Consider the following 72,089-nt stretch of genomic DNA (forward strand, 5'->3'; position numbering starts at 1 on the left):
TCTGCACTAAAACTGAAAATTTAGTGGTAGAAGGATATCTCGAAAATGATTGGCGTGGCAATGTGGATGATCGTGACACTCTCTATGGAATCTTTTGTGTTCTTTTTGGGGAACACGGTGTTTATGAGGCTTTTGAAGAAACAATTATTTGTGACACTCTACGTGCAAAGCTAAGATGCAAGCACATACAATTATGAGCGGGACCTATCATATCAGTTTATATTTTCTTAGGCAGCTATCCTAAAAGTTAATTGGATATATTTTATTGTTCTCCACGCGTTTGAGTATGGACCCACCAGTTAGTTCGCACACTTTCTAGGCCCCTTTTATGGTCGAGCGAGTATTCTCTGAAACTTTTGATGTCGGACACCTGTTAGGTATAGCGACCGTCGCAATATTACGATAAACATAATGTTATTTTTCTATCTCGTAGTATACGCGTTTGTACCAACATAAAAGTGGGGCATTCCCCGATGCATGAACACACAATGATGCATGTGGTCCCAACATTTTTATTCATTATCATGTAAGACAACCCCTTCCATTTTTCCTTCATATCATGTCATTTTTATCATAGCTTTCCATACGTAAATCGGGATTGTGCATCATGTCGAAACATCTTATTGCTTGTCATTCATATCATACATCTTATCATGTCAATGTGTCATATCACAAGTATATTGTGTCTTCCAACATATCATGTCATACCATGCACGTATCATCATAAAGCATATCACAATATGCATGTGTCGTATCGTCAAACGTATCATATCATAACATATATCATATCATTCACGTATGATATCTCAAATATATTGTCAAACACATTGTTTCATAACATATATCATATCATTCACATATCATATCTCAAATATATCGTTAAACGCATCACATCATAACACGTGTCATAACATTTACATAACATATCATAGTTATATCATTTCATAACCATTTCACACATATCAAGCATATGACACGTTTAGAACCATGGAGCACGTGTTATTGTACAACATCAATTTCTAGCCATGTCGATAGTAAGACCACTTACTTGGTTGGCCTAGGTTGAACCTACATTAACTCCTTGATGCTAACTTAAGGTTGCTCTCTGAAATTTAATTATGTGGATTAGTTCAACAATCATAAATTAGAACTAAGAATTCTCACTTAATTTTGCATAAAATAGTTTAAAAGCATGCATAGATAATTTAAACTTAACCCCAAAATTTTAAACGGGTTAAAAATAAGTCATACTAATCTTAAACACTAAAGACTAATTTTAAACGAGTTAAAAATAAGTCATACTAATCTTAAACACTTGTTAAAGTTGAAACTAGAAGGAAAGAGTCGGAGGGTATTAGACTCAAGCTGGCCTTAAGTTGCCAGAAAGTTTATTCTCCGACTGTATTCAAACCGCTCAAGTGAGATGCAAAAAATGAAGTGAGTGACCTCTCTTTTATAGTGAAGGCCAACTCCCCGCTTCTCAACTTAAACAACTTGGACAAAATTTCTCATCCCTTTTTCCTTCTAATTTTTTTTTGTGTTCTTATAATTGATATATGCTTGGACATGGACATATTTAAAAATGGCCAAATCCAAGAAGTTTATAGGATACATCTTAAAGTTGGATTAGTAGAATAATTATTTAATATTTGATGTAAGTAGGGTGTGAGAGGATGTTAAAAGAAGCGTAGAGATTTCAAATCAATTTAAGAGGAGAAGGCATGTGTCTTCCAAAAGATAAAAGAAAAAGAATTCTGCTAAGTCACAGAATCCCCTTAGAGAATTGTGATTTGGAGCCTAAACTAATGGTGTTTGGGTTTTTCCATATTTGAGTATATTATATATCGAGAGAGAGAGAGAGAGAGAGATGGTTAGAAACAGTGGAGAATGGAAGCAAAGAGAAGAGTCCAAAGCACACATTGGTAGACCCCAACTCAAGTACTCTTAGACTGCGTGGGAGCATATCTGCGGTGGTTGGGATTGTCCAACATCTTGCTCACCTCACCCTTTCCCCTCCTCCTTTTATCTCTCCCTCCTACATCCAACATGCAAATGTAAGGATGCTTCACACCAAAATGGTAACCCACAACCACCTCAATTCTTGCACCACCAACCCATGCCCCCCTTCCATTACACCTCTCAACACCATCTATTAACCAAATCTTCTCACACAATTATATACAATTATATATATATATATATATGTATATTGGCCTTTATATTTCTCCATACGAAGCCCATGTGAAAAGGCCCATTTCCTAACATTCAACCATGAAAGAGCCACAAATTTGAGTTCCATTCTGCTCCTCACATCTATACATGTTATTAAATCAAACCAAGTAATAAAACAACATTTAGAAACATACATTATGAGTAATAACCACATGGCCTAAATATCAACCTGGCAAGCGGGGAAACCAAGCAACGGAACTTGACCCACCACCCCACTTTTGAGACCCACCAACACGTCACATTTCACAATTACCGCATAACGCCCAGTCTTGACTGGCCCAGCTTTCCATCTTAGTCTCCCCAACAACACAACTCTCAACCCCACAACTCCAATCGCTTCATCCGTGACCAACCCATTTCCCACCTCCAACGGCACTGCCACCGCCCCACCTCCTAGTACAGGCGACATCGCCACTGTGCTCTGCTTTTCATGAAACAGGGGAGGCAGCATCACCTGCGGCGTTATCTGCTGGTTCCTATACGACACGAACGCAGTGAGTCTGTCATAATAGATCCCAACTCGCCTGTTGGGGTTCCTTGTAAGGATTGTAAATTGCATCCTTGTGGACAGCAGTGGCAGAGATGAGATGTTGAGCTCGTATATTGCGGCTCCAACAACCTTGAATTGAGGGTGAGTGGGGCGGTACACAAGCCAGAGAGTGAGAGCCACCACGCCAATTATGAGGAGGAAGATGGATATGCATGCGCAAACAGAGCGCCGAGTGGTTTTTGGGTAGTATGGGCTTGCTCCCTTCTTTTCTTCTTTCAAATCCTTCGGATTTTGGACGTGTTCTTGCTTTTGTTCTTGCGCTTCATCTCTTTCTGCCATGCTTGGATTAAGATGCAAAGAAGTTTAAAGATAAATAGAAAGGGGAAAGAGGGAAAGTTAAGTGTAGGAATAAGAATCAATACTTTAATTGTGAGAATAAGGATCGATTCTTTTGTGAGAAAATGGGAGAAAGTGGAACAGGGGAAAGATTTGGGGACAGAATCCAGGAAATTATATGGATAAATGTAAAATTAATTTGAAATATTTGTGCATGATGAAGTGTAAGGTGGCTGTGTTGGTTTGTTTACATGTTTTGGGTTTTGGAGCCTCTGGGTTGTGTTGGATTGTTGTGTAAATTTCTTACGTTTACATGGGAGCTTAGTCTGATCCCACGTGCCGTTGCTGCTTAACACGTGTTTGTCTTAAATGTCTTTACCAAAGCTCTTCCTCTTCTCTCCCTTGAAGGCCTTTATTGGGCAAGATTGGTTCTAATTGTTGTCTGAGTGTGTAGGGACTAATTTGAGCCAAAATGGTTGAGTATAACTCTCTAATTTGACCAGAAACTAATGACTTAGGCTCTTGGTTTTTAGAGGATCTCAACTCAAATGGTTGGTACCAAAAGGTAGCCCTCGCATCCCTTTTTATGGCCCAATGCTCCATCGCCATTGTAAGTTTCAAGGACGAACCATGGCCTTCTGATTTACACCACTGTAGCCCATCTCCTTCAATTTCAATGTCAAATGTTGGATGAAGGTGGAGCGGTGCCTAATAGGCCATATCTAAATTTGGAGTGACATGGATGATTTGATCTTCTCAAATTGAGAGGAATATCCAATGAGGGCATATTTGCTTGAGACTTGGAATTTTTTAGTTATTTTTCTAATTTTCAAGGGTTTTGGGTGCCTAGGTACCAACGAAGTTGAGCCCAAAGTTTATATACCCATTTAATATCATTGACCTAATTGGGCTTGTAGTATACATATTGTCATTGCCAGTACAATTTGGATCATTCACATACCATGGAGAATGAAGAACTTCCCTTAAGAGAAGATTTAACCTATGAGGAAAAGCCTATAACAATACTCTCACGAGAGATTGAGAACTAAGTAACAAAGTTAACAAAGTTAACAAAGTCATTGTCTTGGTCAAGGTCCTATAGAGGAATCATCAGACCAAGAATGCAACCCGGAAAAGAGAGGAAGTGATTTTGGCGTGTGTTGGGGGCAAAAGGGAAGTAACGCACTTCAAACTTTTTCAAGACTAGTTTACCGTTCGGGGCGAAAGTGTTAGGAATCACGACTCTCTGTAATAGTATGATATTGTCTATTTTGAGCATAAACTCTCGTGGCTTTGCTTTGGGCCTCCCCAAAATGCCTCATATCAATGAAGATGTATTCTTTTACTTATAAACCCATGATCATTCCCTAAATTAGCTAACGTGGGACTCATTTCCAACAATCCTCAATAATCCTCCCCTAGAACAAAGTACACTATAAGCCTCCCCTGAGGCTTATCGAGCTCTCGAACAGCCTCCCCTTAATCGAGGCTCGACTCCTTTCTCTGGAGCCCTTGAACAAAGTACACAATTTGTTCGATACTTTAGTGACTTTTTTACTACACCTTCGAGGCTCACAATCTTTGTTCAATATTTGAGGATTCTATCGTCATGACTAAGTTTTAGGGCATGACTCTGATACCATATTGTTGAACACAACTATCTGTGGGAAACACTCGCACTCTTTATTAACACCAGTCGATAAAAGATTACAAGACATTTCGTAGAATACTACTACTCTGTATTACTAAGCAATCTACTCCTAACAAATCTAAATCTTTTTCCTAAAATATCTCGTTATCTTTATTCTAAAATACTTAAATTATGATGTCCCACATTCGTTGGGGAGGAGAACAAACCACCATTTATAAGGGTGTGGAAACCTTCACTTAGCAGACGCGTTTTAAAGCCTTGAGGGGAAGCCCGAAAGAGAAAGTCCAAAGAGGACAATATTTACTAGCGGTGGATCTGGGACGTTACAAATGGTATTAGAGCCAGACACTGGATGATGTGTCAACCTTCTCGCCCTTCCTCGAAGGGGGGTAGACACGAGGCAGTGTGCCAGTAAGAGGACGCTGGGCCCCAAAAAGGGGTGGATTTGGGGGAAGTCCCACATCGAATGGAGGAAGGAAAGAGTGCCCGTGAGGACACTGGGCCCCAAAAAGGGGTGGATTTGGGGGCAGTCCCACATCAATTGGAGAAAGGAAAGAGTGCTAGTGAGGACGCTGGGCCCCGAAGGGGGGTGGATTGTGATGTCCCACATTGGTTGGGGAGGAGAACAAACCACCATTTATAAGGGTGTGGAAAAAGGCGTTTTAAAGCCTTGAGAGAAAGCCCAAAAGGGAAAGCCCAAAGATGACAATATCTGTTAGCGGTGGATCTAGGACGTTACATAAATCATAAATATATATGGGCTCATACAATTATTGGGCTCGACTCTATTGAGCTAGTGATGATGTTTCAACACTCCCCCTCAGCACTAGTCCTCAATCGCTGCACCATGTTGAGCTGACAACGAAAGCTCTCATGTTAGCCCTTTTGTAAACAAGCCTGCCACTTGGCCATCTGTCTTGATCTGCTATATCTCGATTTCTTTCTTTAGGACTTTCTCTCTAATGAAATGGTAGTGCATCTCTACATGTATTGTTCTAGCATGAAATACCAAATTTTTTGCTACGCGAATCGCATATTGGTTGTTGCAATGAAGTAGTATTGGATAGTCAATTTTCTGGTGCTAATCTTCCATCAAGAGTTTTAGCCAGGTACTTTCCTGAGCTACTCCAACCGCTGCTCTGTACTCTGCTTCTCTACTTGACAATAATACTGTTGATTATCTTTTGCTACACCAAGAAGTTGTTTTCAAACCGAGCTTGAACACATACCTGGTGCTTAATCTTTGGTATCGTGATATCCTATGACATATCTCAAGGTCCGTCGAGCCGCATCAAAATGAGGCTTATTCAGACTTTGCATATACTCACTAATGACTCCAACTTCATTTTCGAATCCATTTGGTTGGTTCATGTAGATCTCCTGGTCCAACTCTCCATGCAAGAATACATTCTTCAAATCCATCTGCCAAATTTTCCAATCTTTATTTATCACAAGTGCTGGAGGAACTTGTGCGATAGTGATCTTCGCCATTGGACTAAACGTTTCATCATAGAGTAATCCATATTCTTGAGAGAACCTTGGATCTACAGTCTGAGCTTTGTATCTCATGATTACTCCATCTGGGTACACTTTATTTAGTAAATCCACTTGCAAAATATAGATTTAACATCTCCTAACCTTGGCACTAGTTCCCAAGTTTGATTTTGTTCCAGGGTTATAATTTCTTCCTCCATCACTTTCTGCCAAGCCAAGTTTTGTAATACTTCTTCATATATCTCTAGTTCATAAACTTTGTCTTCTACAATATTTGCATTGACGTACTCTGGATTTGACTTTTGGATTATTTCTGTTTGTCTAAGTTGTTGAGGTGCAATTACCTTTTCACCGTGTTCACGTGATTGCATCACTTCTTGTTCACTAACATTAGTGTCACTCAGATCTCCAGGCATATCAGCACTTAAGCAAATGTGTACAATTTGCTCCCCCGTCTTCTGTGGAAGATTTTCTTCAGTTTTGTCCAAGCCTGGTAATACTTCATTCTCTAAGGGTCACCCCGCTTCCATTGCACTACTTTGATCGTCAATCATGTGGTTTGAGCATCCTGAATCAATGATCCAGTCGTCCTCGTAATCAATATGTCATCTCATCATTGCCATGAGTGCTAGCTCATCTTCTTCTATGACACAGATTGCCTCTGCATCCCATTCTTCCTCAATCTCTATGCTGAAGGATACCACATTGCTTTCGACAGACTTTTTCTTATGCCAACAATCTCTGGACATGTGATCCTTCTTCCCGCAATTGTAGCAATTACCTTCAAATTTCTTTCCTTGAGAACTCTTGTTGTCATTCTTTTGAGCTCTCTCAGGTTGTACAGTTCCTTGATGACTTCTTCTTTTGTCACCGTTTTTGTATCAACGTTTGGTAGATGTAAGGCCTACGTTTTTTGGCCCATGGCCCAATAACAAAATAAGAGTTATAAAAAATAAGTCCTAGGGTTCAGCATGGGAGCCAAACCCTTAGCCAACCGCCGCTCGCCGCTCTTCCTTCTTTCTGCCGCCGCTCGCCACTCTTCCTTCTTTCTGCCGTCGTTCGCCGCTTTTCCTTCTTTCTGTCGCCGCCCGCTGCCCTTCCTTCTCTCTTTTTCACTTTTCTTCCTTAAGCCGCTACCACCCAACGCTCACAATCCCGCAGCCGATTGTTTCCCACACCGCTCCGCGCCCCTTCCCACATCAGAAAACCCCTGCCCAGCACCCAAATCGCCGCCGCGAGGAACTCCATCATCGTTGCCAGAACCGACATCAAGAGGATTAAACGTAGCAAAGATTCAATGCCTACGTAGGAAGAAGGCTCAATTCAAGGGGAGTCGGACCATCGTTGATTAGGAAAGGCCAAGAAAGCAACTCCTCAGGTAAGGGACACGCCTGTTGAAACTAAACGTTTTTTTTTTTTTAAAAAAAAAGGGTCGAACAGAATTGTCCCATGGCTAGGTGCAGTGTAATCTGATTGCTAAGTGTAATTTGATTGCTGAGTGTAATTTGATTGTTGGGTGTAATCTGATCGATGTGGGTAATCTGATAGCTGTGTGCAATTGTGTGTAATCTGATTTCTGTGTAACCTGATTATTATGTAATCTGATTGTTGTGTAATCTAATTGTTATGTAATATGGTTAGGTTATGTAGTCTGGTTAGGTGTCTATTGCCGGCATATTGTGCTTGTAGGTAGCAACGGTTAAGGGATTTTTAGTAATAGTTACACGCTGTGTGTTTCAGGTAACTAGCCACCAATAGTCACCTTTGGGGTGATTCTAGAAAACGACTATCCAGGTAAGGGTTACACGCTGTGTGTTTCGAGTAACCAGCAGTTGATAGTCAATTGGAGGAAATAAGGAGGTGAGGTCCTTGTGATAATGGTTACATGCTGTGTGTTTCGAGTAACCAACTAGGAATAACCACTTTAAGGAGTAAAGGTGGCATTGATGTTGTGGTGGCAATAATCACCTGCTGCGTGTTTTGGTTGATCGCCTTATGACGATTTATATGTTGACCGCAATAGGGGAGTTCCTAACTAAGTATACCTGTTTTTAAAATGATTTTTCAGGCGAAGCTGTGGCACAGAGGTGACGAGTAGGATGCCAAAGTCAGTCACGGGGCGATTCAATAATTTTTATGTTTTTTTTTTGTCTCATTTTCTTGGAGAGACATTTCCGCAGTTTTGTTATTAATTTAAACTATGTTGTGGACGCCTAGTTTATGGGAACGGTTACACCAGATTTCCTTTTTATTTTAATTTTCCTACTTTGTTTTGAATATCTTTAGGTGGCATTGTTTTTTTTTTTTTTTTTTTTTTTTTTTTTTTTTTAAATTTTTTAAAGGGTACCTCGCACTTGATTTCTAATAAATGATCGTTTTGCATGGTTTTTATTCTTTTCCAAATAAATCACATTATTTTTCGTAATGGCCCTGACCGCTACTTATATGATAAGTTGGGTCGTTACAGTTGGTATCAGAGCCCAGTTATGGGATTCTGTAGACTGCTTACATCGTAAGCCAAAGAGTCGCCCATGACTGAACGGCAAACCCTCGTCACTTCCAGGTACGCTTGGCCATAAAATGGAGGAATATGTATTGTCGAATATTGAAATTACATTGGTTATCATGGGTGATTTTATGTACGCTTGTAAATCAAAATTAGTGGATAATGCATGTTGCTTGATGTACGAATATGTATTGTCGAGTATTGATGTTTTGATTGACTACATGTGTGGTTTTATGTACTCGTCAGTCATAAAGTAGTGAACAATACACGTTGCATAATACTCGGCTGAAAAAAATGAAATTTTACAAGGTAATTAATTGTGGATTAGGAACGAAATAAGTGAAAGGATGTCTGGCCAAGTAACAAAGTGGAAAACTAAACGTGCTCGAAGTGGGCCGGCAAGGGTACAGGAGAACCCATCTTTAGAGACCCCACTTCAAGAACAGTCAGTATATGCGAACCCAAATTCGGGGATAGGAGTTCCCCCATCTGATCTACCGAGAGCAAACCTTGATACTCCGGAAGTACCTAATATGACTGTGATGATGGGACTGATGCAATCCATGGCATAAACTAATGGGCAATTGGCACAACTGATCCCGACCTTAGTGCAAAGTGCCAAGCAGACGACCCATCACAACCGGGGGGACGCAGACGCATCAGAAGAAAGTAAGTATTTTCGAGCTTTCAAACGTCGGGACCCCGAAGTATTCGAGGAAAAATCCAAGGACCCTGTTGTACCTGAATTATGGTTGTCGGCTATTGATGAAATTTTTTCGACGCATGAAGTGTCTGGAGGAACATAGACTAACTTGCGTGACCTACCTATTACGCGAAGATGCTAAACTGTGGTGGCAATCAGCCTCCCGGGCGATTGCTGTAGACGAAGATGACATCACCTAGAAGTAGTTTAGAGCAGAGTTCCTCCGAAAATACTTCAAACCAGTGGTGCGATAGAAGAAGCAATGTGAATTCCTAAGCATAGAGTAGGAAAATAGGTCAGTAGAGGAGTATGAACGATAGTTCATCCATCTGTCCCATTTCGCCCCAATAATGGTCTCAACAGAAGAGCTGAAAGTAGAATGTGTTGTTATGGGTTTGCGACCCGATGTCCGAGGGGTGGTGTCAGCTGACCTTCCACCTAACTATGCAACAACACTCTGACTTGTCGAGACGCTCGACGATAGGGAATATCCAACAGAAGACACCCAAACTCACTTAAACACGTCGGTTGACCAGAAGAGAAAGAGAGAGCAAATGTCACCTACCTCCTCAAAGGTACCTTGGCACCAAGCCAAGACAAATTTAAACCAAGAGCGCAGGCAACCAAAGGCTTGCCCACATAACACACCACGTGATAGACCACGTTGCACGAACTGTGGGAGACGTCACCCAGGACAGTGCAGGTTTAAGAATAGGGTATGTTTCAACTGTCAAGAAGGTCACGTTGTCGTGCATTACACCCAAGAGAGAGCAACTAGTACCAATAGACCCCATGGTAACCAACTGACCTCAAACCCAAGGCCAGCTCCGCAACAGGGGCGAATGTATGCTACCACTCGCTAGGAGGCAGAAAATTCCGACACTGCAGTCGGGTACTACGCATGGGTCTTATTTGATTCTAGGTCAACCCACTCTTTTATCTCCACTAATCTTGTAAAACACGCAAGAGAAGTTGAACCGCTAGGGTACGGGTTGTCTGTGGGTACTTTGGCAGGGGTAAGTATGGAAGCCTTCAAGAGGGTAAAGGATTGTCAATTGTGTGTGTCAAACCACACGATGGATGTGACGCTGATAGTCTTAGATATGGCCAATTTTGACGTTATCTTAGGGATGGAGTGGTTAGCTAAAAACCATGCATCCATTGATTGCTTCAACAAGGAGGTTGTGTTCAGACCTCCTAGTCAGCCAAGCTTCAAATTCAAGGGGACCAGGGTGGGAATGGTCTCGAGAATAGTTTCAGCATTAAAGGCAAGGAAGATGTTATCCCAGGGTGCTTATGGGATATTAGCTCATGTGGTGGAATTAGGGTGAACCGAGGCGAGCATTAACTCAGTACCAGTAGTGAGAGAATTCGTCGACGTGTTCCCAGAAGATCTCTCAAGCCTACCCCCGGAGCGTGAGGTGGAATTCGAAATTGTACTTAAGCCAGGAACAACCCCTATATCAAGAGCCCTATACAGAATGGCCCCCGCTGAACTGAAAGAACTAAAGTTGCAGCTTCAAGAGCTACTAAACAAAGGCTTTATACGACCAAGTTTGTCTCCTTGGGGAGCCCCAGTGATTTGTGAAGAAGAAGGACGACTCTATACGCTTATGTATGGACTATCGAGAACTTAACAAAGTGACAATTAAAAACAAGTATCATTTACCCTGGATCGACAACCTGTTCGATCAGTTGCAAGGAGCAATTGTGTTCTCAAAGATTGACTTACGGTCAAGCTACCATCAGTTGAGGATTAGGGAGAGTGATATCTCAAAGACAGCCTTTCACACAATGTATGGACATTACGAGTTTAAGGTAATGTCATTTGGTTTGACCAACGCTCCAATAGTATTTATGGGGTTGATGAACAAAGTGTTTAGAGAATTCTTAGACAACTTCGTGATCGTCTTCATCGATGAAATCCTTGTGTATTCCAAGACTAGGGAACAACACGAGGAACATCTCAGGAAAGTGTTGACCACTCTGAGAACGAACAAGTTGTTTGCAAAGTTCTCCAAGTGTGAATTCTAGGGAGACCAGGTTGGATTTCTTGGGCATGTAGTTTCATAAATCGGAATCACCGTAGACCCAGCAAAGATTGAAGCGGTGACGAATTGGCCACGCCCAACCACAGTGACTGAGGTACGAAGTTTCCTTGGTCTAGCAGGGTATTATCGGCAGTTTGTGTAGGATTTCTCCAAGATCGCCACCCCCCTCACTGAGTTGACCAAGAAAGGAAAGTCGTTCACTTGAAATTATCAGTGCGAGGATAGTTTCCAGGAACTTAAACAGAGGTTAGTAACAGCCCCGATACTTACTGTGCCATCAGGAGATGGAGGCCTTGTAGTATATAGTGATGCTTCAAAAAGGGGGTTAGGGTGTGTCCTCATGCAACATGGGAAGGTTATCGCCTATGCTTCGCGTCAACTAAAAGAATACGAGCAAAACTATCCCACCCACAACCTAGAACTCGCAGTAGTGGTATTTGCACTAAAGATTTGGAGACACTACCTTTATGGAGAAAGGACCCAAATTTTCACTGACCACAAGAGTCTTAAATACTTCTTTACTCAGAAGGAGTTAAACATGAGATAACGCAGGTGGTTGGAGTTGGTTAAAGACTATGACGTGGAGATACTCTATCACCCGGGAAAGGCAAATGTGGTAGTTGATGCGTTGAGCCGAAAATCAACACACACGTCTACTCTAATCACCACACAAAAAGCGATCAAGTAGGATCTTGAACGCACTGGTGTAGCGGTGGCCGTGGGGTGGTTGCCGCTCAATTGGCCCAATTAACGATACAACCGACCTTGAGGCAACGTCTTATTGATAAACAACATGATGATCTAGATTTGGTTGGAAAAAGACATTTGATAGATGTCAATCAGACAGAGGAGTTTTCATTGACAGCCGATGGGGGGCTCTTGTACCATGGGCGGTTGTGTGTGCCAAATGAAGAAGAACTGAAGGTAGAAATCCTAACCGAGGCTCACCACTTGCCATTCGCCCTACATCCTAGCAGTACCAAGATGTATCAGGATTTGAAATGACATTATTGGTGGCAGAATATGAAATGTGATGTGGCCGAGTTTGTGAGCAAGTGTCTGGTTTGTCAACAAGTCAAAGCCCCAAGGCAGAAGCTGGCGGGGCTATTACAACCACTTAGCGTTCCTGAATGGAAGTGGGAGAACATCGCCATGGACTTTATCATGGGATTACCGAGGACGGCCAGAGGGTACACAGCTATATGGGTTGTGGTTGATAGGCTCACAAAGTCAGCTCACTTTCTGCTAGGGAAGTCTACTTATTCCGTGGATAAATGAGCTCAGTTGTACTTGAAGGAAGTAACAAGATTGCACGGGGTACCGGTATCCATTGTGTCAGATAGAGATCCCCGTTTCACATCAAAGTTTTGGGAAGGCCTTCAGAAAGCGCTGGGTACATGGCTAGAGTTTAGTACAACATTCCACCCACAGACGGATGAGCAAACTGAACGCGTAAACCAAATTCTGGAGGACATGTTATGGGCCTGTATGTTGGACTTTGCCGGTAGCTGGGACACACACTTGCATCTCATAGAGTTCTCTTATAACAATAGTTATCAAGCGACGTTGGGTATGACACCTTTTGAGGCCTTATACGGGAAGAAGTGTCGATCCCTAGTGTGTTGGGATGAAGTGGGAGAACGCAAGTTCTTGGGCCCCGACTTAGTACAAGCAACTAATGAGGCTATTCAGAAAATAAGGACTAGAATGCGTACGACCCAAAGCAGGCAAAAGAGTTATGCCGATGTGAGACAAAGGGATTTGGAGAAAGCGTTGGGTACACGGCTAGAGTTTAGTACAACATTCCACCCATAGACGGATAGGCAAACTGAACGCTTAAACCAAATTCTAGAGGACATGTTACGGACCTGTATGTTGGACTTTGCCAGTAGCTGGGACACACACTTGCATCTCATAGAGTTCGCTTATAACAATAGTTATCAAGCGACGTTGGGTATGGCACCTTTTGAGGCTTTATACGATAAGAAGTGCCGATCCCCAGTGTGTTGGGATAAAGTGGGAGAACGCAAGTTGTTGGGCCCTGACTTAGTGCAAGCAACTAATGAGGCTATCTAGAAAATAAGAACTAGAATGAGTACGGCCCAAAACAGGCAAAAAAGTTATGCCGATGTGAGACAAAGGGATTTGGAGTTTGAGGTGGGAGACAAAGTATTCCTTAAGATGGCTCCCATGAAAGGCGGTCTTAGGTTCGGGCGTAAAGGAAAGTTAAGCCCATGCTTCATTGGACCATTTGAGATCTTGGAGCGAGTGAGACAAGTAGCTTACCGGTTGGCCCTACCACCTGTAGTCTCAAGAGTCCACAATGTGTTCCATGTATCGATGTTGCGACTATACATATCTGACCCATCGCATGTGATAGATTTCAAACCTCTACGGTTGGATAAGGGTTTGAACTATGAGGAAGAACTAGTGCAAATTGTGGATAGGAAAGTGAAAACCCTATGTAATCGAGAGATTGCATTGGTCAAGGTATTATGGCGGAATCACCAGCTTGAAGAAGCCACTTGGGAACGAGAAGAGGAAATGATGAGCAAGTACCTTGAGCTCTTCAGAGCGGAAAGTAAGTAGCGCAAGCCTTGTGTATTTAAGTGAATTTCGAGGACAAAAGTTTCTTTTTGGAGGGGAATATTGTAAGGCCCACGTTTTGGGCCCAATTACAAAATAAGAGTTCTAAAAAATAAGCCCTAGGGTTCAGCATGAGAGCCAAACCCTTAGCCAGCCGCCGCTCGCCGCTATTCCTTCTTTCTGCCGTCGCTCCCGCTCGCCGCTCTTCCTTCTTTCTGCCTCCGACTGCCACCCTTCCTTCTCTCTTTTTCACTTTTCTTCCTTAAGCTGTTACCACCCAACGTTCACGATCCCACAGCCGATTGTTCCCTACACCGCTCCGTGCCCCTTCCCACATCAGAAAACCCCCGTCCAGCACCCACATCGCCACCGCGAGGAAACGCCATCGTCGTTGCCAGAACCGACATCAAGAGAATTAAACGCAGCAAAGATTCAACGACTACATAGGAAGAAGGATCAGTTCGAGGGGAGTCAGACCGTCGTTGATTAGGAAAGGCCAAGAAAGCAGCTCCTCAAGTAAGGGACACGCCTGTTGAAACTAAACGTTTTGTTTTTTTGAAAAATGGGTCGAACAAAATTGTCCTATGGCTAGGTGCTGTGTAATCTGATTGCTGAGTGTAATCTGATTGCTGAGTGTAATCTGATTGCTATGTGTAATCTGATTGCTGTGTGTAATCTGATTACTGTGTGTAATCTGATCGTTGTGGGTAATCTGATCGCTGTGTGTAATTGTGTGTAATATGATTTCTGTGTAATCTGATTGTTGTGTAATATGGTTAGGTTGGGTAGTCTGGTTAGGTGTCTATTATCGGATATTGTGCTTGTAGGTAGCAATGGTTAAGGAGTTTGTGGTAATAATTACATGCTGTGTGTTTCGGGTAACTAGCCACCAATAGTCACCTTTGGGGTGATTCTAGAAAACGACTATTAAGGTAAGGGTTACACGCTGTGTGTTTCGAGTAACCAACTAGAAATAACCACTTTAAGGAGTAAAGGTAGCATTGATGTTGTGGTGGAAATAATCACCTGCTGCGTGTTTTGGTTGATCGTCTTATGACGATTTATATGTTGACCCCAATAGGGGAGTTCCTTACTGAGTATTTTTATATTCATCCTGTTTTTAAAATAGGCGAAGCTGTGGCATGGAGGTGACGAGTAGGATGCCAAAGTCAGTCACGGGGCGATTCAAGGATTTTTATGTTTTTTTTTTTTGTAGTCTCATTTTGTTGGAGAGACGTTTTCACACTTTTGTTATTAATTTAAACTATGTTGTGGACGCCTAGTTTATGGGAACTAGGCAGTCACACAAGATTTCCCTTTGATTTTAAATATAAATGATCGTTTTGCATGGTTTTCATTCTTTTCCAAATAAATCACATTATTTTTCGTAACGGTCCTGACCGCTACTTATATGATAAGTTGGGTCGTTACAGGATTGTGATGTCCCACATTGGTTGGGGAGGAGAACAAACCACCATTTATAAGGGTGTGGAAACCTTCCCTTAGCAGACGCGTTTTAAAGCCTTGAGGGGAAGCCCGAAAGGGAAAGCCCAAAGAGGACAATATCTGCTAGCTGTGGATTTGGGTCGTTACAGTAGATGACTTATTATTGCTCCGACCTTGAGAACTCTTGTTATCATTCTTTTGAGCTCTCTTAGGCTGTGCAGTTCCTTGATGACTTCTTTTGTCACCGTTTTTGTATCAACGTTTGGTAGATGACTTATTATTGCTCCAACTTTCACTTGTGTAGTTGTGCAGTTCCTTGATGACTTCTTCTTTTGTCACTGTTTTTGTATCAATGTTTGGTAGATGACTTATTATTGCTCCGACTTTCACTTGTATATAGTGCTTCTTCTTCACCCTTCATTCGATCTTCTCCAATTGCAGACTTCGGTTCTAGTTTAGTAATCTCTTGGTAGATCGTCTTGACTTGTGGAAGTATTGAGCAATCGTCATGTCACGTTATGAAATTGATAATAGCTTATTCTCCAGAAGTTGTAGTCTCGTATCATTATTCTTTGAGAATATCACGAACGTGTCCCATGCCTCTTTCGGTGTCTTGTCATCCCAAATATGCTCTAACATCTCTTCTTCGAGTGTGGTCTTCAAGACAAGCATTGCTTTGCCTGCTTTGTTTCTCCATTTGCGCAAGGCGCCGTTAGAATCCTCCTCTGGTGGCGTAGTTTCACTCCCGCCAACAACCTCCCAAAGGCCCTGTCCTTGTAAATAGGACATCATGCATGTTGCCACGTGTTGTAGTTGTTGTTGAGTTTCTTGATTCCTCTTACGATTTGGAAGTCACCCATCGTGTTGGCAATACCTCAGTAATATCGAACAAGCCTTTTCGATACAAAACTTGCAGAGTCACCGACTACTCACGACACAAAGAAACTCACTCACTAATAATCTCAAGAAATCGTTTCTAATGTGGAAGATCAGATAGAGCTGCAGCCATAGAGCATACTAAGAATTTCAAGAGATCAGACAACCTACACTAATCTCGCTCTGATATCATGTTAGGAATCACGACTCTCCACAATGGTATGATATTGTCCACTTTGAGCTGAGCATAGGCTCTCATGGCTTTGCTTTGGGCTTCTCCTAAAGGTCTCATACCAATGGATATGTATTCCTTTACTTACAAACCCATGATCATTCCCTAAATTAGCCATTGTAGAACTCACTCCCAACAATCCTCAACGAAAAATTCTTAGGGAGAGAGAATTTGTAATGTCCGAGAAAAGTTCGTAACATAAAGAAGGGTAAAACTATAGTTTTAATTTTTTTTTGAATCAAATTGTAATATTTCTATTAAATTAAGGAATAAGAATTTGAAGGTGTTGTAAAAGAAAAAAATGTTATTATTATTATTCTTAAAGAAGTTGTAATATTTTCATTAAATTATATAAGAATTTGAAAGTATTGCAGAAGACCAAAATGTTCTTTTTAATTCTCAACGCAAGTAATATTTTTATTAAATTAAATAAGAAAATCTAGCAAAATCAGGAGAAGAATTTATTGATAAACTTAATTTCAGAAAATCTAGCAAAATCAAGAATTTTCATTGAAGCTCTTTCAAGAAAGCTCAAAGAAGGGGTGGATACAATAGCTTACCCAACAACGAGAATAACTAGAACCACAATTTGAAGAAATATCTAGACCCAAAATGTACTTCCCTTCCATGGGAGTCTCATAATGAAGATTCTAGAGTGATAACAACATGTCTTGTTACTAATAAATACAGTGTTCCTCGTCTACATATGCATGAACTTCTCCTTAATTAGTTAATTTATTGTGTTTTACCTATAATTTTGCATTTACTTTAGTAATTTGTCATTCCAATGTAGGTAAAAATTTGCTAACTCGATGAATAAAAGCACATAGTTCATTTATCTCTTTTCCCACTAAAATCACTTATTTATTTCACCCTAATAACAGTTTCTTTAATAGTGACCTAAATAACTTAAATAGAGTTTCACACCTCAATCCAATCTTCTATTTTTTAATTGAATTGTTAGGTTGTTCTTTGAATACCTATTAAAAAAAATATTATTTGTCTACGAACATATTACATTAATAACTAAAATTTTACAACTCATAGCTTATCACTAATTTCAATTACCCTCGTCAAATGTCTTAATATATAATATTCTTAAAATATAGTTGAGTTGAATAATTTTGATAAACTACCAATATAGACATGAATAATTTTGCATGAATTATAGTTATATAGATGAATATTATTATCCCCAAGCATTAATATGGTCTAGATAGGCAGCCAAATTACCCTACTTAATGTGAAAAACAGAAGCTACTGATCATATTACAGCCATTCTTACATATCCCTGTTAGAGACCTGGGTCCGTACTCCACAAGTAGGTAGGGTGGGTTAGAGAACAACTCATGTCCGTTATGTACTCTACACTTCCTAATTGCCTTCACTTTGTGTCGCTAGTAGCAGCAGAAGATGAGGCCGCGGTGGGTTTCTTGGCTGCCGCACCCGTCGCCGTCAGCTCCCTTAGTTGCGAGTTCATGCTGTTTATGAATGCCATCGATTTTAACTGAGATTCCTCCATTGCTTCTTTCAGCATGCTCAATGCATAGCAATAGCTTTCCTGCACACATAACTCCTTCAGTCTCAACACACCATATCATTTTTGTCCACTTTGAGCACAAGCTCTCGTGGCTTCGTTTTGGGCTTCTCCCAAAAGGTCTCGTACCAATGAAAATGTATTTCTTACTTATAAACCTATGATTATTCCCTAAATTAGCCCATGTGGGATTTCTCCCCAACAATCCTCGACCCTTTGTACTAAAAATACATTAATCTCAATTCTTTTCGACTTTTGAAATAAAACTTAGGACAGACGACTTAACAATTCTTCTCTTAGAAATGCTCTACGATTGGTAAGTTTCCCTAAAATTAAGTCATGTGTCAACAATGCACTTGTATATGACATGTAATTATTTTTAACGGTTTACTAATCTTTCGACATCCAATGATTCAAACGTGATGATACTTATTATAAAGTTCGAATTCCGAATGATATGTAGTTAATACCATACCATGAAGCGATCTAGCTCCGATTGGTTAAGCGTATTCAAGCATCTGATCTCGTTTTCTCGGTGTTCCATCAAATCCATAGCCAAATAACCTCGGTCCAATTCACCAATTCCTCCAACCTGAACACACAAACATACAACAAATGACTACTAATTTTATCATGAATACAAATAAGTAAACTCACCTTCAAACAGTTGAGATGAGTCTCAAGTAAGAGGCCATATAAGGGGTGGCTAGAAATTCTCGTACGCAGCATATCTCCGTCCACGCCATCGTCTTCTTCCTCGTGTTTTAGTTGGAGTTGGACACGAAGTGGTTGGTCTGTAGAATGGTTCCCAGAGTCCATTGGAGGTTGGTAAAGCAGCCGAAAGTAGAAAGAAGGGTGATTAAAGCATTAGAAGGGAGTTGCATATTTATTTTGGGAGATGCCCAAAATAAGTGACCCATGCAAAAATGCATATATTTTAGAATGAACAGTGGGAGTCAGAGGAGGAGTAAATGGATGGCAGTGAGTGTGGGCTTTCTGTTCCCTATTCTCTTCGTTGATGGCTTTTTACACATCGTGAAAGTAACACTTCGAAGGGGTTTCTCGAATAATGGGTTTCATTGTTAGTACAAAAAAAAAAATGATGTACATCATCACAGGCCCCTTCTCTTCCTTCCTCTTACCTCTTTTTTGTAGTTACTATTGGTTCCATCACTTTTGGTACCAAAAAACTCCAAATCCTTAACTGTTCATGATGTTGATGCCCTTTTATCAATGCTTTAAAACCCATTTGAGGATGAGAATGTTTGGATTACTGTTGATGTACCCTCATAGAAATGACAGTTCAAGGCGTATATTGGATTACGTGCTTATTATATCTCTGGTGGGGCGGGGCGGGGCGGGGTGGGGTGGGGTGGGGTGGGGTGGGGTGGGGGGGCATATTTACTCTGTCCACTAGTTCAATGTATGTATTTGTGTATATATATTCAGTCACACTTTTGGCTCTATCCCTACATTATGTGTTCTTTATTATTTTATTTTTGTTTATTTACTTACTTACTTACTCAGATTTATTCTGCACGACCCAGAATTTATATTCTTCAATTCAAATCTCCAAATTCATGAATTTGATTAACTTTATGACGTGTACTTAACTCGCAGCCTTCAATCGACAACATCATCATCACACTCTTCTGTGCGACCTACTCTCCATTGGCTACTCCCCTCTACCGCCAGATCCAACCACTTTTTAGCCCTTTTTCTTTTTTTTTTCTTTTTTTTTTTGGGATTTATGCCTTTAACCCCACTTAATTTTTAATAATAATTTTGTTTATTTTATTTTAAATTTAATATTGTCACGGTACAAAAAAAATATAAGGTTACTACTTAGATTACATTATTCATAAAGTGGTTATCACAGATATGACATGCCCAAATATGCAAAAAAAAAAAAAAAAAAAAAAAAAAAAAAAAAATCATTTAAAAAGATTTATTAAAAACACTATCATGAACTTAAACTTTCTACCCAATTTTTTTTCTTAAAATTTTTTATATAGTAAAAAAATTAGGGAAAAAAATGGCTAAAGTCAACCATCAGGGAGAAGAAAAGTTTTTTTAAAAAAAAAAAGAGAGAGAAAAATGGTGGGAGGAAAGAAACTTAACTGGTGAGGTAATCCGATCTTGCCACAATGAGTCATTTTCTGGCCATGGCTCTTTCATGAATGTTTCTCAAAAAGTTTGAAACTATTTGATCTAAATATTTGAATCGTCGAAAACCGTCAAGAAACAAGAAAGATGGCAAGATTGCGAGAACTATGTTTTCAATGCTTTAAGTGATTGATAAGAATATCTCCCTAATAAAGGATGCAAGAGAAAATAAATTAAGCTTAAGGTGTGAGATATCTCCCTAATAAAGGATGCAAGAGAAAATAAATTAAGCTTAAGGTGTGAGATATCTCCCTAATAAAGGATGCAAGAGAAAATAAATTAAGCTTAAGGTGTGAGAGCTAGAGTGGTTTTCACTTTGACCTAGGTCAATACTTTATCAGTAGACCAAGCATTTAGGATCTTAAGTGGCGATTAGAGGTCCAGACCTAAGTGCACCTAGAGGCTGGATTAGCTCGATAAGCTAGTTCTAAGAATCCTAAAAATTGCAAAATGAGATTTAAATTGCCTAGATGTCCCTAAGAACCTAGTAAACCTCCACAATACCCAAAGAAATTTAAGAGATCTAATGAGACCTCTAGCAGTGTGAAACAGTATCAACTTGAATACTCAAGACTATGTCTAGAAGCAGGTAGAGAGTTGTAAACTACCTTTTAGAGGAGACGAGGAACTATACAAATAAGCTCATGGTAGTTGCCACTATTATGTGCAAAAACAGTCTGGGATCCTCTCAACAAGCTCACTATACTGTAAACCATCATTGAGAGGGGCGATGGACCATACAAGTAGACTCAATAACGGGCAGACACACAAGATGGCTCCCCTAAGTGTTGATTGTATGATTTTTCAGGTAAAAGGGTCACCAATTAACTTTACACAAATGTGTTGAGACCAGATACCATACTTTTCAATGAGATCTCAACCTAGGATATCGAATGTTCATTGTTGTAGCTATGCAAACTTACTCAGTATGAGAACAAAAAGCAGGTTCACCTGAGATGAGATTCTCCATCCAAGAGATATGCAGCACTAGAATTTGATGAACACCTTTTCGACCCAAATAAGGTCTATAACATGTAAGAGAACCACTTGGAACTTCGAGACCTTCTGAGAAACTTAGATATCTATAAAACTATACCCAAACTTCTTAGAGCCTAAAGAAAAGTTTATGGTAACTTACTAGGATAAGAGTACAATAAAAGTCTAGAGATAGGATTGAGTACTTTTTACACTCACACCTTTTTTTTTTTTTTTTTTTTTTTTTTTTTTTTTTTTTTTTTTTTTTTTTTTTTTGTAGGGGTTCCTAGGTTGCTAGTTGAGGTGGGGGATTGTTGAAAAGCTAAGTGGTCACAATGGGGATCATCCTAGGGTGTTGTCCAATCCTTACATTTTGATTTTTTTGTAATGGTAACTCGAACCCATTTTTCATCTGTAATAAATTTAAATAACACTAGTTTTAGTTGAATTTCGTTTTTATTTTAATTGTGGTGTTGTTTGTTTTAATTTGATTTAAAATTTTTACTGTATTTTTTTTTTCTTTTTTTTTTTCTTTGTTTGATCGTTTTTTCTCACTATTTGAGATTCAAAACCTTAAAAATTGGGTCATGAGCAAATGGCTAATAGAAGTTGAAACAAGAAGATTTTTAGAAGAATGGAAACACCATGATCTCTAAGGGCTACAACTAAAATGCAAAATGTATCTACCCTATCTTCATTTTCATGGTATCCACAATAGTCATCTTTTTATGAGTGTCTTAGCCATGACTTGGAAAAATAAATAGCCAACATGGCTAGAGTATTTAAAAAAAACTTGTTAATACTCCATGTTGGTGTCAAAAACTGTTATCACATGCAATTGTGGTAGGGCCTGTTGAACACAACTTTCTGTAGGAAGCACTCACACACTTTATTAAGATCAATCAAGAAGAGATTTACAACACATTCGGCAGAAACTACTACTTTGTGTTGCTTGGGAGATTTCTTGGGACGATAAACTAAGTAGGATAGGGGTATTTATAGTCAATCTATTCCTAAAATTTCTCAAACTTTTTCCTAAAATAACTTAATCATTTTCCTAAATTTATTCCTCTAAAATCCCTAAATCATTTTCCTAAATTTATTTCAAATCCTAAATCATAAATATAATTACTCATGGTTGGGCTTAACCCTAATGGGCTAATGATGACATTTTAACATTCCCCCTCAACACTAGTCCTCATTCGTTGCACCATGTTGAGCTGACAGCGAAAACTCTCATGTTTGCCAGTATTCAACCCTTTTGTAAACAAGTCTGCCACTTGATCATCTGTCTTGATCTGCTGCATCTCGATTTCTTCCTTCAAGACTTTCTCTCTAATGAAATGGTAGTGTACCCCACATGCTTTGTTCTAGCGTGAAACACCGAATTTTCTGCTAGGCGAATCGCAGATTGATTGTTGCAATGAAGTGGTATTGGATACTCACTTTTCTGGTGCCAATCTTCCATCAAGAGTTTCAGCAATATACTTTTCTGAGCTGCTCTAGTTGCTGCTTTGTACTCTGTTTCTCCGATACTGGACCTTTGAGTATCGTGATACCGTTTGACATATCTCCAGGTCCGTCGGGCCGCATCCAAATGAGGCTTCTTTTGCATATACTGACTAATGACTCCAACTTCATTTTCGAATCCATTTGGTTGGTTCATGTAGATCTCCTCGTCCAACTCTCCATGCAATAAAATATTCTTCATATCCATCTGCCAAAATTTCCAATCTTTATTAACAATGCTGGAGGAACTTGTACAATAGTGATCTTCACCACTGGACTAAACATTTCATCATAGTCTAGTCCATATTGTTGACAAAACTCTCGAGCTATAGGTTGAGTCTTGTATCTCTCAATTGATCCATTCGAGAGACACGTTATTTCGTAAGCCCACTTGCAAGAGATGAGTTTGGTATCTTTTGGTCTTGGCACTGATTCCCAAGTTTGATTTTGTTCCAGGGCTATAATTTCTTCCTTCATCGCTTTCTGCCAAGTTGAGTTTTGTGATGCTTCTTCATATGTCTCCGGCTCATTAACTTCGTCTTCTACTGCGTTGACATACTTTGGATTTGGCTTTAGGATTATTTTTTAATGTTTGGGTTGTTGAGGTGTCATTTCATTTTCACTAGGTTCGCTTGGTTGAGTCACTTCTTGCTCACCAACACTAGTGTCACTTGAATTTTCAGGCACATCAGCACTTAAGCAAATGTGTACAGTTTACTCCCCCGTCTTATGTGGAAGAATCTCTTCAGTTTGCTCTCCCGTTAGAAGAATTTCTTTAATTTGCTCAAGGTCTGGTAATACTTCCTTCTCTGAGGGCCACACCTCTTCCATTGTACCACTTTGATCGTCAATCATGTGGTTTGAGTATCCTGAATCAATGATCCAATCATTCTCATAATCGATATGGTCTCTCATCATCGTCATGAGTGCTAGCTCATCTTCTTCTATAGCATACAGTACCTCTGCATCCCATTCCTCCTCCATCTCCATGTTGGAGGATGCCACATTGCTTTCGACAAATTTTTTCTTGGACCAACAATCTCTGGACATGTGGCCCTTCTTCCCGCAATTGTAGCAAATACCCTTAAATCTTTTCTCTTGAGAGTTATTGTTATCGTTCTTCTGAACTCTCCCTGGTTGTACAGTTCCTTGGTGACTTCTTCTTTTGTCACCATTGTATCCACGTTTGGTAGACGACCTATTATTGCTCTGGCCTTCACTTGTGTAGAGTGCTTCTTCTTCACCCTTCAATGTGATGCCTCCTATTTGTTTAGCCATGACTTCTTGGCTGGCTAACAAATTTTCGAACTCTACAAGTGATGGTTGAGTGGGCCATCCTTGTACAACAATAATAAAGCTTCTATATTCTGGTCGCAATCCATGGATTATAATCCTCTTCATTCGATATTCAACAATGGCGGACTTCGGGTCTAGTTCAGTAATCTCTCGACAGATCGACTTGACCTTGTGGAAGTACTGAGCAATCGTCATGTCACGTTGTGAAATTGACAACAACTCGTTCTCTAGAAGTTGTAGTCTTGTATCGTTCTTCTTTGAGAACAACATCATGAACGTGTCTCATGCTTCTTTCGGTGTCTTGTCATCCCAAATATATTCTAACATCTCTTCTCCGATTGTGGTCTTCAAGGCAAACATTGTTTTGCCTGCTTTGATTCTTCATTTGCGCAAGGCGCCATTAGAATCCTCCTTTGGCGGCGTAGTTTTACACCCGCCAACGATTTTCCAAAGATCATGTCCTTGTAAATAGGACATCATGCATGTTGCCCACGTGTTGTAGTTGTTGTTATTGAGTTTCTTGATTCCTCCAATGATTTGGAAATCACCCATCGTGCTAGCTATACCTCAGTAATACCAAACAAGCTCTTTCGATACAAGACTTGCAGAGTCACAGACTACTCACGACACAAAAGAAACTCACTCACTACTAATCTCAAGAAATCGTTTCTGATGTGGAAGATCAGACAGAGTTGCAACCACAAAGCATACTAAGAATTCCAAGAGATCAGATAACCTACACTAACCTCGCTTTGATACCAGATTGTTGAACACAACTTTCTGTGGGAAACACTCGCACACTTTATTAAGACCAATCGAGAAGAGATTTACAAGACACTCGATAGAAACTATACTGTGTGTTGCTTGGGATTTCTTGGGATGATGAACTAAGTAGGATGAAGGGTATTTACACGGTAGTCAATCTATTCCTAAAATTTCTAAACTTTTTCCTAAAATACCTATATCATGTTACTAAATTTATTCCTAAAATTCCTAAATCATTTTCCTAAATTTATTTCTAAAATCCTAAATCCTAAATATAATTATTCATACAATGGTTGGGCTTAACCCTAGTGGGCTAGTAATGACATTTTAACCAGGCTTATCTTTTCATAAATTTTTTTTTGGATTCCACTTTTTAGTCGGAGTCCGAACATTGTTGAATGAATAGTACTTTTCTACACATGGTCCACACACGTGCATATGAACCCATTAGAAGGCCTCGTATATGTATTCCCTAGGCTTGATAACGTGCTAGCACACGCTCAGAAGAGAATAAACTCTTTATTCTCACAGCTGAAACATTGGGAACCGTTTTGATTTTATTAAAAAAATAAAATAAAGCAATAAATATAAGAGTAATAACTCTAACTTGGTAGAACCACACATTGCAACCTTCTATTCCAACGACGTAAAAGTTCTTCCAAATGCCACAACATCTTCCTTGTTATGAGTCGAACACAAAGCTAAGACTTGTGGGAGCCTTTAAAATAAAATCTCCAATGAACTAGAGAAAGAGAGTTTTAAAAGAAGAGAAGGTGGAAGATCAGTCCCATATTTGAATATCTCTTGGATATCTTATTCAAATCAAATTACGTTATAAATATGGCCTATATATTTAACTAATATTAACGGTTTTAATATTTAATATATCAAATATAATAAATATATTTTTAATGTATCTAATATCTTAAATATTAATTTGAACCCTTAGAAATGTTGTGAATTTATTGATTATAAGCTCTAATAATATAAAATTAATTCATCAATTTTCATTAATTAAATATAGGTCGCTCCACTATGGACTTAGAGTTTCACTCTTATGCATTATAAAACAAGTTATGTCCATTGATATAATCCTTATAAACAAGTCAATCTTCACTAGCCGTTCATAATTATAGTTGAGTCAAAAGTATGTTTTACCCTTATAATTGCATTTTTTTACCTTCATTTTATAATGAACAATTTATTTATGATCTAATCATAAACCAAGTCCTCCTAAGGTCAATAAGAGGGTAAAACCCTATTGATATGTAACGCCACTAATTTTCTTACCCTTAATTAGTGACGCCACTACATGCATGTTTTGAACACATATGCAGAATCTCATAATAAATACTTTTAAAATAAGGTCATGGACTAAAATATTTAGATAAATAAATTGGAATAAAACACCTATCAACTACTAATTAAATTCAATGCTACTAACCTATCATGATTTATCCTGACTTCCATGACCTTTCCAACATTCACCATCATCCGTGCATGGGAGCTTTACCTTTACCTGAAAATATGAGAGTAGCACATAACTTTGAGTATTTTAAGAAATACTCAGTAAGTCACTCCACTATTGAGACTATTGGGGTTAGCAATGCAATCACACGCATAACATGATTGAGACCTATCTTTTGAAACCGTAACATGACCTTAGGCTCTTTCCAGTTTCAACCAGGATTGGATGTATAGTACTTCCCCACTAGGCAGGTTCAAATACGTATCCCTTAGGCTTGACTAGTCGGGCACAATGGATTACACATCACCACATGCCACAAAAAAGAAAAACCCGTATGATATCATGACGAACATAAATATCGAAGGTACGTATCCGTACTAGTATAACATAATGGGGAAGTATCTTGATGCACATGACATATATACACGCATGAAGTCCTATGATTATTTTATAACTCATAACTCGTGAAGTGCTATAATACCTCACTTGCAAATGGGGAAGTATAAAGCGACGCTCATTCATAACTCGTAAAGTAGTATCTACATTCAAGGCAAGAAAGTTGACTAGCTAGGGAGTGTGAGGCATTTTGGATAGTTGAGTCGATCGGTACCTATTGTAGAACATGACATATATACCTCATTTTGCAATTGTATAACTACACAAAAAATACATGCCTCAAGTATATCGATAGTTTGGAATACAAACATATAACAAGAAGAAATTGTTTGGCTGAAGTCCACCCCTCAAGCAGACGATAATCATGGTAGGTCTTCAAGGAACACATTTGGGAATTCTCTACAATGGGTACTGATCGACTCAATTACCCAAAATGCCTCAGACTCCTTGCCTTGAATGTGGATACCACTTTACGAGTTATGAATGAAAATTGATTTATACGTCCCTACTATACGACATATATACACACATGAAGTCTCATTATCGTAATTCGTAAAGTGGTATAACTCTTAATATGAGTAGAATACGAGTTGGGTTAGAGAAATATTCGTACTTAACTAATATATTCATTTTTTATATTAATAATTTTTTTTTTCTAAGAGCATTTTGCCATTCGAATCAAAGATTTCGGAGAAGATTTAGATTATTGTTGGGTTGGTAACTTGAGCAATTTTAATAGAGTTCACAACTCAACTCAATCCTCTATTATTGTTGGGTTGTTTGTAAAAAAAATCTTATTTTCTATAAATAAATAAAATTTCTTAAAGTTTAAATATCAAACATTCACCAGTAACATGAGTCCCTAATATCATTTACAAATGTCAAATATTTTTAATATTTATAATAATCTTAAAAATAGAGTAGGGTAGGGTTGGGTTGGGTTGTAACTCTATTTTAGAGCTGGTTGAGTTAAATTGACCAAAAAAATGTCAACCCACGAACTGACCCGAATTTTCAATTTCTAAAAAATTTAATCGAACATAAATAAAAAAATATATATAACCCAACCCAATCCGAGAGTTAGATTATATTTTCAAGAAAATTCGGATAAAATGCATTGATACATGAAATACATGTCTAAATTATGTCAATAGTTGAATTTATGGGCTTAGCTTAAGAAAGGGAGAGAAACAAATTGTACAATCCATTTCAAGGGAGGAATATCATCTTATGCTTGGAGACCATGTTTCAAATGAAAATATTGCTAGTGATGAAGTGGAGACAAGTAAAGAGAGTGCAAGTATATGTTGTTTCACGTCCATTAGAGACAAAAAGTGAAAGAAAGTGAAAAAAAGTGAAAAAGAGAGAGGGTTCCATGCCTGGAGTTTGTGAGGAGAACCATGTTTTGTATGCAAAACGACATACACAAATTAAGTGTACTTACTTTTTTCTCTTGAATTTTTGTAATAAATTAAAATGTTTATTGAAAAGGAAGATTCAATGATTGATTCCCATATGAGCTAACGTTAAATTCATGGGAAGAACAAGACCATTGGGTTACACAAAAAACATCATTCCCATTTCACTTCTACGTTCATTTACGGAGCAAAGACAAATGTGAAGATAACCACGAGAAGCAAATGACTTTAAGTTTGCATAAGAAAGAGAATAATATGAAATAAAGTGTCTTAATCATGCCACAAAAATTTTATGATGAATGACAAGACTATATCATACATGTTTGAATTTGTGGAGATTTTGTTGTAGTTTTCAATTTTAAAGGTTTTAAGTTATAATTTGGTTGTTATTATGATATTGATAGATATGAGAGTTTCAACTGACCATAGATTACTTAACATTTATTTAACATTTATTTTCAAGGTTATAAATAGTCATTCATTGAATAAAGATCTTGGATATTAAAATATTAAAATAAAAATTACATATTATGCGTCCTAAGCCACAAATTTGTTTCTTTACATTTCAGTTTTGCATGCTAGAGTCATTCGGGTAGTCTTGATCAAATTAGTTTTGCATGCTAGAGTCATTCAAGTAGTCTTGATCAAATTATCTTGTGGAGCGATTTGAATCTTGAGTTTGGAAACAAGTTTTTCTTACTTTTGATATTGCTCATCAAGATAAATTCAAATTTTAATTTTCTTAGGATTGATTCCTTATCGTTTATTGGATTCTTGAATATTTTAGATCCAAAGAATCTGTTCTTCAACAAGGATGTTAAATCAAATTCCAAAAAATTTATATCATCTAATTTCTACGTTGTTTCGATTTCGATAAATTAACAGATTTTTATTGTTTTGGAGGGAAGATTAGGAGAGGTACCACCCTAATTTTTGCTCATTATTTTGAGAGGTGGAAGAGACTATTGGAGGATAAACTCAAGTTCATGAAACTAGAAAAAATGAAACAGAAGATCAACACGCAACACTAATTCTTATATTTCCTTCCCTTTAATCATCTCCCTTTTATTATGGAATTGTTTTTTTTAGTTATATAGAGATTGATGCCACCATTATACCTTAGGATTCGATCAGTTTTGACTGATCATCTATTCTATTCATGTTTTTATGTGCTTAATACTTGTTGTTACCAAAAGTTAAATAGTGTCTAATAGAGAGTTACTTGTCCTTATAAAAGTCATTTATGATACACGTAACAACCGTATAAAAAAAAAAAAAAAAAAAAAGAAAAAGGGGAAGAAAAGAAAAAATCTGAAAAGTGTTAAAAGTTGCTTTTAAATTGTTTGTATGAAAATAATATTATAACAAACAATATTTATATTGTATGATCCAAGCACCATGAAAGAATATTGACTCAGTCGGAAAATTTGTCTTATGCATGACGACAGGTGCCAGTGGTCCTTGCACGTGTCATTTATGTTTTTATATTATATGATAATGTGATGACGTTATATGATGATGTTATATGATAATGTGATGACGTTAAATGATGATGTGATGATGTGATGATGTTATATGATGATGTGATAGTACAAGATGTTGACATGATGATGATGTGAGACTTATGATGATGAAATGACTTAATATGGTGATGTTCTATATTAAGATCATGTACATGTATTAAGTGTCACAATGCATTATGATGAAAAGTTTTCAAAGATAGAACTCTAGTTAATGTTAATGAGGTTGAATGTATGAATGTCAATACGTGCATGTTAACTTAGAGTAATATGTAATTGATGCATAGGGTTGTGACATAAAGATGAAAACTACAGGGACCTCATGCATTTTGTGTGTTCATATACATCAAGATACTTCTTCATTTATGATTGTGAGATACGCGTATAGTATGATGATGATCATCGCATGACACTCAGGGTTTGCTAACCTCCGAACATTGCTACGAATAGTTAGCTCGACTATGATTGGTCCATGTGGGTGCGAACAACCTGGGGACCCACGCTCGCGGTCTTGTGTAGAAAAGTACTACACATCCAATTTTGTTCGGATTAAAAGTCACCCCTATGATAGTTTTAATGATAGGTCCCTAATCATGAGTCGTATGTGTTTGCATTTCTCTAACCCCAATATAAATGGGATCACCCATGATGGTTTTAACGATAGGACTCTAATCATGAGTTACATGTGTTTGCATTTCCCTGACCTCAACTTACTGAGTATTTCTTAAACCCAAATAGTGGAGTCACTAATGAGTATTTCTTAAACCTCAATAATGGGGTCACTAAATATTTCTTAAAATACTAAGTCGTTGATGACGACATCACAAGTAAATTTTAGGTAGTAAAGGCGAGACACCTCAGCATTGTTGATGACGACATCACAAGTAAAGATCATGACTTCTGCATAGTGATATGAATCCAACCACTCCTCAATTGCATGTATACAAAGGATCAATTACAAGAAGCCATGCAATGAAAATTTAAGTATTAAATCAAGAAAAAAAAATTAAGTAGCAATGATATTTGACATTGGAAAGTAATTATGACCTTTTCTCTTTTGTAGTTGAATTACATTTAAGATTATTTATATTATGTCTTATTTTTTTCGATTTGTATTTAATAGCTAGCTTTTATGTGTAACTGTAATAGCTAGCTTTTATGTGTAACTGTAATAGCTAGCTTTTATGTGTAACTGTAATAGCTAGCTTTTATGTGTAACTGTAATAGCTAGCTTTTATGTGTAACTGTTGTAGTTGAACACTGTAGTTGAACTACCTTGATTTAGGTATTATGTTTCTTTCAAACCTTGATTTAGGTTTGATGTTAAAATCAATTTATTGAATTAGTCATGATCAAGCTAATTCTGAAATGAATGTTGGGATCTAAGATTGGCTATCATAAATTTGTGAACCTTAAATTAGTATAGGATGTTTTTGATGTTAATGTTTCATTTGTTTTATTTAGTACTTCATTAAGTTGTTTTAAAGACGTTTTCAAACATGTAAAAGTCCTTGACAATGTTTTATGATAAAAAATTTAAATGTTTATTTCTGCACGAGAGAGCATGGAATGATGACATTAGATGCGTAGAAATTTAGGATTGAGAAGATTTTGTTTCCATCTTTACTTTTAATGTAATTTAGTTTTGACTTCCTCACTCAGTTTCTTTCTCTAAATAAAATGGAAATAGAGTGATTGTATTCATCGTATGTATGTGAGCTAAAACTAAAATCCTAAGGATAATACATGAAGGAAAAGAAGAAAGGCGGGGAAAAAGAGTGGTAGAAGATGGGAAAAGGAAAAGGAAAGTGACTCTCTTAACAAGAACAAATTGACCAAAGTATGCTCTTGTTTTTCACGAGAAAGATAAAAATGATCAATTGTCGTACAGTGAAAATATAATAAAGTTAACGAGAAAGACAATCAACAGCGCATTTGAATGCATAAAATAAAAGGAGCATGAACAATCAAACAAAAAAAAGGTAAAACATTATCACCAAAATATTTGTCTTGGGATAAGTACAGATTTAAGTGATTTTACCGCATACATTTTATACTTACAAATGATCAACTAGTACCTTGAATCTCTTCGGATATATCAGAGTTGTTTTCAGATGACTGAAAAATTCTTGCAACTTCAAGTAGCCTGATCAAATTCTTATTTCCTCTGGTACGAGCTTCATCAAGCGGAGTATTTCCCCATCTACATATTATCCCATAGTCTAAGATGATGAAAAATGAAAATAAAAAATGAAAATGCAAATGAACAAATGCATTATATGTGAGCTTTGATGAATAATTCCATTTTAATCCAAGTGATCATCGAAACAAGTATTCTTAGGTGAGTAACTCCCAGAAGATCTCAAAGAGAAAGTGTCATTGTCAAAGATTATGAAGGTGGACATCAATGAAAGAAATACTTGTCTAATAACTTTGTCAGGGCATCTCTGAATAGTAGCTAAATCACAGTCATAGCTTAGAATCAACGTAAATAGATCATATCATACCTGTCCGTGGCAAAAACACTGGCTCCAGCATTTAAAAGTACCTCTGCAAAAGGATACAAACCTTCTGAGACAGCTATGTGAAGTGGAGTCCGTTGATCATAGTTTCTAGCATTTGGATCAATGCCATTAGCCAGAAGTCCTTTCAGAAAACCCAAACCCCTTCTTGCGACAGTAGAACAAAGAAGTCCACCAGCATCATTAGCAACAATGGTTGCTCCAGCTTTGGCAAGTAAAGAAGCTACTTGCTCATGTCCATTCTGAATGGCTTCAAGTAAAGGCATGTTCCCAAACTTATCTGCATGCACCACACAAAATGACATGGGGCTACCAGTGGAAGACAGTTTTCAATAGGCCAAGAATGTACACATATCAATTGTTGTTCAAGGTTATCGAGATCTTTGCGGAAAAGAAAAGCTTTACAAAAATATATAGTCATGAACAAAGAAAGGAGATTGGGCTTAATGAACGGACCAGCCCATATTTTCTAAGTTAAAATGGATGTGCGGCTAAAAAGGGTTAGATTCGTTACTTCTTTCAAATTACAAAAAATTGGAACATACTTCGTATAAAGGGGTTATATATGAAAATTGCTATAAAAAAATGCCGGTAACACGCAGATGAAACAACAAATGGACACACATAAGGGAGACAAAAAAGAAATGGTTAGTATAGTAGTTCAAAAGCTCACCTGGAACATTAACTTGTGCTCCTTGTTCAATAAGAAAACAAGCAATAGCTTCATATCCTTTCGATGCAGCAAAATGCTGAAAAAAGAACTCGTGTATTATGAGCACTATAATTGGATAAATAACAATTAAGGAACATGATAGGAATTGTACTAGTAGAGTTAGGAATATTAGTAGGATTTTAAGTGTATACGAGTAACTAGTTAAGCAGTTGTTACAGTAATTTGTTATAAATGAAGGGAGTGGAAAAAAAAAAAAAAGGTAGACATTGATTTAGTTGATTTAGTCATTACCCAAGCTTCCCGCTAGATAAAGGATTATGAGCACAACTACTCAACTCATGACTTGAAGTTAGCAAATGTAGGATTCACTTAAAAGACTTGGAGACACGGTTTATACGAGGAAAATGTTCAAATCTTGATGAACCACAAGAGCCTGAAAGACTTTTCAAGCCGAGCTAAACATGAGGCAGCACAAATGATTGGAATTGACTAAGGATTATGATCCTTACTCAACTCCATATTGTATCACATAAGTCAAGGCAAATGTGGTAGCAGATGTCTTGAGCAGGAAGACAACACACTCATTAATCCTAATTATCGAGCAAGTTTGTTACATATGGACTTGGAGCATGGATCCATGTTTTATTTAGATTTGATGGAGTCAAGACAGGTGAATGAGCTATCTCTAGTCTCTGACAATGGCCTCCCCTTTGGCACAAGGATATCTGTGTGTGCCCAGAAACATTAAGCTTTAGAATGATTTATTAAATGAACACATTTTGCCATTTCTATGCATCTTGATAGCATAAAGATGTACCAGAATTTAAAACGATACTATTGGCTTTGTAGCATGAGGAGGGACATAGAAAACCATGTCAATAAATGACAGGTTTGTCAGCAAGTAAAAACTTCGAGACAAAAACCAACAAGCTTAGTGTTGCAGTAGATGAGAAGAGATATCTATGGACTTCATTACAAAGTTGCCTAGGAATGTTAAAAGGCTTCACAGGAATTTGGGTCATTATTGACCGACTCACCAAGTAAGCATATTTTCTTCCTAGAAGACCTACTTACTCTGTACGAAGTGGGCATAGTTGTATATGGAAGAGATAGTTAGGCGACATGGAGTGCCAATTTCAAATGTGTTAAATAGAAATACTCGCTTTACGTTCAATTCTTGGAGGAGTCTATAGAAGGGGATGGGTACACAGGTGAACTTTAGCACCACCTTTCATCCCCAAACCAATGGCTAGAGTGAGCGATTAAATTGGACTTGCGAAGACATGTTATAAGCTTGTGCATTGAATTTTGTAGGTAGTTGGGATATTTGTATGCACATGATGGAGTTTTCCAACTACAATAGTTATCAAGCAACGATTGGGGTACAACACCTTTAGAAGCTCCTTATGGAAGAAGGTGAAAGTCCTATTTATTAGGACGAGAACACAAGTTGTTGGAACTTAAGTTTGACCTCAAGAATGAATCAATCCAAAGGATTAGAGCTAGGATGTGAATTGCACAGGTAGTCAAAAGAGTTACACAGACAAAAGGCAAAGGGATTTGAATCTGGCAGTTGGTGGGCATGTGTTCCTAAAGGTAGCTCCAATGAAAGGAGCGTTGAGGTTTGGAAGGAAGTGGAAGCTAAGCTCATGATTTGTTAGGTTGCTTGATATCTTGGAATGAATCGGCCTTGTGGGTTATCATTTAGCTTTGTCGTTACCTCTTGCTATAGTCCTTGATGTATTCCATGTTTCCATATTGCACAAGTATATGGCAAATTCATCGCATGTAATTGATTAAGAACCACATTGCTCGGATGAGAGTTTGAGTCATGTGAAAAGGTCCATACAGATTCTTGCAAGAGATCAGAAGGTTCTACTTAACCGATTGATAGCCCTAGTCAAAGTCATTTGGTAGAGCCACCAGTTCGAAGAAGCGAGCTGGGAGTGAGAGGACAAAATGAGAGGCAAATATTGAGAGCTTTTTTAAGGATGGAGAACTTTCAAAGATGAAACTTCATAAGGAGGGACAAATGTAATGTTCATGGAAAAGAAAAAGAAAAAGGAAAAAAAAAAAAGCTTATTTAAGTCGTACAAAATCCTAGGAGTCGGTTCAGTTTCATTCCCAACTTGGCAGCACAACTCCCTGGCTCAACTCTCTCTTGCTTGCCCGATCTCTTTCGTGTTTGGCTGGTTTAGGTCAAGCAAAGGATCATCCACTCTCAGACGCACTTTCGCCTGCACCATCGTCCTCTCATTTTTGCTTCTTACTCGTTCTGACAGTTTTTCAATGTTGATTGGTTGGAAGTTGCAGTTTAGGTGAGTTTTCTTGTTTTTGTTAGATTCATGTGATTTTGTTGGTATTTTAAGCATAACTTACGAATTTTTGGGTCCCATTATAGGAAATGCACAACATTTGGACACTTGAACAACATTGGTGGTTAGTTGAAGAGAAACCAGCAAGGATTCAAACTCTTTCAAGGTGAGGAACCTTTTGAGTGATTTTTATGGGTCACTCTATTGGGTAAGCCAATAGTACTAGAGATTTCTGTTTTTTTATATTTGTGATTGTTTAGGTGCTTAATGGTTTTAGATTTGTTCAGGTTGGGCAAGGATATTCTTGGGTAGCTTGATTGGATCTGTTACTTGGACCTTTGGGTAAGAAGCATTTGGATTTTTATAATGCGATTGTATGTAATTTAGCGTGATGATCTGTTTAAGGTATAGTATGTTTTTTTAAATATGTGGTTTGCTTAGTTGTGCTGCCAAGCATATGATGTGGGGAGGGGTCTGATTACACAATGAACAAATAGCGCATATTAGTGGTTCTAGCATGTTTAAAAGCCATTACATGGTATATATGTTTCCATGTATGTTTTTATAAGGTACTATGCTAGAGAATCTGCAAGACGGTCGCCAACTAACCTTTAGTGGTGCTAGGTCTTACATGAATGGCTCACATAAATAATATAGTTGGTGATCAAGAATGATTTTAAGGTTGGAATAGGCCCAACACGACTAGACTGTTGCCAACTAACCTCTAGTGTGTTTCTTCTTACAAGGTTGTCCCGTCCCACACATGCACCACAGTTTGTACCATTTAGGAATAGGTAAAGTGTCCTTTAGACACAATGTTTTCGTATTTTTCAATTAAGGCCATTATATACAGACACATTGGTGTATATTTATTGTCAGGACTTTGCATGTATTCAGTACTATGGGCATAGTTTCAGCCTTTAAGTGGGGTTACTTCCTAAATATATTTTTATTCACCCATGTTACTTTTCTTTTTCTTTTCAGATGGTGCATAAATCTACAAGGGGTGTGGCAATGACATTCAGTCTAAAGGCCATGGTGATGGACAAGCTAAACATCATGTTACTTGCACCATGCTCAGCGTTGCAGTAAACCACTCTCAACGCTTAAAACATGCGCGCTAAAAAAATTTCATTAATAGCGTCTCAATGCCACTACCAATAATAGTTGGCTTGTGTATGCTTTATGGTTTTTTCAAAGATTACTTGCATGATAGACTCTAGAATAAAAGAAACAAAATTAATAAGGGGTAAACATCTCACATATTCAAATTTGTTTATAAGTAGATAAAGTGTTTGGTTACTATTTTTTTTTTTTTTTCAATTGAACTGGGTTATTTTTGTAAATCCAAGATCAACACTACAATCGGATGAGACTATACCATGAATCGGAAACTTCGGTAAGATTGATTTTTTTTTTTTCTTGCTTTTATTTCCTTTTGTTTTAATTCATCTTAATTTACAAAACAAAAATTTGCACTACACTAATCCACTCCTAACTTTCTTAACCTAATTAGTGGCGTCACCCATGCATGCATAAGTCATAATGCGGATATTTATATTAAATAACCTTGAAATAAAGTCATGGTCTTACATAAATAGTTCAAAATACGAAATTTAACATAACTTTGAAAAATATAAAGGGGAAGTACCCCGATGCAAATAACATACAAATATGCATGAGGTTGTATGAATTACGTTACATGACATAATATTTAATACATTTCATACTATAACTCATTTATGCACGGTAACATTCTCAATCCATTACATGTAAGACTTACATATCATCCATAGCATTTCATGGTAATAGTATAATGGATTACATACATACGTGGTAAACATTTCATAACAATTCAAGAATACATAAACGTTGCATAACATAGAGATTTCACATACAATATGGTGCATGTAAGGGCCACAGGGCATGCACCATCATACATTAAGCTAACACTAATAGTAAGGTCACTTACCTGGTTGGCCTTGATCAAAGTTACTCACGATAAGATAATCGCCTCGATACTACAACTCCAACGCCTAACTATTTCCTATAAGATTCCACATAACATGCTTAGGGTTTATTCAAGCTAAACATCATGTTTAATTACCAAAGTAAGACCCTACACTAATCTGATTTGATAAATAAGAGCTATACTGACCTCAAATGGCTTAAAAAAGGTAAAAAAAAAAATGGCGTCAAAGGGGTCAAAACCTAGGAATTTGTATATTATACGTATATTGAGCCGTCAAGCCGAGGAAAGGATGGAGCCAAGCCGACGAAGCCGAGAATGCTGAGCCGACGTTACGTACGTGAGTGAGCCGAGTCACGTCTGCGCGCACGTGCAAGCCAAAGGCATGCGTTTCTTCTGGGCGCAGATCGTGTATCTGCTAGACTTGGGCCAAAACAAAAGTCGTGAGCTAGACAGTGAGCCATTTTACGCTAAGCTGCTAGGTTGGTCCGAGACAGATTAGATTTGGGTCGTGAGCATTCTGGGCAAATTGGTAAGGACCGAGACAAATTCGGGTTCACGTGGATGTGGACCTAGACTTGAATGTATCTTTTTCCTCACCCGAAAGCAATGCAACCCTAGTTCATTTACCCCTTTTTTGATTCCAACAAGACATGCAGCAATTCCGATGTGGATTCTCTTTGCTTCCGCCGCAATTCTTCCTCCGGAGACTTGTGCGGCAACTCCATACAATCTTACAACTCGAAACCCCCATATATCAACACCGATTTCACGGATCTTCGTGAAGCAAACTCACTCGATTTCCCTTTCAAAATACTCTCATTTTTTCTCTCTCAGACACAGTTGTTACATTCAGAGGAAAATCAATTGGGTATATGCTGAAGAGTTTGAGAAAAGAGAGGTTTAAAGGGTCTATAGGGTGTTTCAAACATGGTAATAATTGTCTCATCAGAAATCGTGCATTTTCCAGCGAGATTAAATGTTGTACTTAATTATTATTATTTTATTTTTAGAATATGAATCGTTACATTATCCCCCCTTACCCTTAAAAAGGACGGTCGTCCTTGAAAGTGTTTGTACCCAGAAGCAACTCTGGATACTTCTCTCTCATCTCTTCCTCTGTTCCCAACTCTGGATACTTCTCTCTCATCTCTTCCTCTCGTTCCCATGTGGCCTCTTCTACTAGTTGGTTTCTCCACCACACTCGGACAAATGCAATGTCTCTAGTGCGTAGAGTTTTAATTTTGTGAGCCAAGATCCCCAACGGTTTTTCCTCATAGCTTAAATCCTCTGCTACATCAAAAGCCTCATAATCCATCACATGCATGGGATTGGCCATATACTTACGAAGTACTAATACATAAAACACGTTTTGTTGGCTGAGAGAGTTGGTGGTAGGGCTAATCTATAAGCAACGGGTCCGATCTGCTCCAAAATTTCAAAAGGTCCTATAAAGCGTGGACTCACCTTGCCTTTGCGTCCAAACCTTAGGACACCTTTCATTCAGGCCACCTTCAAGAACATCATGTCGCCCACTTCAAACTCTAGATTCATTTGTCTTGAGTCTGCATAACTTTTCTGTTTGCTCTGAGCAGTACGCATTCTTTCTTTCTCTGACACCTTTCATTGGGGTCACCTTCAAGAACACCATGTCGCCCACCTCAAACTCTAGATCCCTTCGTCTCGAGTCTACATAACTTTCATGTTTGCTCTGAGCAGTACTCTGATCTTTTGCACCGCCTCATTTGTGACTTAGACGAATTCGGGACCCACCAATTCACGTTCCCCTACCTCATCCTAACACAATGGTGTCTACGTTTTTCATATAACGCCTCATACAGTGTCAAATCAATTGTTGCCTGATAGCTATTATTATAGGAAAATTCCATGAGATGCAATTTCAAGTCCCAACTTCCAGCGAAGTCAAGTACACAAACACGTAACATATCTTCTAGAATTTGGTTCAAACGTTTTGTCTGTTAATCTGTCTGTGGGTGAAATATTGTATTGAAATCCAGGCGAGTACCCAATGCTTTCTGGAGTCCGCGCCAAAACGCCAAAGTAAACATGGGTCTCTATTTGATACAATTGACACAAAAACTCCATGCAATCTGACAATTTCCTTCATGTACAATTGTGCCCAATTGTCCATTGTGTAAGTGGCTTTACCAGGAAAGAAATGCGCTGACTTTGTCAATCTGTCCACAATCACCCATATGACCACGTAACCCTTCAACATTCTTGGTAGCCCTACTATGAAATCCATGGCAATATTCTCCCATTTCCATTCTGAAACGATTCAGATTCCAAAAATAAAATAATAATAATTATTTGCAGCATTTAATCAAGCCAGAAAATGCGCAATTTTCGGTGAGAAAATTATTACCATGTTTGAAACGCCTCACAGACCCTTTCAACCTCTTTTTTCTCTAACTCTTCAACATCTACACAATTGATTTTCTTCTGAATGTAACAACTGCGTCTAAGAGAGAAACCCCGAGAGTATTTTGAAAGGGAAATCGAGTGAGTTTGCTTTGCGAAGATCCGTGAAATCAGTGTTGATATTTGGTGGTTTTGAGTCGTAAGATTGTATGGAGTTGCAGCAGAAGTCTCTAGAAGAAGAATTGCGACAGAAGCGAAAAGAATCGGCATCGGAATCGCTGCGTGTCTCATCGAAATCAGAAAGGGGCAAACGAACTAGGGTTGCACTGCTTTTAGGGTGAGGAAGAAGATACATTCGAATCCAAGTCCACATCAACCAGATTTGTCTCGACCTTCACCAATTTGCCCAAAAAGCTCACGGCCCAAATCCAATCTGTCTCAGACCAACTCAACAGCTCAATGTAAAACAGTCCACTGTCCAACTCACGACTTCTGTTTTGGCCCAAGTCTAGTGGGTACACGATCTGCGCCCAAAAGAAACGGGCGCCTTCAACTCGCACGTTCACGCAAACGTGACCCGACTCGCACGCATACGTAACATCGGCTCAATATCCTCAGCTTCGTCGGCTCGGCTGTCTTTTCCGCGGCTCGGCTTGGCTTGTTGGCTTGGCGGCTTGGCTTGACGGCTTGGTATATGTATAATATATCAATCCCTACGTTTTCGACTGTTCTGAAGCCATTTTTGACATTGTTTAAGCCATTTGAGGTCAGTATGACTCTTATTTATCAAATCAGAATAGTTTAGGGGCTTACTTCGGTAATTAAACATGATGTTTAGCTTGAATAGTTGTGAATAGACCTTAAGCATGTTATGTGGAATCTTATAACAAATAGTTAGGCGTTGGAGTTGTAGTATCGAGGCGATTATCTTATCGTGAGTAACTTCGGTCAAGGCCAACAAGGAAAGTGACCTTACGATTGGTGTTAGCTTAATGTATGATGTATGATGGTGCATGCCCTGTGGCCCTTGTACGCACCATATTGTATGTGAAACCTCTATGTTATGCAATGTTTATGTATTCTTGAATTGATACGAAATGTTTACCACATATGCATGTAATCCATTATACTGCTACCATGAAATGAATTGAAATGCTATGAATGATATGTAAGTCTTACATGTAATGGATTGCAAAATGTAGCCATGCATATATGTTGCATAAATGAGTTATGATATTAAATGTATAAAGGAAATGAAAGGTATTAAGTATTTTGTCATGTAACGTTAATTCATGGGACCTCATGCATGTTTGTATGTCATACGCATCGGGATACTTCCCCTTTATGTTATGATAGTATGGGCTCGTACATTCGATATTTATGTTCGTCATGATATCATGCGAGCCTTTTCTTTTATGTGGTGTCCGGTGACATGTAATACGTTGTGCCCGACCAAGCCAGGCCCAGGGGTGTATACGAGCTTGCCAGTGGGCCCATGTGCACATACATGGTCTGTGTATGGGGAAGTACCATACATCCAACCCTGCCTGGATCTAAAAAGAGTCTAAGGCTATGTAAAGTTTAAGAAAGATAGGTCCCGCTCATATTTGCATGTGTATTGCATATCTAACCCCAATAATGGGGTGAATTACTGAGTATTTTAAAAAATATTCAAGCCACGCTACCATAATTTTTCAGGTAAAGGCAAGGCTCCCATGCACGGATGACGGTGGATGATGTAAAGACCATGAAAGATGAAATGTGGGCATAATAGGGTAGTAGATGTTTTGGTTGAGTTTTATTGTAGAAATGAACGTTTGCATTTAAATTTCTGGTCTTAGTTAAATGTTTTTCTGTTATGTTAAATTTCGTATTTGTAAGACCATGACTTTATTTCAAGGTTATTTAATATGAATTTTCACATTATGACTTGTGCATGCATGGGTGACGTCAATAATTAGGTTAAGAGGAGCGTTACATAATCACTTTGGTTTTGGTTCATTTGAGATATCAACTTGGCTCCACTATTCCTACAAGTCAGTCAAATCAGTTTATTTGGCGGCCCTCTAAAACTGACCACAAGCAAAAATTTCATCGATGGTTTTAAATTGGCAAGTGGCTTATTAAACATTCACCATCCCTTTTTGGTGGACGACACCATTCTCATTCTCTGCCATCGACAAATGGGCCTCGAACCTTTTCAAGGCGTCCAAGTGTTTTTAAGAACTTTTCTTTTTCAAGTTTGCTTACAACTAAAATGAAACAAGTCGCTAACAATCTTGACTACGGAGTTTTTCCAATCGTATATGCTAAAACTTGATGACTTCTGGTAAGATATTGGCATATTTTGTAGAGACAACTCAGAAGAGTACACTCTTTTGCAATTTGGCAGAGGTGGGTGATCTGGAAGTTCTAAATATGTCGCGTGCTTTCACATGAACAGACAAAACAAGCTGGGGTTCCAAGGATGATCTCAATGATACCATGATGGAGATGAGTTAAAAGTAATTATATATCCCTGATTAGTTGACTGGTAAGAAAAACCTAGCAAAAGCAAACAAACAAAAATGCCTATGGCTAGTTCGCAAAAAATTATTGTCAAGCACGATATATAATCATGCAGAGATTCAAATAAGGAAAATATATATAATGGTAATACTACATAAATTCTACTCTAAAAATTTTTATTCTCAACCATATTAATTAGAACGTAATAAAAGAAGATAGAGATAACTCGGCTAGAAGAAACCATACCAGAGGCGATCTTCCATCATAATCTGTTTTATTCGGATCTGCTCCTGCTTTAATCAACCGTTTGAGTTGATTTAGATCCCCATCATGAGCAGCACAGTTGACCTTAATGGCTAACTCAAGTTCACGCTTTTGAATGTAAAGAATTATGTCAGATTCCAAAATTTGATCTTGTTGATTGGAATCCTTTCCCTATGCAAAGAAAAGATTATAATTGTGGCATAGAATTAAAAGTTTAATAGCTTAAACAACTAAAACTTTTAAATTCCAAGAATAGATGGGAAAAATTATTGACCAATCTGGACTTGATTCAACCAAACATGAACATTTGTAAACTCCTTTGAATAAATACTATTTTAATAATAATTAGATTTTTAGAACAAGATATGGAACCTTTAAAAGAAGTAAGGAAAAGAAACAGAAAATGTACAAAGTTACAATCTCCCAAAAGGGAAGGAAAGAAAAGCAAACATTAAAATGCTGAATCTAACGAGGGGATATAAAAGCATCCCAATCAAAACAAAGATCATTGAAAGAACAGTGATTAAGTACGGATGATAAAGAACTCTAATGCAAAGATTTCATTTGAGATTAAACCAAACATCACTGGAAACGTAATGATCAAAAAAGGATAATAAAGAACTCCAATGGAAAGATTTGAATTAGGCTAAATAAAACTGCTTAAGCATTCCAATTAAAACCAACATCACTGAAAGAGTAATGGTCAAATAAGGATGATAAAGAGAATGGGAAGATTTGATCTTACCGAATATAGAAGTTTAAGGAACAAGATAAAATGCTTCATTGTCTTATTCCTCTATCAAAAGCAATACATATATACATGTGGAAGTCTGACCAATTTACAGCTATCTAACGGAATTACGCATAACAACTAACATACATTTACAAAATACAATTCATTATAAACACAAGAAATAACCAAGTTAGTTAAAACCCAATACTACCCCCATCAAGATGGCTTAAAAATCAAGAATTTCTATCTCGGAAAGTAAAGAAAATCTATTGCCGGTAGAAGAGCTTTTGTGAAGATGTCTGCTAGGCTGATCGAATGGGCAACAACTTAATAAAACGAGAAACTACTTTGTCACGGATGAAGGCTATCCAATTCTATGTGCTTGGTTCTCTCATGGAAAGTTGAAATTGTTTCTGTATACTGCAGCCTGGTTATCACCAAACAAAAGAGGAGGAGGAACAAAAGTAACTTGTAAATCGGTGGATTGCTTCTTGGATTTCCATGACCAAAGCATCTCCCAAAAAAAGTAGAAAACTGTAGAATATTTCTGAATATCTAAGAAAGAAGCCCAATCGAAATTGTAAAAAAATTTAATTGAAATTTTAAAGAAGCTAGAAAGTAGAGGTCTTGTCTAGGTGCACATTTTAAGTACTGTAGCAATTAATGTGCAGCTTCAAGACGAGATTGGCAAGGGTTTGGCACGAATTGATTCAATTTGTTGACAACACAGGTACTATCATGTCATGAGAGGCTGAGATATAAAGGACGACCAACGTAACTAACCTTCAATAGACCATAAGATCACTTAGCAGTTAGATCCTGAAGCATGTAACTTTAAATTTGATCAAGAGGAGCAGGGATTGGCTTATATCCAAGGAGACTAGATTTTTCTAAATGTTCCAAAGTGTAATGCCGTTGTCAAATACAAAGATCCCGAGAAGGCCTTGCAAGTTCAAGATTGAGGCTGACAACAGACGAGTAAAGCCATAAAGGATGAACCAAATCCTTGGGTAAAAAGAGAGTAATCATGATGTAGGGACATACCTCCCTTTCTCCATGTTTTATTTATTTTAACCGAACCTAGGCTATTTAATTAGTTCTTGAAGTCGTCTGTCTTTAAGACCTCAGTTTGTTTGGAGATTTGTTAGTTAGTTGGACTTCCTCTAATGTATATATTTGTCTATGCTTGTACTTTGAGGCAACTTATTCCATTCTTAATAAAATTGCTGAACTTAATACATCAAGTGGTATTAGAGCGAATGCCAAGAGCCATTTCTTTAGATCTGGTCGAGTACAATATGGCCTCTATCGAAGTGGAAGCCTCCCCACTTTGAAGTTTTAACATTGAAGATTTTGAATAATCAGGGGAGGACAGAAACTACAACTTTGAATACCAAGATCGTGAGGAAAGATTACCAAGAAGAAAACAAAACGATCTTCCTATATTGGGTAAAAAAACATGGAGGGTTTCTTCAAATATGCCAACACATTCAACAACAAGAATGTTAAATTGGTAGCCTTCAATCTCAAGGTGGGGCCTCGACATGGTGGGATCAATTGCAAAACAATAGATGGTGCTATAGAAACAACAATCAAGCAATGGCCTAAGATGCTCTGTTTGATGAAGAAGTGGTTTCTCCCTATCAATTACCGACAAATCCTATAACAACAAATATCCACAATGCAAGCAATAAGGACGTTCTATAATTGATTATACAGAGGAGTTCATTGTTTGGGAGCTAGGAATAACTTATTGGAAACAAAAGAACAAAAAATCTCAACATTTGTAATGGTCTGCAAGATGACATCAAAGAAGTTGTATGTCTACATCCCCTTTCCTACCTTGCAGATTCGATTGCATTGGCCACTAAAATTGAGGAACAAGATAAAGTGAAGCCCATCAGAACATATCAAAGAAGGAATACTTGGGATAAGCAACAACAAGCTCATGGAGAAGTACAATCAAGCCCACAAAACATTCCATCAAGTAAGCTCTTCCACATCCAACCAACAAGGCAAAATGGATGAGCACGCAAGCAAGAAAAACACCTCAAACAAAGATTTGTAAGGTACAAATCCTAGGAAAATTTCTAACCCTTATAACCAGTCATCTCTTGGGAAATGTTTTAAGTGTAGGCAACAAGGACATAACTCTAACGAATAGCATCAAAGAAGAACCTTGGCCACACAACAAGAGACCAACGAAGAAAGTGACCTCAACAGGAGCGAGGCATTTGGGTAATAGGAGTTAAAGAGGGAGGGAGAAACACTGCAGTGTGGACACAAAAGGGGAAAGGTTAGCAAGGGAAAAAATTATTCATGTGGGTTGAGGATGTGAGCTAGGCTTTCAATTCCTCTTTTATTATTATTATTTTTCTAATTTCTTTTAGTAGGAAGCTTCATTGTTGGCTTAGTAAGATGTGAGTTGGATTGAGAAATTATTTAATTTTATTTCATTTCTATTTTTTAAAAATTTGTATCATTTAAAAAATATCGTTACTTAATTATTAACCATTAAGCTAAAAATAGATGATTAATATATTACATTGTCGAAAAGAATTTTGATACCTACAAAAGTATTGGTTATATTAGATATTATAAAACATGTTGTATATGACCTGCCAAAATTTTAATAAATAAATTCTTGATAAACGTAATTGTAAATATGGATCTAAATTATATGTCACATCTACTTTCACTGTAAAAAATATACTATTTTCTTTTCTTTTAAGAGGAAATCTAACTTCAATTGCAACCACATTTTCCATACATAATAAAATTGTGTTTCAGCTTTTGTAACCAAAATAGTGGATATAAAATGAGTAGAAGAGTGACAAATACCAAAAAGGCAAGTTTACCTACCTCAAGGGCATTGTCTAAGATGATCTGTCCATCTAAAAAGTGTAATTCCAAGGTTTCTTTAAATGACAGTTTATCGAGTTGCAAGATCTTGGAAAACTCACGAACCCGAACATGGTAGGGATGAGGAGAATTGCAAAGGAAAGAAATTTCACCAAATGAGCTATATGTTCCAAGACACCTAATTAACTCTTCATCTTCAGTATCCCAGTTTTCAATTTCCTCCTGTGAACAAGTCTAAAACAATAAATAGATATACGAGAACAAACATAAATCAGACAGTCTTTGGAAATAGAGCCTTTCCTAGATTGATTCCAATTAATCTGTACGAAAGATAGATTGTTTCACAAAAGAAGCAATCATAACAAGCAAGTATACTACTATTCAACTAATGAAATCTCTACTTTTGCATGCAACAAATTTTAGGCAATACAAGGATTTTTTATCTCACATCTATTTGAACATTTTTTTCTATACAATGGTACTATATGGTTGCATTGTTGGCATAGATCTAGCAACCGAAGTTAACAAGCATGTGTTTTCAGCAACAAGAGCATGATAAAAGATAAATTTATAAATTTTAAGTTGATAGAAATTGTAGGCTATTTAACAAAGGATGAATACTTCGCTGAAATATTCTCCTGACATAAATAAACGCCACTAAATAAGAGCTCAAGTGACTAGTGACCAACAAATTACCACCTAAGTTATAAAGCAATATAAAAAGCTATTTTTGTTTAAATAAATAACTGTGAAAGCTCTTGGAAGATTAGGCACTAAATAAAAAATGCACAAAGAGATTGGAACTGAAAGACTGGAATTCGTACCAATTCACCATGACATACAACATAGAGTTGGTCAACTAAGTTTTCACGTTCAATAATCATTTGTCCAGGGAAAAAAGCCTCTTCACGAACTTTGGTTGCCTGGTACAGGAGAAGAATGAAAATAATAAATTAACCATGAAATAGGCATGAGCTTTCTTTCCTTAGGAATGACTACAACTTTTTAATTCATAGATAGGTTCTATTGGTCGTTCTTTTTTTTTTTTTTTGTTTAAACGGCTAAGATGTCAGATTAATTGCATTCTTGGGTATATTGAGATTCGAGTAAAATATCAATGTTGCCAACATATTAGAAATTTAGAGCTATGGAAATCGATGATAGGAAGTGACTCTTGTCTTTTAAGAAAGCCTTCACCAGGACTAGTGGGGGAAAGGGAAAACAAAAAACCCTAAAGTTCATACACACGTCTGTTAAAGAGTAACTACGCAAAGCTTTGTTCAGTTTACACCGTATAGTATATGGGTGTGTTGACCATTAATGGCCTCCAAGCTATCAAGAGTAGGAAGAATCTTCCCGAATGAGTTGGAAAACATTTTTGTACGGTAAAAAGTGAACGAGGTTTCCTGTTAATTATGTGAAGAATCTATCTTTTTTCAGGAGAAAAAAATCAACTTATACCTTTAAACTTCGCCGGTTGTATCAATAAAAATCCTAAAATAATAATTGTATCAATTAAAACCCTAAAATTAACTTGATTGCATTAAAATCAACTCGGAATTACCTGACTGTTATTAATTTTCTACCAATATCCTACTGAAGTACCAAAACTAGTTTTATTTTATTCATCCTTGATCTCGATAATGTTGCTGGTTCTTATGCCAAGGGAGAACTTTTTGAACTTCATCTGAAGGACGAAAGGAATATGATACAAAAATGTAAATTGAAGTGGTTAAAAGAAGATGAAAATACCAGATTTTTTCATAGATATTTGGTAGCAAGGAAGAGAGATTTTGATTTTGGAATTATGCCCATCCGAGGGTGTGTCTTTATTATCCTATAGAGAAATAGAAGCTGACAACTGTTGAAATTTGGGCAGCACTTAAAAGGTCTTGGTAATAACAAGGCATCGAGTTTAGACAACTTACTATTCATCATCATGGTCATTCGAATTCAACCCTTAACAAGAGTTCATTTGTTTAGTACAGAAGAAAGAGCCTATAACTTTCATCAAAGATTTTCAGCCAATTAGCATGACTTCTTCCATTTATTATTGCCAAGGTGCTAACTAGAAGATTAAAGAAAGTAAGTAATGCTTCCGATATTCATCACTCATGGTGCATTCATTGAAGGATGTGGATTCCTAATTTGATTAGGAGACAACAAAATAGCCTTGAGAAAAAGTTAGAGACAACGTGTACAACTAAAAAATAGCCCCAAGAAAAAAAAAATTGTCCATCATTATGAGATAAAGATTATTAATGAGCTTACAATGCGTTTTATGAATCCCTGAGAGCAACCTTTGAAAAGAGAGACTTCCTTAATGTATGGCTCGTACAATTTCTGTGATATCTGCAACCAACACACATAAATAATAATAAACACACGCATCAAATACTACAAAGACATTCATTCAATTGTACCAATTACCAGTAATCAAGAGTTTTGTTTGTTTCTTTTTATAAAAAACATTTTATTGATGAAATGAAATTAAAAAATTGGGGTGGTAAAACTCTGGAATTTACACACAACTTTTTCAATGGGTTACGAGAGATGATAGACTATAGCTACAAAAATATGGAGACAACTTACACCATGTGAGAACCAAAAGAGAGAGATTCAAGAAAAAAAAAACTTTAAAAATGTCACCCCTTATCTTTGAAGAGTCACAAATTCCTTTTGATTCCTATAGACCAGTGCCCTAGAGAAATTGAGACAAAGGATCTTGTGGGAAAAGGGTTATTCCCTTAATATAAATTGGTTAATTTTATGCCAAAGTTTAGAAAGATATTTCTTAGTTATTTTATTTTCATTTCTTAAAATTAAATTTTGTTCTCCATGTTTTAAGAGATTTAACAGCACGACATCTCCCTATTATTAAAGGATTTAGTATCTCAGTTTGTGGACTGTTTTCCAGCCGTGATGCATATTTATTAGGTTGTAATTCTGAAAAGTAAATTCAAGGAGAGCAATAAATAATCCTCTCTAAATTCTTCATGGTATAAACGAAGGTTCTGTGCTAAAATGACTATTTTCTTCTTTCTGCCTTGATCCATCGCTTTATGTCTAAATATGATGAACAAGGAGATAACTTCCACCAAGACTGTTGAGTTATGAGTTTTTTTTAATTTTTTTTAATTACATTCAGTTTTTTCAATTTGGTGGTGTTTCTTTTTTAAAAGTTAGATATGACATTTCAGTTTTTTCGTGTTTTGTTCTAAGGATGAACTTTCACGTGAGTTTATGTTACCAATTTTTTCTACTTCAATAGAAACTTATTCAACTATTTGATTTTACCCTCTCATGTTCCATTTTCTCTCTTTATTCAAAAAATATTGAGACTTCGATTTGACTATTGCTTCCGCAATATTTTTTTTCATTATTTACTTTTTTCTCAATCTTTGATCAATACTATCCAACTCTGATCTCAGTTCCAACCTTAGTCACGAACCCCAAACTGTTCGATCAACCTCTAGACGATTCAGTCTGTTCATGTTCATCTGTGGCCGAGGGAAAGATGAACATTTTGGTGAAATTGTGGCTCCAGAAACAACAGACTCAAAATTCAGACCATGGAAAACGAACAATCACCTTGTTATGACTTGGTTGATCAATTTTATAATTCTGGAGGCGGGCAAAAATTTTATGCTTCACAAAACTGCAGAGGACATTTGGGAGGCTATAGAAGAAACCTACTCAAGAGCGGATAATGTGTTTGAAAATTTTTGAGGTTGAAACAAGATTGTATGAATTAAAGCAAAGGGAGATGAATGTTACTCAAGATTTCAAGGTTCTCACATGGTTTTGGCTCCAATTAGATCTTTATGAAATCTACTCGGTAGAAGTGCTCTGACGATGGTGCAACATTCAAGCATATCACAGAACAAAAAAGGACCATGCTCTGTGCTTGGTCTAAACAAGGATCTTGAAGTGAGAGGAAGATGGAAATCAAGCCCTTTCCCAATTTGAGAGAAGCTTTGGTAGAAGTCGGAAGAGAAGAAAGTTGGAAGAAACTGACGTTGGCTGAGAATAAACCTGTGGGAAGTTAAGACATCTTTAACCTGTGGGAAGTTAAGTATGTCTTGCAAACGTTATGGCAAGATCTCAATTATTATCGACTATTTGAGATGAAGTGCACTGCAGATACCGTAATTTATTGGAGTAGGCTGTGTCTATGACTTTTAGGCAGGTTTGACCAAGTTTGAGTACAAATCACCAAAAAAGAAGAAACATCGTCACTAAAAGAAACAATTTCCCTTGTTCGTGCAGCAGAGAACAAATGAAGTCTTATGCTTGACAAACCACTCAATGTAGAAGCATCGGCCTTCACTGTAGAGAGAGAATGAACCCAAGGATTAATCGAAGACTCCACAAGTATGTCAAGAGTGCCAGTTTGGCAAGACAGATGTGTTGTCAATATCAAAAATAGTGTTATTGATGGACGTGAGGTTCCTTGAGTTTCAAGTGTCATGTATTGACATCGTGAAGGGGAGGCTTATCCATAAAAAACCAAGAACTAAGCTCATTGCCAAAGGCTTGAGAATCCTTAGGCAGACAATTTAACATTCAAATGGTGTACCAAATAAGGTGTCTTCCAAAGAGTTATTACCATCACAGGATAATGCTAATGGCTGCTAGCAGAGAAGCCAAGGGATCAGTGTAACATCTGTCAATCAAGTGTCAAGTGAGCATTGATAAGTCCATGTGGATGCATAATGTGGCTAAGTTAAGGGTCAATTGAAGAAAAGAAGCAGTGTTAAGAGTGGACAATCAAGACTAAGAGAGAGAAGTAACTTGAGAAAATTGATTGTTTGCCCGTGGAAGTGCTCCAAAAGAAGTGAACACGAGAGAGGGAAGTAACTCAAGAAAATTAGTTGTGTTACTGTGTAAGTGTTCCAAGAGAAGTGAGCACAAGAGAAGGAAGTAACTCAAGAGAACGGGTTATTTGCCCATGGGAGTGCTCCAAGAGAAGTGAGCATGAGAGAGGCAAGCAACTATCCTTAAACCATTTCCACATGTCTGAGGAGGTGGCTTCACATCAAAACCAAAATTTGTTCATGGAGCACCAAGCTGAATATAAAGACAAGAAGAGAGAAGTTGCAGCAAGACCAGAGTGAAGCACCATTTGCAACGTTTGCCACAAGAAATGGTTAAGTTGAGAATAAAAAATATTTGGGGGCTAGCAAGAATAAAAAATATTAATGGGGCTCGCTGGTCTGTAACGTTCTTTAATTATCACACCAAAACTACTTGACAATTCTTCTGAAGGAAAAATCCAATACATCCTCAAGTTTTCAATCCTTTCATACTATGGTTCAAAAGCAATTCTAACAGAAAGCCCAAATGCTTCAGATAGATAATGCCAAAGATAATTTTATCTCCAATCTTGGTCCATATCTCACTTCCCAAGGTATTATCTATGCTAGTTCATGTGCAGGTACTCCACAACAATATCTGAGAGGAAAAATTGGCGCCTACTTGAAGTTAATTGTGACTTAATGTTTTCAAACAACGTACCAATATACCTTAGGGGGAAGCACTATTGACTGCCACATATCTCAGAAACTTATGTCAAGTAGAGTATTGAAATACAAACACCTCGACAAGCATTACTACAAGACTATCCTCACATTCAGAAATTTTCAACAGACTTGCCAATTAAAATTTTTGTTGTACATTTTTTGTTGACATTTCTCAAGATCATCATTCCAAACTAGATCATAAGTCCTTGAAATGTATTTTTACTGGTTATTCCTCAGACCAAAAAGGATACAAATGTTACTCTCGGGTCACCAAGAAAATTTACAATAAAATGGAGTTGAACTTCATGTTTACAGTAGAAGAAACCCTATAGAGAGAAGATAAAACACCACCATTCCCTTTCAAATTTTCAAATCACTTAAACTAGTTCTCATGCCGATGATGATTAGAATAGTAAGAACGTTATCACACCTCATACTCCTACAACTGATAACCATGATCAGCCCATAGCTCACAGGACAAGGGTTAGACAATGCACAAACCACTCGATTCAAAAGTTTCTTGCCTATGGAAAACTCCTTCAAGACTGCAGGGCATTTGTATCAAATTTGGACAGCACTCAAGTACCAAATATAGTTTGGATGCTGCTTTAATTTGCAGTTATTCTTAGATTGATCACTGCACCAACTGGATGCGAATAATGTATTTCTAAACAGAGACTTAGAAGAAGAAATCTACATGGATATTCCACCCGGCATAAGATCAATGTCTACTAGTGGATTGGGTGCAAGTTATAGAAATCCTTATATGGTTTGTTGCAGTTCCCTCGAGCATGGTTTGACAAATTTGCTAGAGAGCTTATGTCCAAAGTGAAAAATATCATATCACAAGGGAGATTCAGCTGTCCTTAACAACATAAGCACCAAGAAAGATACCACCACATATAGTATCGCTTTAGAAATAAAACATCCACGCACAAGTAGATGAACCCAAGTCAAAAGAAAATACCTAACCATATGCGAGAAACTCACACATTGGATTGAAAATCCAATAATTTTGAACAAGCAAAACATTAAAAACTCAAATCAACAATACTGAAAGCTGGTTAAAAAAGTTTGATCGGCAATGAAGGCCAATCAAAAAAAGCATCAAGGCTTTGATACCATCTCAGTGATAAGAAAAATATTCCTTCCTGCTTGAAAAGATGATACAAGGTTATTCTAAATACAAATTACCCGGAAAACGGAATAGGAAAGAAAGAAAACATACAAGGAAAAAGATATCTAGATCTCGCAATCACTTAGGAGCTAATTACAAATAAGGAAATACAAATAAATACACAATATATATATATATATATAAAAGACTGTCCTTATTCCTCAATAAATTAATACGGAAGTAAATGAATCAAGTAATGCAAAAAAGCATAGAGCATGATTAAATTTCCAGTATTGATTTTCAGCTATATCTTAGACTAACACAGGATTATAATACCTTGGCACGAATTGAAGCTGGAATATCTTGAAGAACACCAAACTCAGAGGAGTGGCAGTACTGTAATTGAAGATGATCTTTGATGTCTTTACTTAATTTCCTATTGAGCTTATTTTTATTCATGTATTTAATAACGTCCTTCATTTTATCTCTAAACTTCTCTGTTTTTGATCCTTTTACTATCAATGCTGCCATGTTACCAAGCAAATAAGAACCAAGAATCATATCAAAGGAGATAAAAATCATGATAAAAATCATTTCCCTGACATTGACTGCATGCATGTCACCATAACCTGCGAACATGAAGCAGAAATTAGGAGGAAAAGAAGCTTGAAATCTAGTACAAGTAACAAAAAACCATCATAAGAAAGTGAAGAATAATGAAGTGTAATGCTCTCATTTGCAGATCTGAGAATTTGATAACACCAGAGCGATGTGGCTATTGCTCTCGGAACCTACCATGAAAGTTGGAGGTGACTAACCAATACATTTAAAGGAAGAGATGTTGGCTGTTTCAAATGAACACAAAGCTTATACTAATACAACTGACTAATTTTAACAAACAGAAAAGGGCTAAATAAAGACATTACCCATGGAAAAAATCAGGCCAGCTTCTAAGAAGATCCACCATGCACTAACGAAATGTTCCAACATATGAACATAAAACTAATACCAATGCACTAAGGAATATCTTCAAAGCTTGGAACACAATACCCAGTAATTCCATATCTTTTTTCTTTCCCCAATCGTTCAAGTTAAACCAATTCATTTTAAGTAAAAAGACATTGTTTATTTATGCATTTGGCTTTTCTATTTCAATTACCAGATTTAAGTTTTTTCTTTACTATCGACGATCTTTAAAAAACAATTATTTCAAGTTTTTGGATATTATTTTTCATTTGCTACTACTTGTAATTCGATGAGCAAAATAAGGTAAATAGCCTTTTAGAATATTGCTTTTGTAAAAAGAAAAAAGTAATGTGAGGAGGGGAATCCAGCCCAAATTTAAATTGATTTGTGATAAGCCTCCAATTACGAGGTGTAACCTAGGAAGAGAGGAAGAGTTGGTTAGAGTCACCCTCAACCTTGGTCAGTCCAATCCGAAAAGTGTATGTTCAAGCTCAGTCCAGACATAAATCAAGCTGACCCAACTTTTAATAGCCAAGCCTATGACCCAACCTTTGAACTTGGACACATTCTATCAAAATTTGGGTCAAGCTCGGATCGGACTTGAACCAACTTATTGGATTATCCCATTAAATAAAGATTTTTTAAAATTATTTTTAAATTTTCTTTAGTAAATGTTATTAAAATATATTAGAATTATATTTCTTATGTAATGATGTTATGTTAAAAGTTTTGGTGGTTTTTATTACCTTGATTATCAACAACATCAGTAATTCTACCACTAGTATGTGGAACTCTGTAAAGCTCCTTTTTGTAAATTTTGGTATCCTAAATTTTTGCAAATTTGTAATTATATCAATAGAGTCCAGTAGGAGCGGATGGTGAGGCCAGGTGCGAAAGGGAATTTGAAGTCATAGTTCCAATCAACTTGCCAACACTTTAGCTCCAGTATTTGATTCACATTTATAGAAGTTGGAGGTGCCAATCTTTGAAGGAACGAATCCAAATGGTTGGTTGCATCAAGTAGCAAGGTATTTTGTAATCAATAGGTATGTATACCAACACATCCTAAAACCCCTCTAGACAACTCTTCCTCTCTTCCTAGCATACACCTTTGTAATTGGAGGCCTATGATCAGTTTGATTGACCCCTTTGGGTGGAATCAAGTATCTGCAAACCAGTTTAATTTGTCCATTATTCCAAAACATCCCTTAACCCAATCTATCCCCATCCGACCTCTGTTCAACTAAAGCCATATTAACATACATCATGCCAACAGAAGTAATTGAAATTAACATACATCATGCGAACAGAAGTAATTGAAATTAACATACATCAAACAAACAAGGGATATCACGTAATGGGATGGTTAATTCAAAAAATATAAAGATAAAAATGAGAAAGAGAAGCCTCTTACCAACAGTTGCCATAGTTACAACAGCAAAATATAATGATGTGATGTAACGCTTCCAAAGATCAATTTCTCTAAAGTTTGAATAGCTATAGTCCCCCAACTTTAGGCTTCCTATCCAGGTGTACCCTTCTTTTGACGGAGGTAGAGTAGTAGCAAGATAGTAGAAAATACAGGCAGCTGTATGAGTACAATAAAGCTCCACAACAAAAAGCTTCGCAATTCTTGTACCAAGGTAATTTATTCGTATATCCTTCTCCAATTTCTCAAAGAATTCAGTAACTCTTAAGGCTCGACTTAGCCGAATCCATAGTAAATATCTCACAAGCTCCTTCTTACCAGAAGCCTACACACGGTACCGGTAGGTAGAGGGATGAATACATGAAATCAATCAAATTACTAACCCCTCCTGGGAGGTGGAAAAGGGTTGAGAATATTGCTTAGATGCATCATACTTGGAGCAACATAATTTCATTGAAGCCATACCTTGTAGATGGCGTCCCAGGGCATACAACCCATTAAGTCAACCACAAATCGAGACTTCAAATATCTGCAGTTGTAAATTTTGTATTTCTATTACAAACAGATTAAACATTGTGTTGTGAGAACAGAGATTGACTGACAGACCTGATAGCGATGAGATTACGGTCGTAGACAAAGCGGTAAGAATGCGAATCGCGATAGGCAACACAAAAGTGAACAGCGATATCGATGAGAAAGGCGATCTGGCCGGCAACGTCGAGGAGGAAGAGATTCTTGGGGAGACCCCTGAAGAATCCGAATTCCAGTGGCGTAAAGAAGGAAGAGTACACAGCCCATACCAAAATAAAATGCGTCCAAAGAACGTATCGCCTGCATTAAACGTAAACCCCATTTTCTTCTCAGTTCTTTTCAGATTTCGTTTCTGCTCTGAATCCCGTCGCTCCGACGGATTGCTTCAGTGCATCATCGTGCATGGATTCCACCAGCCCTTAATTTTTGTCATAAAAAATCCTCCAACGGTTTCTTTCTACTATTTAAATAAATAAATAAACCTTTTGATAAATAATTTTTATTTCTATTTTCTTTTAAGTAATTACGAGAAATAAAGTGCCGTTTTGAAGAGAGAAAAATAAAAAAAAAAAAAAAAAAAAAAAAAAAAAAAAAAACATAAAAGATAAATGTTCTAAGAAAAATATTTATTTAGAGAATATTTTTAAAATGTTTTTAGTTCTAAAGTTAAAAAAAACAAAGGACCTCTAGAAAAAACCATCATAAACTGACCTTAACGATTAAGACATTTTTACTCCCTCAAATAGTAATATATTCAAATTTATCATAAACTTTAAAAGCAACGATTTGAATCTCTAATATAATGTATAAATGCGATACTTGGACGTTTAAGTAGTAGATTTAAACACAAAATTAAAATTTCCATTTTTATCGAATAAAAAATACGATAACAAAAATAAAATTAAAAAAACAAAGTAATACCAGTCGTGAGGATGAATGACAATTTGATTTAGAGATCTGAAGTTTGCGCTATTGTTCTTCCCTGCATCTCTCGATCTCTCGCCATTTCTGGTTGATGAATCGAGACTGAGTAGTGTTAGTTTCCTTTTCCACCAAGATAACTTAGAATCTCCGTTATCATGGTAACCGTCGAGTTCTAGCTTTTGTTTTGAAAAATCTTCTTCCATCTCTCCTTCTCTTTCCCTTCCCATCATTTCATCCAAACGCAACCTTTTAATACGTTATTTCCTTTAACTCCTCTAAGAGAATGGAATAATGTTTATTGAATTGATGAGTAGTAGCGTTGGCTTACTTTTGTTCACAAAACATAATATCTCTTAAGATTAAAAGAGAATATTTAGAAGATAGAGCATATTATAAAAATACTTTTTAAAATTCCATCATTTGAGAATTTTGGTAACTTCACATTCACTCTCTTCAAAACTCTTTTTATCATTTTTTACTTTTTATCTCAAAACCCTAACAGTTGTTGCCTTCTGTAATACAAGTAAAAAGTCTGATTCACGTTGTATTGGTATTCGGTTATGAGCCTATTTGGACTAAATTTGGTTTAAATAAATGAAAATTATATATATATACACGGTTAGACGAACGCTCCACAATGGTATGATATTGTCCACTTTGAGTATAAGTTCTCATGACTTTGTTTTGGGTTTTCCCAAAATGCCTTGTACCAATAGAGATAGTATTCTTTGATTATAAACTCATAATCATTCCTTAAATTAGTTGATGTGGGTCTTTCATCCAACACCTCCTCTCGAACAAAGTACGCCTCCCCTTAATCGAGGCTTGACTCTTTCTTTTGGAGTCTTAGTCATTTTTTACTATGCCTTCGAGGCTTACATACTTTTGTTCAATATTTGAGGATTCTATTGACATGACTAAGTTTAGGGGCATAGCTCTGATACCATATTAGACGAACACGACTCTCCACAATGGTATGATATTGTCAACTTTGAGCATAAGCTCTCAGGGTTTTACTTTGGGCTTCCCCAAAAGGCCTCATACCATTGTGGAGAGTCATGTTCGTCTAACATGGTATTAGAGACATGCCCTAAACTTAGCCATGTCAATAGAATCCTCAAATGGTGAACAAAGGTCTCCAAAAGAAGGCTCCTCGAAGGCATAGTAAAAAATGACTAAGACTCCAAAAGAAAAGAAGTCGAGCCTCGATTAAGAGGAGGCGTACTTTGTTCGAGGGGAGGTGTTGGATGAAAAGAAAAGTCACATAGGCTAATTTAAGGAATGATCATAGGTTTATAATCAAGGAATGCAATCTTCATTGGTATGATACCTTTTAGGGAAGCCCAAAGCAAAGTCATGAGAGTTTATGCTCAAAGTGGATAATATCATACGATTGTGGAGAGTCGTGCTCATCTAACATAAATCAACTCATTAGTTAATTTTGAAACGTATAAATATATATTTTATGAATTAATATTTTATTTTGATTTAAAATAAAATTTTAAATAAACCCTATTTCAAATGAATAAAAATTATTGAATTAGATTCGTTAGGAAAATATTTATTTTGTTGGGATCTAAAAACTACCCAACCCATGAACCCTATATACCATACCAAAATAATGAGCTACACCATTTAGCACCTCAAATAATACCATAATATATCTTGCACCGGTTTTGTACTCCACGTATTACGAGAACCAACCACTAATTTAAGTTAATATTTGGTTTCAGTTGGAGGGAGATACGTAAGGCTATAAACAAATAAGTTAAGAGAAAAACTCGGAGTTATGAATGGTTCACAAGCTCACCTCAACATGTATATAAACGATGGAACATGGAAGGGTCAGTCATTGGGGAACAAACATCTTCTCATCTTCTCACATTTTGGGGGAAGTTTGAGGGCTCATCACATTTCAAAGCAAAAAAAAAAAAAAAAAAAAAAAAAAAAAAAAAGATCAAAAGAGTGAGGGAAAGGGGAGTTGCCGATGGCTGGGTTGACGTTCACCATACTCCTAATTTGCCTATTGGCTGTAGCACTGTCCACAGTCCGAGGCGAGGATCCTTATTTCTTCTTCACATGGAACGTCACCTACGGCACCATCTCTCCTTTGGGTGTTCCCCAACAAGGCATCCTCATCAATGGTCAATTCCCTGGACCTAATATCAACTCCACATCCAACAATAACATAGTCGTCAATGTCTTCAACAATCTCGATGAGCCCTTCCTTTTGCACTGGAGCGGTGTTCAACATAGAAAGAACTCATGGCAAGATGGTCTACTCGGAACAAATTGCCCAATCCCACCAGGCACTAACTTCACCTACCATTTCCAAGTCAAGGACCAAATTGGCAGCTTCTTCTACTACCCATCCACTGCCTTGCATAGAGCTGGTGGAGCCTTCGGTGGCCTTCGTATCAATAGCCGTTTACTCATCCCCGTCCCTTACGCCGACCCAGAAGATGATTACACTGTCCTAGCCGGTGACTGGTACACCAACACTCACTCCACTCTTAAGAAGCTCTTGGATAGCGGCCGCCCAATTGCTAGACCCGATGGTGTCCTCATTAATGGCAAGACCGCAAAGGGCGATGGATCCGATGAGCCACTCTTCACCATGAAGCCCGGGAAGACTTACAAGTATAGAATTTGCAACGTTGGACTCAAGACATCTCTTAATTTCAGGATCCAAGGCCACACCATGAAGTTGGTTGAGATGGAAGGCTCACACACTGTCCAAAACGTTTACCAATCACTCGATGTTCATGTGGGACAATGCTTTTCAGTTCTAGTCACAGCCGACCAAGAACCTAAGGACTATTACATGGTGGCATCCACTCGTTTCATTAAGAACATTCTTGTCGGTAAAGCCATTGTTCGATACACTAATGGAAATAGTCCTGTTTCCCCTGAAATTCCAGAGGCACCAATTGGTTGGGCTTGGTCACTCAATCAATTCCGTACATTTCGTTGGAACCTTACAGCTAGTGCAGCTAGACCAAACCCTCAAGGCTCATACCACTATGGTTCCATCAACATCACCCGCACCATCAAGCTACTCAATTCTGCCACTCGGGTTGATGGTAAGTTGAGATATGCTATCAATGGTGTCTCTCATGTCGACCCTGAAACTCCATTGAAGCTTGCACAGTATTTCAATGTCGCTGACAATGTTTTCAAGTATGATATGATTTCTGACGAAGGATCGGTAGAAGGAAGCGATGTGACTATTGCTCCTAATGTTGTTAATGCGACATACCGTAACTTCGTTGAGATTGTATTTGAGAATCATGAGAAGAGCGTTCAATCGTGGCATTTGGATGGGTACTCATTCTTTGCTGTTGCAATTGAGCCTGGGAGATGGTCTCCGGAGAAACGAAAGAACTACAATCTTCTTGATGCGGTGCATAGACATACAATTCAAGTGTTCCCTAAATCATGGGCAGCTGTTCTTGTTACATTAGACAATGCAGGAATGTGGAACTTGAGGTCTGAATTGACAGAGAATCGTTACTTGGGACAACAACTATACTTCAGTGTTCTTTCACCGGCTAACTCCCTTAGAGATGAATACAACATTCCAGACAACACATTGCTCTGCGGTTTGGTGAAGGACATGCCATTGCCGAAGCCATACACCATTTGAGATAATTGTTTTATTCACCTTCCCCCATTTTAATTGACAGACTATGATATTTATATGCGCGATCAATTTCTGAATAAGTTGCTACAATTTGAATATTCATGTAAGCCTTCCTATTTGGAAGACCCTAAGGGGAATTTTTTTTTAATGAAATGATCGCGTGATTGTTTTGATATGAGCCTTGAGGTGTCTTATATGATCAATGTTGCCACCTCATTCACAATGATACCCCAACTTTTTTGTTATGAATTTCAAGATGGATGGTGCCGTGTAACGAACAACTATGTTTACAAGTAATACAATATTCATAGATCATTCTTCAACTTTCAAATTTGTGTAAACAAGATTATTAGTATTAAGGTTCTAGGTTATTGTTCTTAGAATTTGGATATTGATCCTTGTTCTAGTTCTTGATCTATGAATATTATATAAACAAGGTCAGTGTCCTAGGTTCTTGTTCTATGATTTACAAGACACTCCTCCTACAATTTACGACACTAGTCATGAACTGACATTCTATGTCTTGTTAACCTTAGAGGAAAAGGATGATACTGCTCTGGCTTTTTGCTCTAACCTTAGAGGAAAAGGATGAAAAGGATTAGGTGCTCTGATACCGCTTTATGAAAGTACTACTCTGGTAAATTTGTTTGCTCTCTCACTTTTTGCACACTCATAAACCCCTACCATTCCCTATAAAAAAAAACTCTGGGCCAGGCCTAAACCCCTACTAAGCTTGTCTTTTTCTGATGAGACTTCATTTGGAGCTTCTCGAGAACAGCCCATTTGAGACACCAATTACCTTCGCAAGTCCACAACGACATTTTCTATTTCCATTTTTGCCTCCTCTATTTCGACTTTATCACGAGTGATTATCTCAATCGTGTGTCGTAAATTCATTGCCTCCTATTGGACCCGATTTAGGTTCACGTCGAGTGAGTCTCTCGGTTGAGTTAGTATCTCTATCTTCCCTGGCCAGCTCTTCCACCATCAATCTCCATTAACAAGTCATTCTCTTTCTCCACACCTTGAATTTTCTCTATCTTCCCTGGCCAGCTCTTCCACCATCAATCTCCATTAACAAGTCATTCTCTTTCTCCACACCTTGAATTTTCTTCACGAACTCAGAGATTACCTTCCGCTCTTCTTATCATCACCGCTTTTGTTTCATTTTCATCTGGCTTTTTTATTATTCCGGGAATATCATAAGAAGACAAAACATCTTTGGCTTGTTTGTCAAAAAAAAGATAAGAACGTACATTTGCTTGAAGCGGTTTGCAAATACCTGTTTTACGTCTTTGACAACGCATAGAAAGAACTCTCACTCAGCTTAGCCACTTCCTTCTCTAACCTTCCGATCTCCCTTTCTAAATCGTTGTTTTCTTCTTCCATTTTCTCTTCCATTCTCATCCTCTTTCTTCTTTCTTCCTCAAATTCCCTTTCTCGCCATTGGAACTCTCTTCGAGCTCAAGCTCTCTATTATCCAGGTGTTCATCCTTCTTCGATTTTCTCGTCTCCGATATCGTGATTTCGCCAGATCCGCTGCGTATCACCTCATTTCCAACAGTTTCCACTGCCTCACGACTATCGTCATCGTCTTTCGCACCGCCGTGTTCTTTTATTTTCAGCTCTTCATTTTGGGTCATCAAGAGAATGCCTTCGTTTGCTGCGTCATCCAAAGCTAGGTTGATTGTTTCTTCCACCTTTTTCTCGGCTCGACAATCTCTTGCAAAATGCCCCACTCTGCCACAATTGTAACATTTTTTGGAGTTACAATCATTCGCATAGTGACCATATTTTTGACATTTATAGCACTGAACGTTGGAATAATATCCTTGGCTGCGACCTCTTCCATGCCAATTTGCTTGGCTCGACTGTCTCTTGTCCTTATAATATCCTTCATTTCTGCTGCCTTGACCACCTCGACCATTTCCGCGACTTTCATGACCTCTACCTTGAAAATTTTAAGAGTTGAGTACTTTTTTCATCTTTTATTGATGCCTTGGTTTGAAGTGCTTGATCGAGTGTTTCCTCCTTCTTCTTCTTTCGTTGCTCATGTGCCTCGAGAGAACCGACAAGCTCATCGACCATGAACGACGTTAGGTCGTTTGACTCTTCTATCGCACATACAACATTCTCGAAGTTGTTGGTTAATGACCTTAAGATCTTCTCCACAACCCACGTCTCGGGTAACATTTCTTCATTTCGATTTAGTTGGTTTACCACAGCGATATGAACCAAGAGACATCAATCATACAATATGCTTTCTTTCTTTCAATTTTTTTTTTCTTATTGGCAAAATCTAATCAATTTACCAACAAGAAAATTGATTTGGAAGATCTTAAAGATGAAAAAAAAAAAAAAAAACCATTGAAAGAAAGAAAGCATATTGTATGATTGATGTCTCTTGGTTCATATCATTGTGTTTATGATTGTAGATCACACAGTCTATACGTGCGTAATGTAGTCAGATACATTTTCTGACTCCTTCATCTTCATGCTCTTCAACTCGCCACGAAGAGTTTGGAGACGCACTTTTTTGACTCGATTGATTCCTTTGAACACCTTTTCTAAAGTGTCCCACGCTTCTTTTCAAGTAGTTGCCCTGACAATACAGTAAAAGGATTAGGTATTTATACCTTTTCTAACACTATTAATAATAGGGTAAGAGAAACGCTCATAAACCCCTACCATCATTCCCTGAAAAAAAACTATGGATCTTTTCAGCTTTTTCAAATTAACTTTCCTAACAAATTTACTAAAGTTAACATTAAGTTTATTTTAAATAAAAAACTAACCTTCTCCATTTTAAGTTTATTCCAACATGTCCAAGGCTTCATACATTCCAAGCGACACAATCTAAACCTACGTCCAAGGCTTCATGCGTTCCAAGCGATGTAGTCTGAACCCACATCTAAGGCTTGCTCTGTGATACAGTCTGAAAACCTACATCTAAGGCTTCTTACGCTCCAAGCGATGTAGTCTGGTTCTGCATCCAGGGTTTGCCTTGTGATACATCTGAATACCTATGTCCAAGACTTCATGCTCCAAGTGGTATAGCTGCATACGTACGCTCAAGGTTTCATATGTTCCAAGAAGCGTAGTCTGAGTCATGAACATGATGTACTGTGGGAGGTCCTAGGAGGTTCTTGATTCATGACTAAAGTAATTTACTCTCTTCCTGTTCCAATGTGGCCCTAGATTAGTCCTCATGAAAGACTAAAAAGGTCACATGATCGGTGCAAAACATAAAAACATGACATCCTTCACTTTGGGGTGTTACAAAAAAACATAGTCAAGACATCTCATTTTTGTGGATAAACACATGCGATCATATTGCACCGGTCACTAAAAGGTCTAAGGTGAATTTAGGTCCCATTGCAATGCTCACCTTGGAAGAAAAAAAAAAAAAAAAAAAAAAAAAAAAAAAATCCATCACAAAGAAGTTAACTTTTTTTGTTCTATGGTGTTCGTAGGTTGGTGAGTTTTGTTTTTCCTTCCTACTTCCACTCATTTTGTCACGTTTTTTTTTTATTTGCCAAGATATTTGCTTCAACACAATGTCTAAATTTTCTTATTATCTGTTTTAAAATTTTATATACAAACTAAACTTATGTATACAAAGAGAAAAGATTGTTATTTGGTGTTGCACCCTTTATAATCATCAATGTCGTGCTCTAATAGTAGACATAAACAACATAGGTTTGTTTGTTTTTATAAACCATGATTTTCTATTTTGAATATGCTTTGTGTTAGTTTTTTTAAAACTAAATTAAAATGATTTGTTTTCGTCTTTATGGCATTTTAACAAGGTATCCTTCTCGTATTGTTAGAAGGAAACACTATTAATAAGTGTACTTTTGATATCTAAAAACTTACCATTCTCATCTTGTAATTGCATAGAAGCATAAGCATTCAACTTTAAGAGGCATGAGAACTCAAAAGCTTTTTACAGTGTCAACTCTTCTTCTGGTGATATTCGCATGTTTTTTTTTTATCAAGTACGCTCTTATACCAAAATCCTTCTAATTTCATAAATGTTTTTCAATTTTGCTTAAAATTTATTGTTAACGACCTTAATCATTGGTCACATGGCAGCAAAAGGAGACTTCTTCATGTTTTGCATTGGTCGGCCATGTTCTGAAACTTACGATGATGTCTCCTGTAACGACGATTGTCTCATACTCGATTCCTCCGGATTTTGTGTTCCAAAGATTCCTAATGATTCTTCTAATAAGGAAAAACATTGTTGTTGTTATGATTGATCGAAGAAAAGTACTTTAGGTCTAGATATGAATGTATGACTTATATTTGAAATATTTCAATGAAGTTGTTCCTGATGTTCACGTTTAATCAACTTTATTTAAATAGTAGCTCATGAAATATGTCAAGAACATATCTATACAACTTCATTGACAAGAATACCACTAAATCATAGTTTTCCTAGTTTTTGGAAACAAAATTGTATGTGTACATCCTAGGTTTCTCTACTCAATCATGTCGGACTCTACTTAAATCTCTAATAAAAAATCATAAGTCTACTTCAATTTGAATTTATTTTGAACTACTTTATTTTAACATCTTAATTTCTACCTATCTAAGACTATAAATGTTAAATAGAAGGAAAAAAAAAAAAAAAAAAACAATCATGAGTAAAGGACGTGAAATTATTTTAGTCAAAGAAATAAGAAACAAATAAAAATTAAAACACCATGAATCATACGTTTGTAGACATTTATCCTTTATTAGTTATACTTGATAAATAAGAAACACAAGTTGTTTGTAAACTTTTGCCTAAGGCTTCATGCATTTCAAGCAGGATAGTTTGAAAACCTACGTTCCAAGTTTCTAATGTTCCAAGCGAAGTTGTCTGATTTTGCATCCAAGGCTTGCCCTTTGATACAACCTAAATACCTATGCTTGGTTACATACGTTTTAAGCAGCATAGTCTGAAAACATACATCTAAGGTTTTTTACGCTCCAAGCGATGTAATCTGATCCAGCATCCAGGACTCTTCCTATGATACAACCTGAATACCTATACTCAAGGCTTCATATGTTCCAAACAACATAGTCTGAATACTTATGCTCAAGGCTTCATACGATCCAAGCAGCGTAGTCTGAGTCATGAACATGATGTACCGGGAGATATCTTAGGACTTTCTTGAGTTTATGAGTTTTAAGACCTTGGTCTCTTGAATAATCCTTTAAACCGTTTCTTAGGCTCTAATTTAGTTTATGTTTCAAACTTGCTCTAAACAACTTGAAATCTTAAACATACGTTTATATCCTTAGTAATAAGCTTTAAAAGATGTAGTAAGTCATTTGGAGGGTTTTTAGACCTTAAAATACCTTAAAAAGTTCCTAAGGGCATTTGGTTATTTTATCTCCTAATTCTTGGTTTAACATTTCAATGTGTTCGAATAGCTTTCAAATTTTACCAATTCATCAATCATCATAAAATAGGGCCTACTACAAAGTTTCATATCATTTAAAGACGATTTAGATCATGAATCGAAGATAGGTTACCTTCGGGGCATTATGGTCATTTTACACCGTTACTAGGTTTAACTACTTAACATTTTCCAATGACCACCAAATTTCATATATAATCTTAACATGTCTAAATATGCTCATCATTACAGTTTCATAGGCAGCAGAATTCATTTAGTATGTTATTTTAACGTTACTTAAATCTCGAGTAATTTGATCGGTTCCGGGCCTTAACTCATGGATCTTGATGTTTTTCTTTCATATTTCCTTAATTTATACTTGGTTTAATTTCTATATTGAAATCCAATTGAGTCCAACAAGTATTTCTTAAGAAAAGTTCAAGATTACTACTTACCTCTTCATTGCGTTCAAGACCTCGATTCTCGAGGTTACGATATATCCGAATTACTTCAAATTTTCTTTCACATATATCCTCGGAGTGTTTAGTTTCTGGAAGCATAAATTTTTTCATGAGAACTAATTTGGAAGAGGGTTAAAATTAAGAAAAACTTAGGGAGAATTAAGATTTAAGTTGACATGGTCAGCTCAACTGAATGGTCACATCATCGTCTTCTTCCTCTAAAAGGACAATGACGCGTGTGTTTGTTAGTGCCACCGTCTAAAAATGACTCTTGTCAGCTTCGATCACAAGGTTTCTCCCATCAATTTCTTCTTGAAACTTAAAAGATGTTGTTATAAGCAAGAGCTAGGGATTGATTTCATACCTTCTCGTGGATTGTAGTAAGTTATTTCCCTCAAAACTTTGTCGAAAAACTTATTTCTCGTTGGAGCTATACCCAGAAAAATCTTATTGGGCAGCCAATTCTAAAGGTTTTCAGAGCTCAATTTGTTCATGGAACTTCTTCCTTATACTTCCCTCTGGCTAAAGGAATTTGTTTGGAGAAACGTCTTTAAGCACGTGGCCTTAATTTAGAAAAATTCCTCTCAGTCTGCAACTCTCTTGAAAACGGAGAGGACTGATCTCTTGTGTAGCTTGATCTAGGACGATTTAGCTCTCGATTTCTTCATCGAAGTTGTTCATCTTAATCCTCTGGATCTAAAGGAATGCTCAATTTCTTCATCAAAGTTTATACGTTAGTAGTTGAAACACAACATAATAGTTAAAACACAAAATAAGGAACCGACACAAAATAAATAAAACAAAAGGGTGTGGAGCGCGATGGGTGAGGCGTGTCTATGGCACCCTACTTTAGACTCCGCTCCCAACCTTGACCAAATCTTTCTTTACTTGAAAAACATGGAAAACATGGAATGAGTACAAAGACTCAGTAAGTAGCCTACTTGTACTTAACCGTGTCCTTAGGGTACCCCACTCTTTCTTTTCTTGATTTGGTTATTGTTGTAATTACTTAGGCCCTTTAGTTCTGTTCTTGGATTCTGAAACCTTGTTTCTAGTCTAAGGGCATTAGTATTAAGGTTCGAGGTTCTTGTTCTTAGAACTTGGATCTTGATCCATGTTCTAGTCCTTGATCGTTGTCTCGTTCTTAGTTACTTTCTAGGTTCTTGTTCTATTCTTCGTTCATTCTCCAAGACACTCCCCCTAGGATTTACGACAGTAGTCATGAACTTGAAATTCTATGTCCAAGGCTTCATACATTCCAAGCGACACAATCTGAATCTACGTCCAAGGCTTCATGCATTCCAAGCGGCGTAGTCTGAACCCGCACTAAGGCTTGATCTGTGACACATTCTGAAAACCTACATCTAAAGCTTCTTACGTTCCAAGCGATGTAGTCTGGTTCTGCATCCACGACTTGCCCTCTGATACATCTGAATACCTATGCCCAAGACTTCATTCTCCAAGTGGTATAGTCAGCATACGTATGCTTAACGCTTCATACGTTCCAAGCAGTGTACTCTGAGTCATGAACATAATGTATCGTGAGAGTCTTAAGAGGTTCTTGATTCATGACTAAGGTAATTTATTCTCTTCTCGTTCCAATGTGACTCAAGATTATTCCTCATGAAAGACCAAAAAGGTCACATGATCAAAGCAAAACATAAACATGACATCCTTCACTTTGGGGTGTTACAAAAAACATGGTCAAGACATCTCACTTTTGTGGATAAACACATGCGATCATATTGCACTGTTCACTAAAAAGTCTAAGGTGAATTTAGGGCACATTGCAACGCTCACCTTAGTGGGAAAAAAACAAAAAATATTTCAATCACAAATAAGTTAAAATTGGCGTTCGTAGGTTGGTGAGTTTTGTTTTTCCTTCCTACTTCCACTCGTTTTGTCATGTTTTTTTTTTCTTTGCCAAGATATTTGCGTCAAAATTTTCTTATTATCTATTTTAAAATTTTATATACAAACTAAACTTTTGTATACAGAGAGAAAAGATTGTTATTTGGTGTTGCACCCTATATAATCATCAATGTTGTGCTCTAATAGTAGACACAAACAACATATGTTTGTTTTTATATACCATGATTTCCTATTTTGAATATGCTTTCTATAATGTGTTAGTTTTTTTAAAACTAAATTAAAATAATTTTTTTTTTTTTTTTTTTTTTTTTGTCTTTATGCATTTTAACAAGGTATCATTCTTGTATTGTTGCAAGGACACAGTGTTAATAAACGCACTTTTGTTATCTTGTAATTGTATAGAAGTATAAGCATTCAACTTTAAGAGGCATGAGAAAGCATCAACTCTTCTATTGGTGATATTCACAGGTTTTTTTTTTTTTAACAAGTACGCTCTTATACCAAAACCCTTCTAGTTTCATAAATTTTTTTTCAATTTTGCTTAAAATTTATTGTTAACGACGTTAATCATTGGTCACATGGCAGCAAAAGGAGACTTCTTCATGTTTTGCACTGGTCGCCCATGTTCTGAAACTTACGATGATGTTTCTTGTAACGACGATTGTCTCATACTCGATTCCTCCGGATTTTGTTTTCCAAAGATTCTTAATAATTCTTCTAATAAGGAAAAACATTATTGTTGCTATGATTGATCAAAGAAAACTACTTTATGTCTAGATATGAATGTAGCACCTATATTTGAAGTATTCAATAAAGTTGTTCCGTATGTTCACTTTTAATCAACTTTAAATATGTCAAGAACATATCTATACAACTTCATTGACAAGAATACCACTAAATCATAGTTTTCCTAGTTTTTGGAAACAAAATTGTATGTGTACATCCTAGGTTTGTTATGGAAGGAGGCATTTTATTGAAAAAGTTCTCACTTAAAATAATTGATTTATAAAACTATTTTCCATGATTCACAATGGCTTTGAATCACTAAGGTAACATCAAATTCAAAGTAACATAGTTTTAAATATAAAACAAATTTCATAAAAACATCTATCTAACTACAAATAGAAATAGAAATTCAAATGCAACCTATCCTCTACTATTTTAAAACTTAAAACATTCGACTGTCTTATTATGCCCCGTTTTGACTTACATGGTCTTTTTAGCGTTCACCATCATTCGTGCATAAGAGCTTTACCTTTATCTGAAAAATTAAGGTAGAATGTGACTATAGTATTTTATTAAATATTTAGTAAGTCACTCCACTGTTGTGGTTAGATAGGCAAACACATGCAAAAGATGAGTAGAATCTATCTTTTATAAACTTTACATAACATTGGGCTCTTTTCAGATCCAGACAGGGTTAGATGTATGATACTTCTCCATACATAACCCACGTACGCGCACATGGGCTCTCTAGGCAGGCTCGTATACGTACCCCTTAGGTTTGACTTGGTTTGGCACAATGCATTACACATCATCGAATGCCACAAAAAAGAAAAGACTCATATGATATCATGGTGAACATAAATATCGAATGTACAACGTACGGATCCAAAAAAAAAAAAAAAAAAAAGAAAGGTCGTCGAAAAAAGGGGGTGAGAATTTCGATGACTGGCCAAAATTCTTGCACCCTCACCCTACACGTTTCCCCTGACACCAAAACATGCCAACGACCTTCAGCCACACCTCACAAAATCCATCTGCAAAGAAAAGTAGTATGATACAGAGGGAAAACGAGAAAGAAGAAGAAAAGACCGTTGAGTTACCTCACGACGAGCACGACGCCGACAACCACCCCGTCGAGCCTCATGGCATTGTATAGTGTAGATAACAACATGGAAGAGAGAACTAATGTAACGACCTTAAATTTTCTACTTAACTTAAGGTCGCTAACGTACACATATCATGAACATTTAATGCGGAATTAACTTTATTGAAACTTTATAATAACTTTAACCCTAGTCTTGCATGCTTCAATTAATGCCTTGAAATAAACTAATACAAATGGAAATAAAACGAAAATAAAAGCTATACAAAATGAAATGCCCTACGGTAACCTATATGCTACTAAATGGAAATGCAATTTAACTTATACTAACCTATAGTCTATTAAAATTAGAAATACGAAATTATCTTAAGCATGTACTAGGATAACCTATACTAACCTATAGTCTATTAAAATTAAATCAAAGTACGAGCTCTCATTGACAGAAGTTCATAATTCATTTTGGATTAAGATCAAGTTAGCATATAATCATCCTATGAATTATTAATCTTCTCACCTTAATGGATTATAAAGAAAGATTAAGTATTTTGAGGTACAAATTTATACAAACTCCTAAGATACCGTCACTCACATCACATGAACAATTTGGATCAAATTATTAGTAAAGGCACCTAATTTTATCCATATAGTATTAGACCTTTTAAGTTATTTGTTGAACATTATCCTCTCTAATGTCAATCATATACTATTCAAAATTACACTACTAATATGAGTTTTTCATGTAATGGATAATATTATATTACAAATAAAATTAGTATGTAACAAACCATGTCCAAAGGAAATTAGAGTCGCTACTATGTGCATGATATAATCTCTTTATGCAGAAACATTCATTTACAATAATTTCATAAGACGATACCATGGACTTACTCGTTTAAAATAGAGTCTTAAAGTAAAACAAAGGAAATATTTAAAGTAAATTAAAATAAATAAAAGGAAAGGAAAATGTTGAAAGAGCATTGACCTATACTAACCTAAAGTCGACCGAAAAAATGCATCTACCCTATGTAGGTTTCATGGTCTTTTTGCGATGTCGTCGCCAACCGTACAGGGGTGTCTTGCTTTTACCTGAAATATAAAAGTAGAGTGACCCCACTATTGGGGTTATGGAATGCAAACACATGCAACATGAATTGGACCTATCATTAAAATCGTATTCTTTTAGGCGGCTTTCCAGTTCGAGTCATCGAATGTGTATTTCTTACTCTACACATGACCCATATATGTGAATATCGACCCACTAGGCGGTTTGCACACCCCCTGGGCCTCATATTGGTCAGACTAGCGTCTCTGGTGCTATTGTCGAACCCTAGAAGGAATAGCGACAATCGTAGCATCATGTTAAACATGACGATCATTTTCCTTTTCGTATGTGTCCGTACTCATCATAAAAACATAATTCAATGTACTTATATGATCAATGTTGCCACCTCATTCACAAGATTGATCCATGAATTTCAAGGTGCCAACAAGGTAACTATGGTTTTACTCATTTTCGAATGATTTTCTTTGAGCTTGTCATGAGTTTAAATACATATTTACAAGTAATATAATATCCATGGACCAATCTTGATTTCAAATGTGTTTATGGGCATATTACTCCAAAAGAGTGTCAATGCGACCATACCAAGCTCGTAAAATTTGTCTCTCTCTTAAATGATATACACATAATTTCTGACCATAATATCATGTCTCATGTCTCATCAGGGTTTGAAATATTTAGAACATTCAAATGTTCCAATTTTTTATTTTAAAACCTACAACTTTATGTTGAAGTCATTGATGAAGGTTATAAAATAACGATTACCTCCGTTTGATATTTGTGCACGGTGGGATCATACAAATATGTACTTAGAAGCTTTCCAAGCTTTTATCAATTGAAAACAAGTCTTGATGGTATTTTGTAAGTACACACACCTCATGAATATCTGTCTCATGGTTGATATTTTGAATGTCCCTCACCATATGATTTTGCATATATAAAATTAAATACTCTTGATATAGATGTAGATTTAAAACCAAAGTTCGTACTCATGTAGTTAAAATACAACATAATAGTTAAAACACAAAATAAGGAACGAACATAAAATATTTAAAACAAAAGGACAAGTGCGGCTTGTCTATGACACTTGCTCAAGAGTCTTCTCCCGACCTCGACCAACTCCCGCGCTTAGACCCACCCAAGTTTAGCAGCCCGAAGATAGGAGAGAACCCACCTACGCGCGCCTACTGGTGCTCTCGCAAAAGCCTAAGCCGATAATTGGCTAAGATTCGTTCCTGCGCGAAGTGCAACAAGCAATTAGGTCTTGCCTTCATTTGGTTGCTTTAGTGAGATCGTATTCTTCCTCAAACTTGGAGTTGATCTTAGCTAATCGGGTTGCCAGCTCTTAATCGTGTCCTTGATATGCTAGGGTACCACAGTCCTTGATTTGCTAGCCTACTTGAGATTTATGACCTAAAGTGTCGTAATTAATTATTTAGTTTTTAACAATAATTTTTATTAATTT

The 72,089-nt window shown here is 37.0% G+C and overlaps 4 protein-coding genes and 1 pseudogene across 4 annotated transcripts; 2 read left to right on the forward strand and 3 right to left on the reverse strand.

Moving 5' to 3' along the window:
* Positions 1-2,240: 2,240 nt before the first annotated feature.
* Positions 2,241-3,257, reverse strand: LOC111800243 (Late embryogenesis abundant (LEA) hydroxyproline-rich glycoprotein family). The gene has a single exon (XM_023683845.2). The coding sequence runs from the start codon at positions 3,059-3,061 to the stop codon at positions 2,390-2,392; it is 672 nt and encodes a 223-aa protein (XP_023539613.2). The 5' UTR covers positions 3,062-3,257; the 3' UTR covers positions 2,241-2,389.
* Positions 3,258-13,554: 10,297 nt separating this feature from the next.
* On the forward strand, positions 13,555-14,052 carry LOC147791388 (uncharacterized). Its single transcript, XM_087126101.1, has one exon. It carries the CDS (start codon positions 13,555-13,557, stop codon positions 14,050-14,052), a length of 498 nt encoding a protein of 165 aa, XP_086982227.1.
* Positions 14,053-17,768: 3,716 nt separating this feature from the next.
* On the reverse strand, positions 17,769-19,103 carry KNATM (KNOX meinox protein). Its single transcript, XM_023683848.2, has 3 exons — positions 18,798-19,103; positions 18,616-18,732; positions 17,769-18,164 (listed from the first exon to the last, which is right to left on the reverse strand). The coding sequence occupies exons 1-3, from the start codon at positions 18,957-18,959 to the stop codon at positions 17,988-17,990; spliced, it is 456 nt and encodes a 151-aa protein (XP_023539616.2). The 5' UTR covers positions 18,960-19,103; the 3' UTR covers positions 17,769-17,987.
* A 12,471-nt stretch (positions 19,104-31,574) lies between these two features.
* LOC111800226 (potassium channel SKOR) lies at positions 31,575-56,629 on the reverse strand. The gene is made up of 12 exons (XM_023683824.2): positions 56,368-56,629; positions 55,522-55,746; positions 55,381-55,444; positions 54,901-55,240; positions 52,857-53,149; positions 48,153-48,233; positions 46,706-46,804; positions 45,882-46,103; positions 42,269-42,457; positions 32,849-32,924; positions 32,161-32,455; positions 31,575-31,856 (listed from the first exon to the last, which is right to left on the reverse strand). The coding sequence occupies exons 1-12, from the start codon at positions 56,598-56,600 to the stop codon at positions 31,721-31,723; spliced, it is 2,253 nt and encodes a 750-aa protein (XP_023539592.2). The 5' UTR covers positions 56,601-56,629; the 3' UTR covers positions 31,575-31,720.
* A 1,653-nt stretch (positions 56,630-58,282) lies between these two features.
* LOC111800229 (L-ascorbate oxidase homolog pseudogene) lies at positions 58,283-60,191 on the forward strand (annotated as a pseudogene).
* Positions 60,192-72,089: the final 11,898 nt, after the last annotated feature.

Source organism: Cucurbita pepo, chromosome 8, assembly GCF_057944985.1.
Source record: "Cucurbita pepo subsp. pepo isolate OVF chromosome 8, ASM5794498v1, whole genome shotgun sequence".
NCBI classification, from domain to species: domain Eukaryota; kingdom Viridiplantae; phylum Streptophyta; class Magnoliopsida; order Cucurbitales; family Cucurbitaceae; genus Cucurbita; species Cucurbita pepo.

Excerpts from the sequence above, each read along its gene's own strand:
- LOC147791388 (XM_087126101.1), top strand. The coding sequence starts at position 13,555 with ATGAGTACGGCCCAAAACAGGCAAAAAAGTTATGCCGATGTGAGACAA.
- LOC111800243 (XM_023683845.2), bottom strand. The coding sequence starts at position 3,061 with ATGGCAGAAAGAGATGAAGCGCAAGAACAAAAGCAAGAACACGTCCAA.
- KNATM (XM_023683848.2), bottom strand. The coding sequence starts at position 18,959 with ATGGACTCTGGGAACCATTCTACAGACCAACCACTTCGTGTCCAACTC. Across the intron at positions 18,733-18,797 it reads CTCATCTCAACTGTTTGAAG|GTTGGAGGAATTGGTGAATT; the intron begins GTGAGTTTACTT and ends TTGTGTGTTCAG. Across the intron at positions 18,165-18,615 it reads CGGAGCTAGATCGCTTCATG|GAAAGCTATTGCTATGCATT; the intron begins GTATGGTATTAA and ends TTATGTGTGCAG.
- LOC111800226 (XM_023683824.2), bottom strand. The coding sequence starts at position 56,600 with ATGATGGGAAGGGAAAGAGAAGGAGAGATGGAAGAAGATTTTTCAAAA. Across the intron at positions 55,747-56,367 it reads GTCATTCATCCTCACGACTG|GCGATACGTTCTTTGGACGC; the intron begins GTATTACTTTGT and ends CGTTTAATGCAG. Across the intron at positions 31,857-32,160 it reads AGTGTTTTTGCCACGGACAG|ATGGGGAAATACTCCGCTTG; the intron begins GTATGATATGAT and ends GATAATATGTAG.